Genomic DNA, 71,136 nt, shown 5'->3' on the forward strand with positions numbered 1-71,136 from the left:
GGGACTTCCCACTCTAGAGGATTCCTGGGCAAGAGGTTTGGGGACTTGAGAACCCTTTTCCCAAAAGATGAACTTTTTTTCTTTCAGAACAGTTCTGGCCTTGTCTGTAGTCCATCATTTGTATTTTAAAATAATAACATTGTTGATTTAATGAAGAGAACACTAATGATTACTGATATTCTTTTGGAATTTTCTCTTTCTTACCTTTACTTTCTATTGTTGCCTGTGACCTACCTAGATTTAGGTCAACCAACTTGAAAAATTTTGGTATTTCTATCAAATTCTGTTTTTAATATGAGTGAAATCATTGCTGTAGTTCATAGAACTTAACTACGGAGTTTTACACTTAGTAGGTTTTAATATAATATTTATCACGTGAATTGGTTTCAGTAGCATTAAGCTATATTCATTTTGTTTTTAGAAGTTCCAAGAGGTTTCAAACACTTGGAGTTTAACCATTGATTTGATTGTTGAATTTCACCTTATTTATAAACATGCTTTGTAGGTGGAATGGGAGGGAGAGTTTAAATAACAGGTTAAAAGCACCTAGTAATTATAGTATATATTTTTTTTTAATTTAGGAATCTTATCGACAGGTCATGAAAATGAGACCAAAAGATCTTTGGAAGCGATTGATGATAAAATTTCGTGGAGAAGAAGGTCTTGATTATGGAGGGGTTGCCAGGTAAAGACTTGCTCATCAGGAAATGCCATATGAATCCTTATATATACAAATTTAAGATACTCCCTGTGGTGATATTTATTTTCTAGTATAATATTCCCTAATGTTTACAATAGGAGGATATCCTAAGCAATACATTCATAACGAGGTTAGGGTAGTACTTTCACCAGAAGAGAACACTAATGATTACTTACATTCTTTTGGACTTTCCGTTTGGGACTCCTTCATGGATCATAGAGCCCAATGGAACACCCTCTGAAAACTAGCTGCAGCCATACATGGACTGTTGGTGACCATAGGCCCTGTATTTTCATCTCCCCTTTAGTGTGTGTTATTCCCTCTGCTTTATATTGTCAGGGACAGTCTTCAGGCTTTAATGACATAATCTAAACGGAATACTGCTCCCTTCGCTTTCATTGCCATGCTTCTTAACCTTGTTAAAGGAGTGAGTGTGTGTGTGTGTGTGTGTGTGTCCTCAGTGGTCCTAATGTTATATTCATACATAAAGTATTTTTTTATGTGTGAAAATTCACTTTATATAAATGTAGCAGAAACATTATAGCTCTGTATTGAAACATTCTAAAGGACCATCATGATAATTCCACTTACCCGAATCTAAATCCAGGCTTAATTAAATTGTATTTTCACCAAGTCCCATAATTATTACTTAGCATTACTTGTTTTTACCTGTAGACTTATTTTCATTCTGCAACCTTTTTACCTGCAAATGGAAGTTCCTTTAATTTGGATTTTTAGAATTGATACCTTGTACATCATACTTAGGACTTGATCGTTTCTGTGGAATTCTTATGATTTATTTATAACTTGGTTTTTAATGCTTATTGTGAAAACTTATTAATTACCTGCTGATGGGATCTAAGTGCTATAATTATATGTATAAGCTAAATAAATCGTTTTTTATTTATTTCTTAACCTCACTACTCTCAGGGTTTGGGCAGACTAAAAGGGATGTGGCAGTGAACTGCTTTTTCTGATCTAATTCCATGCTAGAAGCCAAAAGTAGGGTTCTGCTTTCATGTGTGCTCTAAATACTTGGTGAAACAAAACAAAAATTAGGATTTTCTTTAAAAAATACACACACAAGACACGTATAAGGCACGTCTGTGGGTGTTACATGTTGTGAACGTTCTTATATGGAGACCTCCCTTTCATTTTAATCTCGAGTTTTTCAAATATTACCTCAATGGTGGTGATGTGAGCTAGACTTCATCACATTATAGAACTGAAAACATGTTTCTCTAACTTTTTATTAAAAGTATTTCACTGTATTTCCTTAAAGTATATTATTCAATGTGTTTATTCCATAATAACAGAACATATCATTTAAATACCTTTCCTAGCTGAGGAAGGACAGGAATCGGGATGAGAACTACATCTGTGATAGCCTAGTGATTGTATTTCAGTTTCCTCAAAATGAGTGTTATCTTTTATCTTTTGAAAAATATGAAGGATTTAATAAATTTAAGGTGATAGTGCTATTTTAAAAATATTGATTTACACTTGAAACCAAGAAGTGGTAAGGAACACACCAAAAAATACAGGTTAGGACAAGCATGTATTTTTTGGTATGTTCTATACCACGTCTTGGTTTTAGGTGAACACTTACACTTTTATCACGCCACATTTCAAGGTTTACACAAAAAAGATGATGGAATGGATAATGGAATTTCCTTTTAAAACAATACCAACAGCAAGCACACCCTAGTCCAGTGGTTGGCAAACTCATTAGTCAACAGAGCCAAATATCAACAGTACAAGGATTGAAATTTCTTTTGAGAGCCAAATTTTTTAAACTTAAACTATATAGGTAGGTACATTGTTATTAACTTAATTAGGGTACTCCTATGCTGGCCTTTGCTAAAAACGTCCTCAATCTGATTGAGGTATGTTCGCTGAGGTCGACCCCTTCCAACTCTCCCATCCACACTCGTCTTGTATACTTGTTTCTTCTATCTCCTTTCGTTCATCCTCTCTATATGTCCAAACCATCTCAACATACCTTTCTCAATCCTCGACACTACATCTTCTTTCACTCCACAACGTTCCCTGTACGTGTGCGCCCGCACGTGGTATTTTGTGGAAGAGCCACACTCAAGGGGCCAAAGAGCCACATATGGCTCGCGAGCGCGGTTTGCCGACCACTGCCCTAACCGAAAGCGAGAGTGGATTACTGCTGTGTCTATGCTACCGAGTACAAGTCTGCCGTGACAGCAGCGGACAGGAAATGTAGGTCACATGGATATTTTGAACCATACCCTTCCCTTTATTTTATATTTATGATGGATTAAAAATTTATTTAGCAATTAAAAGGAGCAGACTGCTGGAGGCATTATGTAATTAGTAGTTGGTACTTCTGGGTAATACTTTTATACTCTCTGCCGCTATGTCATAAAGTTGCCTGCGTGAGTGAGAAGTGACTGCATAATAATAAAACAAGCGTTTCCATTTGCTTTTTGGGCATGGTATATTTTTCCAGTGTGATCTATAACTAGTTAGTGCTTTATTTTCTTTTATTTAAAAAATTATTTGCTAAAATGATCAATAGCATATTTTAATAAAAATAAATTCTTTAACAAAAAATTCCTTTGTCATGTCTTGTTTTCTAGGGAGTGGTTATATCTCTTGTCGCATGAAATGTTGAATCCATACTATGGCCTCTTCCAGTATTCAAGAGATGATATCTATACATTGCAGATCAATCCTGATTCTGCAGTTAACCCGGTATGGTTGCTGTTCTGGTGACGTGAATTAACAAGTGACCTACAATACTTGTCATCTTTAAATGTCAATTAGTTTGGATTACTTTTCTTGTCCTAGTCACAGCCTTGGACTTAGCAGTTCCTCTTTAGAAAATTTTCTCAAGTAAATGCTTATGGATATGTTCAGCAATTTGGGCCTAGGGATATTGACTGCATCTTTGTTTGTAGTAGCCCCAGTTCGAAAGAGGATCACTGTCCATAAGCAGAGGGTTGATTACATTGTGACATGAAGCAGAATGACATTAGCAGTGACAAAACAGATTCTGGAGTTAGACATGAGATCATAACCAGGTCCCATTACTTAAGCTTTGTGACCTTGGGCAAATTCATTGACTTAAGCTTCAATTTTATTATTGCTAAAAATAATAAATAGAGTTTGTACCTCAGAGAAGGCTTGTGAGAATTTAATGAGATCTTGCACATTAACTATTTAGCATAGTGCTCTACATTATTAACCATATAAATATTATTCAGCACTCAATAAAAGTTAGTAGCTGTTACTAATTTGTTTCTACATTATTTCCATTAGCTATCCATACAAGGGCATATTATATAGCCTCTAAAATGACATTGTGGGATAAAAGTTAATGACATGTTAAGATGGTATTTGTGATGTATTAAGTGAAAAAAGGGTTGGAAAATATAGTATGATACAATTTTGGTAAATAGGTATATGTTTCAACATCGAAAGGCTCTACCCTATAATATGCCATTAGTTACTTCTGGGTATTAGACTATGGGTAGTGAACATATATTACTTTTTACAAGGAAACAAATGCTGTTTTTAAGATAAGAGGGGGGTTTAAAGATCGCTTACTAAATAGAGAAGTAAAAGAAGTTTAAAATACTAATTAACAAAACAATTTATCAGGAAAGACCAGATATACCCAAACATGGTAGGAATGTTAGATTCATTGCAGGCAGTCCTTCACAAAGGGAAGATTTTCAGGCGAAGGTTCTGCTTGGGGTCCCATTACTGCCATTGTAGTTGTAGTAATAACAGTTCATGTTTGTTGAGCTTTTACCCTCTGCCAGCTCTAGTGCCATGGGCTCCATCATCTCATTTTACTCCTCACAGAGATCCTTTTTAGATACTATTATTACCCTTATTTTTCCAGATGTGGAAAATTAATCCTATAGGAATTAAGTAATTTGCCCAAGTATGCATAGCTAGTAACTGGCAGAATCCGGACTCAAGTCCAAGTTAGACATGAAATCTGTGCCCTAAATCTGTGAGGTTTTGAATTTCAGTTCTGGTTAGGTCAGGGAAATAGGGAGGTTTAGGGTTGAAAGCTTTTTTTTTTTTCTCTCTCTGTGACAACCAAGATTGTAAAGGGCTTAGCGGGATGTGAGAGGAAGAGAACAGGATCTATGGGTGGTTTAATGAAGCTGCAGTGGGACTCTTGTCTGGACTTAATTTCTAAAGATGAATTTTACAAAGTGATTGTATCCTTTGAGAGAGGCATTGACTCTGGTGTAACATTTTATAACAATGTAGGGAATCTTGAGCATGCCCAGTAGAAACTCACCCTAATGATTACTGAGTTTTGGTATGATAGCCTATTCCATTGAAATAGTTATAAATTAAAGTATAAGTTGATATAAAAAGATTAATGTTGCTTAAATTTTAATTTTTTATTAAAAATTCCCTGAACGGTGTCTAACTTCAGTATTTATATAAACTCTTTTCAATTTCAGGAACACTTATCATATTTCCACTTTGTTGGACGAATAATGGGAATGGCTGTGTTTCATGGACATTATATTGATGGTGGCTTCACATTGCCGTTTTATAAACAGCTGCTTGGGAAGTCAATTACTTTGGATGACATGGAGTTAGTTGATCCAGATCTTCATAACAGTTTAGTGTGGATACTGTATGTATTGAGTCTTGTTCATTATAGTTAGAATCTGAGCTTTTAAAAAAGATCCTGTCTCAATGGATGTACTTCTTTAAAATTTAAAAAACACAGAAAATACGAAGAGTGACTATTTGAATGATAGACCCACATTAGATTTTTCCTTTTTCTACTGCTTCCCTATATATTTCAAATTCCTAAAAGTTAGTGAACGTTATTACTTTAAAAAGGAAAAAAAATATCTAGTATGTCCTATTTTTAGAAGTACTACTATATGTAAGTGATTTTCCCAAAGCGATGCAAGTTTGTTTCCCGTCCTGCATGTGTTAGAATAGCAAGATTCCTGCAGAAGTGATGATTGTTGAAGCTGTACTTTAAGAAGGGGCGTCTGTAAGAACCAGTTCTGTGTTGTGGGAAGGCATTAGCTTATGAAGGTATATTGGCTATACTTATTTGCCAAACCAGTGAGACTCAAGTAGGGCCTCTTACCTGCAGGCCAAACACAACTGAAGTTTCCCCGTAAAGCCCGGCCATGGCCAGCGCCCTTTCTTGTGGCTCAGGAAGTGAAATGCTCCCGGTGTTGATGAGGGTTAAAGCTCTGACTTTTCTGCCCCAGAACCAGGTTTAGAGTATAGGAATATTCAGAGGAATCTGATCTTATATTTGTCATGCCATAAACTGTTCTAGTTTTATCTGTCTCACAGTTAATACATCTGTGTTTTAGATTTCCCAGTTAAGTATCTTTCCTTCTCTTTCCTTTCTAGTGAGAATGATATTACAGGTGTTTTGGACCATACCTTCTGTGTCGAACATAATGCATATGGGGAAATTATTCAGCATGAACTTAAGCCAAATGGCAAGAGTATCCCCGTTACCGAAGAAAATAAAAAGGAATATGTCAGGTAACACTTCTGTGTTCCCAAGACTGAGAATTGTTTGAATGTTCTAGAATAGCAGAACAGAAAAACATTTTAGTATTTAGGTCATGTTACTTATTGCTACAAAACAGGTTTCTGCAGAAATTTGTGGCTTAAAAACAACTATTTTATTCTTGCTCAGTCCTGAGGGTTAGGAGTTAGGATAAACAACAGGATAGCACACAGCTCCTTCGCGTGGTATTGGTGGGGACATGTCTGATGACTCAGCGGGGGGCTCTGAGGGCTGGGGCTGGCTGGACCAGCCACTGGGGCCTCATTCTCACTGTTGGCTGGGTTCCATGGTTACACCCACGTGGAATCAGAAGTCTCTCATTTCCCCGTGGCCTCTCTCTCCCCAGCAAGGTAGAGGGGTGGTTGGCTGGTTTCCCAGAGCACAAGAGAAGTTGTCGGAGCTTTTTAAGGCCTAAGCCTAGAACTGGCCAGCGTCACCTCTGTTCTGTATATTTTTGGTTAGAGCCAGTCACATGCCAACCCAGGTTCAGTGTGGAGGAGACTGTAGAGGCACAGATACCAGGAAACACGGTGCACAGGCGTGTGCGGCGAGCTACCAGGGCTGGCTATGCAGAAGCACTTCTGTGCTGTATTCTAGCACCTTCCCTGTTGCAAATAAGCATGTTGTGAGGTTAAGGGTAGATACAAGAAAATGTTCTCCAAGTTTTACAAAATCACCTGTTGATGGAGGAATTTAAAAGTAGTGGGTTAGATCATTTGACTATGGCAACTAAAGTTCTCCTGAACATAAAACTCTGGTAATCAAATGAGGAGTGTAAACAAAAACATGCATTATACTACTTTATATAGATTATGTCCCCAAGTCTTAACTGGTTAAAATGTTCCCACTTTATACACAAGGCCCATCAGTCTCACAGACGGTTGATGGGCGTGAGCATTGAGTTAGCTTTTTTTGGAAAGCAGTTTGATAATAGCTTCCAAAATAAAAATGTGTATGCTTTTTAACTAGAAGCTCCAGCTTTAGGAATCTATGCTGTGGAAACACATGTAATTACGAGAAAGGATGTTCAACTAAATATTACTTGTAAAAAATTTAAAAGTTTTTAGAGGAGAATGATTAAATACATATATTTGGCAGAAATAGTATGTGGATTTTTAAAAGGAAGAGAGACTCTGTATAAGCTGTCAGATTTAAAAAGCAAGTCTTAGAAAAATTATGTAGGGACATTCTGTGTTTTATAATTATATGGAAGATGTTCAGAAAGGCTTTTCACCAAATAAAGTGTTTGGGATGAGGGAGCGGAGGTGCCGGGCCTGGGAGTAGAGAGGGAAAAGAGGATAAAATAATGGACTTTCAGCTTTTACTCTGTCTCCACAGTTAGGTTTTTTTTTCTTTATCTAACAAGCATTTATTATATTTCTAATTAAAAAATGAAAGAATGGATGGGCATTTCCTGAATTTGTTGTGCGTCACTTCCAGGACCTGGTGTGGACTGCTCAGCCCCTGGCTCCCACTCTCCAGGAGTCAGTCCTGTTTATAGTGCTTAGTAATATCCCTCATCCAGTAGAGTTTTGAGACAAAGAAAACCTTTTTGCAGATGAGCAGTTTTGGTGTCCCCTTAACCAAACACACAAAAATAAGGTCCCCCAAAGGATATAATGTTAAGTAACTTATTTCTTAAAGTAGAGAACTATTTCTCCAAATTTGGGAAAGGATATGTTGACAAACTTGGAAGATGAATAGTTCTGAGATGTATGAGATGGAGAGGTTTTCCTGGGTAGATTTTTTAAAAAGCAATTCACTTATAAAATTACAAGTCAAAAGCATAAGAAAAGCTACACATTGGATGTAGTGTTCTTTTTGTTGGTAAATTACATCTTCTGGGGGTTTTAAAGCCTCCAGGGAACAATGAATATTTAACTAAAAAGTGCTTACTATTGGCTTTTACTATTTCTCCTCATTCTCTTTACCTCTTCCCTCATCTACTGCTCCCAAAATATAAACAAAACACCTAACATATTCAGACCATATTTTCAAGTGAAACCTGAAAAATAGTGATTTTTGTTGAATGGGCTCTTGTCTGTGGCTTTTGGCTAGAAGTTCTGAAGGAAGTTTCATCCAGATTGTGACTTCAGACCCATCCAAGCTCCAGCCAACTTCCAGTTTACTCGGAATTTCTCTGATGGGAAGAGTTGCTTTGTTGATGGAGCTTTTGTTAGTGGAAGGTTGCCACCTTGTAATGTTGCTAAAGTAGAGATTCATCATAATGACCAAATCTGAACATATTGGATCATAGGAAACCCCCGCCCCATGTTTCTAGGCTCTATGTGAACTGGAGGTTTTTACGAGGCATCGAGGCTCAGTTCCTGGCTCTGCAGAAAGGATTTAATGAAGTCATTCCACAGCATCTGCTGAAGACATTTGATGAGAAGGAGTTAGAGGTCAGTATATTAATGTCATGACATCATCTAGTGTAGCAAGGAAAGGTTAGGAATTTTCTCATAGTTTTAGAGGAAAGTTGTATTTCTGGCACTTTTGAAGTTTCATGGTGCAGTACTGTGAGCATTCTTATTCATAGGAAGTCCATCTTGCTGTGGAATTTCTACAAATGAGCAATCTCCCTTATATTGTGAACATTTTATTGTTTCATATTATTCGTTCTTGTTTTCAACAGATTTCATGTCTTATGTGTAACTTCTTCCAATGTTGTTTTCTATTGAAATTTATTTGGAATGAAATCCTAAGCTCAGTCGATTTACACGAAGCTTTGCAAGAAGGCATTTGGTAAACAAGATCATAGAGGAAATAATTAAAACACTTAGGATAAACTGTGTCTAAACATCCTCAGTCTCTTTGGAAACATTATTAACAGTAGCAGTAATAAAGTTAACTTTTTTTTTGTTTGTTTTGTTTTCTTTTAAAGCTGGTCCTTAAAGCACCTTAGGTCTGGTTTTTTAATTAAGACCTTTAACAAATACATCTGAATTTTCATTGAACTACTTTGTAAAAAAAATCGAGGTTTTATTCTACCAGAGGTTCCAAATTTAACTATGGAGAGCATAAATATTCAAAGTCTACATGATTTATTAATTAACCTCAGTGTCTTTTTAAACTAAATCTGTTAACAAACCTGTTAGCAAACAAATCTAAAAATGGATTTGACTCAGTACCATCCCCTCTCCTCTTTGTGATTGAACTGCTCAACAGGGAATGGTCAGGAGGAGGAAGAAAACAGGATCGACAATAAAGCTGAAATACGATGCGTTTTCATTAGTTCATACAATGAATGAGGAATTTGGCCTTATAATTACCACTTCTGAAGAAAAGAATTTAGGAGTTACCTTTTTGGTATAAATACTTCTGTGATCCTATTTGGATAGCCACTTCCCTCTTCAGTGTGGCTGTGGCTCCGTAATCCTCGGAACCCTATAGAAGCTTTGTTGGAGATTTTATTTAACAGAGATAGGGTTTATTATATAGCTTCTGCTGCTAATGAAATTAAAATTTTTATATATTTTACAAAAATATATAATTTATTTTAGTGTTATACTGGGTTAATAGAATGATAGGATTTGCAAGTTATGTTTTACACTACACACTATCCTAATTCACTGTTAGAAACACGTTACTGAGATGAGCTAGCATTGGACCCGAAGGACCCTAAGTTTGAATAGCGTCTAGGTGATGTTGATGGCGTTCACCTCCACTGACCCTGCATCAGGACGCCACACAGAGCGCTAGATCAGTGCTTTTATGTATTTTGTACTTTGATACAATTGTAAGATTATCAAACATATTGCATCACTTTTTCAACACATTTCTTGAATTCCTGTACGCCACGGGTTGCTGTCAAGGATGCAGTGAAATAGATGTTACTGCCATAGGGAACTAATTACTGGCCAAGGGATGTAATGAATTGTTCAGAATCACCAAGCTAGTAAGTGTTGAAACTAGAATATGATGCAGGTCTTAAGGAAGGCACATATAAATTGTATTTACTTATGGAGTCTAGTTTCTGTCCATTAAAATAAAAAAAGTGAAATTATAGAACTTCCATCTTGCCAAGTCACTCACAGGGGTGGTTCTCAGACTCTGGGTGGGGAATCTGAAAGTGAGTATAGGTGCCTGTAGAGCTTTTTAAAACACAGCTTCTGAGTATCACCCCAATCCACAGAATTAAAATCTCTGCACATAGGACCTAGTGTGTGTATTTTGAAAAACTTTCAAGATGATTCTGGTGTGTACCCTCGAATTTAAGAATCACCCTATGAGAGCCAACACTACAAATCTGAAGTTCTATTTTGAGGAATTTTTGGCTTAATTTGGGTTTCCATTGGCTCATGCTTTGTGCAATATTTTAACAGCTCATTATTTGTGGACTTGGAAAGATAGATGTTAACGACTGGAAGGTCAACACCCGGTTGAAACACTGCACACCGGACAGCAATGTGGTCAAGTGGTTCTGGAAAGCCGTGGAGTTCTTTGATGAAGAGCAGCGAGCACGGTTGCTTCAGTTTGTGACGGGATCTTCTCGAGTGCCTCTGCAGGGCTTCAAAGCTTTACAAGGTAGTCGGCCAGAGGGCCCAGCCTGGCCCCACACGATTGGGGGAGGGGTCTGTATTTGGGTTATCTAGCTGGTTTACAACCAGGTGCTTATCAACAGATTCTCTTTTCACCCTGTTTCTGATCTGTAACTCTCACATCTTGATTCCTTCTTCTCCTTCTTTCTCTTTGTTCCCCTCCCAAGAGCTTTTTCTGCTGGGGTTCTCTGTGATTGTAGTGAGTGCCGCACGCTCGACTGTGTGTGGTGATGCTCTGCCTTTCCATGCCCCTTGCTTTCAATTCTGCTGCACATTCCTGTGGGGGAAGTCTGTCCACTGCCATCTCCACATCTCAGCCTGGCAGAACGTTCACCCCCACCCCTCCCCCGGGTGCCTCTCCCCTCTCCTTTTTCATCCTTTAACAGAAAGAGGCAGCATGAGTTGTGGAAGCCATTTGTTGGGTCAGCGCATGTGCATTGCATGGCATCAGCCTGTTTATTTACAACCATATTCAGTGTTAAAGCATAGTTTTCTGTGGAATAGCTGCTTGCTTTTTGGATGAGTTGGTAATATTGCTAAAGACTGGACGATAGCGCTTCACTGGATGGCAGTGCTTTATCTTTGAAGCTCTTCATTTTCCAAGTTGCTGCTGCTGGTGATGACTGAGGATATACAAAGCCAGACAGTACATGCTCCTACAGTGTTGCCCACAGCGCAGTGTCAGAAGTCCCTGGGGAAAGCATACTTGGAGTTGTGTGACAGTCCCTACTTGGAGAACTCATCCTTATCAGACTGCCCATAAAGTGAAGTTGTATTTCTACATATATTTGTATGGGCTGTCTTATGTTAACAAATTTATTCTGTAGACTGCTGATCTTTTACTCTCAGCCAAGTTTGAGCCATTAAAACCTAAATTTGCATTTAGGCCATCATCTTTCTGAATGGTGTATATTTAATCTTGGATTTGCCCATTTACTTTTCTTCTCATGCTTTTGGGACATTGATAATCCTATATAAGAAAGAAGTTGGCAGAGGATTTCAATCCTGAACTTTTTCTCAAATTTGAAATGCTAGGATATTAAGGAATCCAGCCTTATCCAAGGTCAATTCCAGCTTTCAAACCCAGATTCTTTTCCTGGGAAAAGAATTTTTTTGGCAGCTTGTGTGGAGTCACCAGTTTTCCTCTATCCCTAGACCCTGTCTGTGGTTTATGTATCAGTTTCATCCTGATGTTTTAGAGATGAATACAGGCACTTGCAGTGATCTGACCCATGTTTACTCCTTTGGCAGGTGCTGCAGGCCCACGACTCTTTACCATTCACCAAATTGATGCCTGCACTAACAACCTGCCCAAAGCCCACACGTGGTGAGTTATTTTTGTAGCTTTCCCCTCTTATTCCATGTGTGTTGTAGGTATTAGTTTTAAACAGGTAGCTTTTCATTTATTGTTCTTACTATTAAATGGACCTTTAAAAGGAATGATAAGCAACTCTGAGTGATTGAAGATTATTCTGACATTGGTAGGAACACCCACAAGTGGTAATCTCTGCTGTAGAGAAATATAACCTTATTCCTTTACTTCTCTGTGTGACACAGAGAGCGATGTGGCTACTGGAGGCTGGTTTGCTTATCTTGAAGGAACTGTGTTAAATCTGTTGTGCTTATTTACAGCTTCAATCGAATCGACATTCCGCCCTATGAGAGCTATGAAAAGTTATATGAGAAGCTGCTAACAGCCATCGAAGAAACGTGTGGATTTGCTGTGGAATGACAGACTTCAAGGTTCTACCCAGGACTATTTATGCTCGACAGTCTCCTCTCAGCAGTGTCAAGGAATGCTGAAATACAGGAACATGCCCCCCTCCCTTTTTTAAATTTTAGGACACTGTGAGGGGAAAGGACAATTTTGAAATTCCTTTTCAAGGAAAAAAACAGGTCTTTATGCATTGCCATGAGGCCGCATTCAGCTGCTATTTAAAATTAATATCTTGAACCTAAAGAATGCTGACTTTTCCTACATTTCCAGAGTTAGGCAGTATTCTACACTTAAAGACTACTACTATTTTTATAAAAGGTAACCTATTCACATCGCTTCACAGATTTCAAGTCTCAGACATCAAGACAACTTCAGCAGGCGGTACAAGTCACATTTCATTTTGATTGAATACATGATTTTGAACAGCTCCTGTACTTGCTCTTTGTAAAAAAATGAAATAAAATTATTTTGAATTATTCTACCTTTGTAAACAATTGGCTAAAAGAATCATTGTCTTTAAAAAAGTAAGCCATTTACACATTTAATTACATTTTTCTATAGCAAAGCATTATATTTTAAAAGCATTATATGTTTCAACCTAGCCTAGGTGAGTCTTTTTTATATTTTTTCAAGTACAAATTACCTGGAATACAGCTATATAATTTTGGTTGTCAAATTCCTAATGCAACCATTTAGTCTAAACTTAGTAGCTTATTTGCTACATAAGATGCTTTCAGGGGCTCCCTATTTTTAAGAGACTTTAAAAACAAATCCTTATTTTTTATCTTGAATCAATATGACCAGGTATTTTGGATTTTACTTTTCACCTTAAATGGAAATCCTGCATTTTTATAGCTTCTCAGATCATGTGGATGGGATAGGATTTTAACTCTTTTGCTGGGTCAACTTAACTTTAATAGATATACTATTTCTTGTAAACCAAAGTCTCCTCTGACCAGTACACCTAGTTTATATTATATTTTAATTACGGTGTAAGTTTTTATCAAGCAAATCATCCTAATCTTTATTCAGCTGCTCATGATATTTTAATCAGCTAAAGTTATGAAAAGAAAAAAATTTGCTCTAAAGATTATTTAGCAAACTTAAAACACCCTGCTTTTATTTAACAAAATGAAGTTGGGCTGGTGCGGCTGGTGGGGCAGGGGATGTGATTACTAAAGAAATAGTGATTCTAACTCTATAGTATAAATTACTTTAAACCGGAGAGTGAATTTTGGAAGTAAGGGAATCCCAGTTCCCTTGGTGTTGAAGATCAGCATCTGATTTTGAAATATCCAGATTTAGCTTTCAGGGTGAGGCATGTCGCATGATCCAGAAGGCAACCAAAATTCTGGAGTGAGGGACTGGAAAAATCTGAAATCATGGGCAGATTTTTTTAAACTCAGCCATTAGAAATCTGAACTATTCTTTTTTAAATATATTGATGTGAAACCAACAATAGCAAATTTTGATGATATAGCTTTGTTTAAATTTGGTGGCTTACCAAATGAATAATAGGCCCGTGTGTTCTTTCATGGGATGGATTGGTTTTCAGTCTGTTCGTAGAGCGAAGGGGCTCCTCAGAGGTGCCTCAGAATAGTGGTTTGCGAGAGGAGGGACAGAGTGAGGGAGAGGAAAGGACTAGTTGGTATTCAGCAGGGGCTTCTAACTCCCCACCCCCTTTACTCAGAGCAGCTCCAGATTTTCTCTCTTATATATTGGAATTCCAAGTAAGCTTTCACAGGGGTAGGGGGAGGATAAAAGAAATAGAAACCTGCTTTTTAAAAAAAGTTGAAAACTACTTGTGTAGTTTCTAAAAATTTAAATTCATTGTATTCAGCCAAATTTGCTACATGCAAACCTAGTCATAATCTTAACTGTGCTTTTGCTGACCTTTTTCTTCCCACTTTGTGCTTTCCCTCTGCATTCTTAGTACGGAAGAACATCTTGAAAGGTACAGAAAAGGTTTGTGTATTATTTGATAATTAGTCGCAGGTCCATCTCTCTCATATTACAGCACTAGTGCAGTGTCATTGTGCCTACTCTTAGAATCTTTTGGTAAAAATTAAGTACATGAACACTTTAGAGAAATCATAGCTGATGGAGGCAGTGCTAATGAAATGCTACTGTCATAATGTACAATATCAAGCAGGCAAATACCATCGCTTTCTGAGTGCCTTTTAAAATTTTATAAAAATGACTTAATAGAGCTTTAAATAAATAAATTACCCTAATAGTCTGTGGTATCACCAATGTAATTTATAAAAACATGATTTAGATTTCATTTTCAAAAGTATGTTACCTAATTATTTCCAAATAGGTGCTAAGCAAACAAAACCCTCCAATGTGTCCTTGAACTTTAGACTTGCACCTCATGTTTAATGTGAATATTTATTTCCACATGTCCCTCTTAACTGGGTTTTTTCCTAATCCTCTAGTGTTATTTCAGATATGTGCTGTTGTGTATCCGTGCATTGCCTTTCCATCATGAATTCTTAATTATGAACAGTGGTTACTTTGTAGAGCTCATATGCAGTACAGAGGTGAGTTTTATTTCAGAGGGTCTTATTTCTTGGTGTAAAGAGTTTTTAAATAGTGCTGTGTATAATGTACATCTTGTTTTGCACATAGTTTGTTGCCCTGAATGAGTTTTATTTTTATCGTCATTTTTTTCTTGTATTTACAGTCCAGAGCACAAGTTTCCTTTCTTTTAAATACAATGTAATTTGCTTTATTTTACAACACTAAGTCCGCTTTGAACTTCTGGTGCATTGAGCTGATTGCATTGATGGGAGTTAGAGGTTGTCCAGCCATCTTTTCGTTGACAGAGCAGCCTCCGCTTCTGTTTGTAAGCTGCAGCACCACACGTGGGTGCCGTTTGTGGTGTTTAACCTTCTTCTGTTAGGGTGATGATTGTACCAAATGCTGAGTTGTTTTGTTTCTTGATGTAATTAGTTCACTTAATGTAATATTCTTCCTTCTCTCAGACTGACTTTAAAAACAAAGTTTTATCATTTTCATTGTATTTATTACAGAGTGTTTTAGCTTTGATATTCTTTGTATTTTCACTCAGTTGTTACATGAGCTTTATCAATAACATCTGTATAAATGGTTTTTAAAAATTAACTATGTATGTGCCCATGCCGAAGTTGAGCAATAAAATGAATGCTGTTTGCACTGTCACAGCATCAAAGTTTTTAAAGAAGATTGAGTTTATAATGAGTTGTTTTGAAAAAACTTGATTGGCTCTATGAAAGGTGACAGCATGTGAACCATAAAGTGAGAAGTTTAGGAAGTTTCACACACCTTCCTTAGTTGATGCCTTTGTCACTTTGGAGAGCTGGAGCTTCAGAGCGCTCAGGACCTCCTTTCCAGGTAAAGCAGGGAAGGTGCCAATGGCATTTCTGCTGCCGTGGCAAACTGATTAGTCAGTAGTGGCTGTTGGGGGCAGGATCATGTAGATGGATTTCTGAGGCCAATACAGGCTCATTGGGGAAGTGTTCCAGCCCAGCAAACAATGTGCCAGGGCTCTGGAGGGCAGAGCTACAGTAGGGGCTTCACTTCCTACCCTGGTGTTGATGAGTAGAATCATCAGAATGAAAAGAAGCCATGACTTTAAGGGTAATTATTCACAACTCTACATGGTAGTGGATGAAAGTCCAGCTTAAATATATGGGTGAGAAAAAGAATGGAGATGATGCTTTTTCATCCACAATGTAGTCTGTGTTGTCTCTCCACAATAAAGGTCTGGGAAATACAGTGAAGTAGCAGCAGTATATTAAAGTTCCAAGAGTGGGCGTGCTGTCCATTTTTATCCTTTTGAAGTTTATTTTTTGCTTTGTCTCATATTACCACGTTTACTGTTTATTATCTAAAATTTGTAAAATTCGCCCTAATTGGATTGGCTCAGTGGATAGAGCACTGGCCTGAGGAATGAAGGGTCCCAGGTTCGATTCTGGTCAAAAGCATATGCTCGGGTTGTGGGCTTGATCTCCTTTCCTCTCTGAAAGCAGTAAAATACACACACACACACACACACACACACACACACATTTGTATATATATATATAAAATAAAATTTTAGTACATTAAGGAATTTAGTAGTATTATCTATACGAGACCCGGTGCATGAATTCATGCATGGGTGGGGTCCCTTTGCCTGGCTGGCGTTCAGAGCTGATAGAGGCCGTCTTGCCCAGTCCCCATGGGGGCTGGCCGGCCAGGGGGAGGGACCGTGAAAGGTTGGCTGGCTGCGGCAGGTTGGCTGTGGGAGCGCACTGACCACCAGAGGGCAGCTCCTGCGTTGTGTGTCTGCCCCCTGGTGGTCTGTGTGTGTCATAGAGATCCTTCAACTGGTTGACAGGTCGCTATGATGTGCACTGACCACCAGGGCCCCCTGGTGGTCAGTGCACTCCCACAGCGGGAGTGCCGCTCAGCTGACTGACGGGCACCAGATGCAGGGCTCACGGCTGGCTGCTGCAGCCCGGAGACAGCGGAGCGGCAGCGAGCCTACCAAACAGCAGCGGCAGCAGGTGCAGCGGGGCCAGGATGAGCAGGAGTGGCAGGCCGCGTTGGACTGCTGGTTTCGGCCTGATCCCCGCAGGTCACGCAGAGGGACCACACCAGTGCACAAATCCGTGCATTAGGCTTCTAGTCAGCTATAAATTACCCAAAAGTTTGATTTGACTAATATGTGATGTTTTTCTGTGTGGTGACCTGAAAGGTTTGTCCTTTCATTATAATGAAGGTTAACCTTGGCACCCACTGCATTTATTTGTCCTAAATACTTATAGTAGGAAATACACAACAGAACAAGAGCCTACTGACAGGATAGTTAATTATACAGAAAAAGGGTTACATTCCTACATTAATATTCTTAGCTAAATAGACAAAGCAGATTTTAAAGTTACATTGTATTAAAAGGTATTTGCCCTAAATGTGACTTGTTCTTCGTTCATTCAGCAGATAACTACTATGCTACTACTATGTGTCAAGCTCTGTACTAGCTTAGGATGGTTGTTAGAAGCTGAAGTTCAAACTTAGGTACTCGCAACTCAGTTTGTGTACAGCAAAGAAGTCCGACATGATGGGAGCACAGGATTAAATATCTTTCTTCAGCAAGGCCTCGAGTCCCAGGCTTGGTATTAAAACAATTGGTTTTGTTCTCCTACCTCCTGCCCTCATGATACTTCAGATCCTAGAGACACTAGTCTCCAGGATAGGTAGCTCCTTCCTTGTGTTCATGTTCATCATACAGTTGGCTGCATTTCCAAGGTAATGTGCTCAACTCTTGAATAGCGTACCTCTTATGAATGTTTGGGTTGGGGTTTATCTAGGTTATCAATTAGTCTCTAATATGAGCTGTAAACCCTACTTCTGTCTCCCTTACGGTGAGTGTTTTATAAGTAAAAGAAGTGGAGAGAGGCAAATGGAGCAGCCTGTGGGGTAGGCAAAGGACCCTTCCAAGATGTTTTTTCTGCCTAAAGTGTTCATGAAGTTGTCTCACTTTCAGCCCCGGAATTGGGAGTGAAGATGGAGAGCACATCAGATTCAACCTTTCAGACCACTCACTCCCTCAAAGACAATGCTGGCATGGCCAAGTGGTGGAGAACCATCGAGACCAAAAAGGTATCTCTTTTAAGTGTAATTGACATATAACATTATATTAGTGTCAGGTGTACCACATAATGTTTCATATATATTCTGAAATGATCATCACAATAAGTCTAGTTACACCCATCACCATACATAGTTGCAAATTTTTTCTGGGTGTGAAGGGAACTTTTATGCCATACAGTATTGTTAACAATGGTCTCCATTCTGTACATCACATCTCATAACTGGAAGTTTGGACCTTTTGATCTCTTTCACTAACCTCCCCAGCCCCTTATGGCAACCATCAATCTGTTATTTGTATCTATGAGCTCAGTTTTTTTGTTTTCCACATATATGTGAGATCATACGGTATTTGTCTTTCTCTGACCTACTTCATTTAGCATAATGCCCTCAAGGTCCACCTTGTTATCATAAATGGCAAAATTTCCTTTTTTCAAGGCTGCATAATATTCCATTGTATACATATACACCAGTTCTTCATTCATCTGCTGATGGACACTTGTTCCCATCTTGACTATTGTAAATAATGCTGCAGGGAACATGGGTTGGGTGTGTAGATATCTTTTCCAGTTAGTGTTTGTTTTCTTTAGATAAATACCCAGAGTGGAATTGCTAGGTAGGTCTATTTTGAATATTTTGAGGAACTTAATGTTTCCCATCCATTTACATTCCCACTAGTAGTGCACAGGGCTCCTTTTTCTCAATGCCCTCAACATTTATTTCTTATCTTTTTGGTAGCAGCCATTCTAATAATTGTGAGGTGCTATCTCCTTGTGGCTTTGATTTGCATTTCCCAGATGAGTAGTGATGTTGAGCATCTTTTCATATACCTTTGGTCATCTTTATGTCTTCTTTGGAAAAATGTTAAGTTTCTCTGCCCATTTTTTAATAGGATTGATTTTTTGCTATTGAGTTGTATGAGTTCTCTATTATTTTGGATAGTAACCCCTTATCAGTTATCTGATTTGCAAAAAAAATTCTCTATTTCATAGGTGCCTTTTCATTTTGTTGGGTTTCCTTTGTTATGCAGAAGCTATTTAGTTTGATATAGTTCCACTTTTCATTGTATTTTTGCGTCAAATCCAAAAAATCGTTGTCAAGGAGTTTACGACCTATGTTTTCTTTTAGTTTTATGTTCAAGTCTTTAACCCACTTTGAGTTAATTTTTGTGTATAGTGTAAGCTCTGCTGGTCCAGTGTCCTCCTTTCGCATGTTGCTATCCAGTTTGCCCAACATTTAAAGACACTGTCCTTTCCCCATATTCTTGGCTCACTTGTTATAAATTAATCGACCATATATGTGCGGGCTGTTCTGTTCCACTGACCATTGTTCATATGCTCATCACCTATTTTTATTGATTTCAGAGGGGGAGAGATAGAAACATCAATGAGAAGAGAGAATCATTGATCGGCTGCCTCCTGCATGCCCCCTACTGGGGAATCGAGCTCACAACACCAGCATGTTCCTTTGACTGGAATCAAACCCACCAGGACCCTATAGTCCGCAGGCCAACACTCTATCTACTGAGCCAAACCAGCTAGGGCGCCATGCTACTTTCTACATGCCCTAATGGGAATCTCTCTTCTCCCTTCCACTCCTTTCCTTGTGTCCTCTGCCATTCCATGGCTTTGATCAGCAAAAGTCCCCGCATCCTCAACTGCTCTGAAGCCTTCCTCCAGTTCTTGGCCTTCTTCGAAGCCCTCTTCTCCATGGAAGATATCACCCCAACTGGGTTCTTTTTTCTCATGTTCCCCCACACTAGGGTTGGTGTCCTCTTGCTTGCTTCAAGTCCATTATGCCTCTTTCCTACCTGCCATCACTAATTTGCTTTGAGACACACACCAGTTGGCCTTCCACCTTGGCCTCTCCTCATGCTATCCTCTACCAACTGCTAGAAGCCATATGCATAAATTCTCATCTTTTAGCCACCATGTGAAAAAGAATTGAACCTGTCTTTAAGGTTTACTCCTATGTCCCATCTCTGATGACAAGCTCACACTTCTCTTTTTTGAATTGGAGAGTTTTTTGGTCCTCAGGCACTTTTTTTTTTCCTTTCTATTTTTATTGACCCACAATAGGCTTCAGGAGCTGGCTGCTTAATCAAGGCTTGTTGATTGTTTTAGTACAAATGACTAATGAAGAATGTGTGCTTTTAAGGTTTTAGGTCATAAATTCAAGAGCAATATATTTTAAGAAAACAATTTTTATTTAAAATGTTACTTCATTAAAAGTATTGGAATGAATATGTAGACAAGACATTTAGAAATGATTCTTTTGGTTTGGTTTACTTACTCAATTCTAAGTCTGCCCTGGTCAAGTCTTCCAGACTTGGCCACTTATGGAAGTAGCCTCAGGGGAAGGGACTTTTACTGTACTGAAAGGAAGCCAGGTGAAGCCGAGATTTGAAGCGCTCAGCTTCTAATTCCCGAAAGAAAGCATCTTCGTCGTTCTGCGTGATCATGTACTGCAGTTGTTGAATTTCCTTCTCCATCTTAGATCTCAGCTCCCTCTTCACCTTATATAATGTCTAAAAGAGAATTTATGTCATCCTGCTATTCAGAATATATAGCCAGGCCACCCTCGTCTATCTATTTTTATTCCCTTTCCAACTTCCAGCTGATCAAGCTCCTGCAATAATTTTAATAATTTAATATATAGAGGCCTTAGTAGGTAAAGTTAAAATCACAGGATAAATGTTTTGGACCATAGATGAACCTTCTTACTAGTATTCTCTCTGTTCCCCTTAAGGTGTAATATATATATTTTTTTTATTTCTTAAAAGTGTAAATAAATGATTTCTACCCTGTTAATCATTACCTGGGTCTGGGATTTTTCTCTGGCTTTGAGTTCTTGATGTTCCTGTGATATGGCTTCTGCCAGCAATGAAAACTGTTTACAGGGAAGAAAAAAAAATCAAATACTTTATTTGTAGTCTAAATATAACAGTTCTACATTTTTATTTTAATAGAAATAGGGCAATATAGAACCTGTACTTTAGTTAAGCACTAGCTTATTTAATCTTAAATTTCAATCTTGAAAATGGGTTAGTCTAACCTGTACAGTCACAAGTTCTGAATTAATATGCAGAGTTACTGTTTAGCAGACTGAGTTGACTCTTGACAGGGTGGTCAGTACTAAGCACATGAGAATGTAAACAGGCAGCAGTAAGCCCACCTGGTCTTTATAGTAGTTCTCCATCGAGCACAGTTCATTCTGGTGCTGTCTCTTTTGTTCATCTCGCTTTTCTTTGGCATAGTTTCTTAGGTCTCGTAATCTTTGCTTTTGAATTTGTAAGCCTTCTTCAAACAGTTTCTTAAATATCTGTCAGTTATTTAATCAGAAAAATTAAGTTATGCTGAACTTTTCATGGAGGAATATAATCATTTTACCCAAATAGAGGTATATACTCATTGTATTTCACACAGATTTTTTAAAAAATATATTTTTATTGATTTCAGAGAGGAAGAGGAGGTAGAGATAGATAGAAACATAAACGATGAGAGAGAATCATGGATTGGCTGCCTCTTGCACACCTCCCACTGGGGATCAAGCCCTCAACCGAGATGTGCCCCTGCCCGGAATCAAACCCGGGACCCTACAGTCCACAGGCTGACGCTCTATCCACTGAGCCAAACCAGCTAGGGCACAAATATTTTTTTAAGTAACAGATTTATTGAGACAATTCACATACCATAAAGTTCAACTTCTGAAGATGTATAATTCAGTAAGGTTTTATTATATTCATAGTTGTGCAACCATTAATTTCAGAACATTTTCATCATTACAAAAAGAAACCCTACTCCCCATTCTGCCCTCCCCAGGCAATCACTAATCTACTTTCTATGTCTATAGATTTGCCTATTTTGGGCATTTCATATAAATGGAATCATATACTATGTGACCTTTTGTATCTGGCTTCTTTCACTTAGCATGTCTTCAGGGTTCATCTAGATCATAGCATGTATTAATGTGTCACTCCTTTTTATTGCCAAAGTTTATTCTACTGTATGAATATCATATTCTGTTTATCTACTCATCAGCTGATAGCATTTGGGTTATTTCCTTTTTTTGGCTACTATAAATAGTGCTTCTGCAAACACTTGTATATAAGTTATCTTTGTGGATAGATACCTAGGAGTGAAATTGCTGAGTGATATTGCTGAGTGATACAACCTTTTGAGGAATCCCCAGGCTGTTCCAAAGTCGTTGTACCATTTTATAGCCCCACCAGCACTGCATGAGGGTTCCAAGTTCACATCCTTGCCAACACTTGTCTTTTTTATTTCAGCCATCTTAGTGGGTGTGCTGGTATCTCAGTGTGGTTTTGATTTATATTTCTGTTTTGACTAATGATGTTTGAGCATCTTTTCCTGGAGCCCAAAGATTCTTTATTGCTTTCAGAAAAGATATCTAAAGCAGCCATGTATATAGGGCAAGAACTCCAAAGCAGAAACAAATGTTGTATCTACACTTGTGAATAACTGAGGGTGATGTTGATTAGCACATAACAGGCCACAGGAAAACAAACTGTTCAACAGATTAGAATATGCCCACTTTTCCTCCATTGATTAATAAGAATTCTTGATCAAGAACTGGTTCTTAGAGCCATGTATGCACTAGCCAGCCATATTACCTTACTCAAGTCACTTAACCTGTCAAAGCCTTAGTAGTATCTTCTAGAGCATTTCAGCTTGATTTGGATGAGACAGCAAATACTTTGTGGAAACATCTCAAAGCATATCTGCCCTATGTCTTTTCCTGATTTTATGTACAAACCTAGGTCATCTAATCACATCTTAAGTTCCTGTCTTTGATAACATGCCCCCAAACCCCTAAGGCCGTTTTATGGGAGAAGTACCTGTGTGCACAAGGTCAAAGGGAATTTGGATGAGGGCAGTGGAGACTGAGAAGAGACTGGGATGTACTATGGGGGTAATAATATGAGGTATGGTCAAGTCTGAACTCTCACAGCCAGCATTTTAAGACTCGTATTTGAACTTTGGATTCAAACTGGGACAAGAGTTACAAACAAAGACGGTGGTCCTGAAAGGTAACAGACAAAATTCACCTTAACAGGGGTTAGCTAGAAAAGCCATACTTACCATTTCTTCTCGGGTCCTCATTCTCATCATTTTTGCACGCAACTGAACTCGATAATCATCATAATATTTTCGGGCTCGAACAATCTGCTGTCGACTTTCTTTTATTTTTGATTGGGTCAACTTCTGCCTATGAATGCAGTCCTTGAAGTCTTGCTGGGAAAGGGAGGGAAAGGGAAAGAGAAGTAAGGATAAGAGGAATACAGACTACAGCATTCTCATCTGTCCCACTCCGCACCACGGTGTCTTCCAGCAGGCAGCCGGGTATGGAGGACCAGTGGCCTACTGCCTGGGCACAGAGTGTGAAAGACGTCTTCTAGCCTTTGGTGGTTCATCACCTCAGTCCTGAGAACCCCTCAATGAGCCCCCTCCGCTGCAGAGAGGAGCAGAGACCTGGTGGAGCTGAGGATCCCATCTTCCCATTCCACACCCACATGCCAGCTTAGGAGCAGAAAAATGGCTCTCTTTCAAGCAAAATTTGAGTCACCAAGAGTATTTACATCAATACTAAGGAAATTAGGCAGTATCTTCTTATGAAGTAGTGAGGATGAAATGAGGTCATGTACATAAATCCTTTAACTAGGTGTTCAGGTATCTGCTTCTTTTCCCTCATATCAAAGTACCACATGCAGTTCCTCAGATGGCTTCCCCTTCTTTGGAAATGTCTGGGATTATGGTTCTCATTGCTTATCTCTACATACAGCCAGTGGTTTTTAAGTCTTTCTCTGGCATATTGTCTTGACCTCTGTCCTTTCCCTTCATTATACTCAACAGAGGATGATGTGCTGTGTACAATTCTCTATCCAAATTATAATGGAGGCTGGTAAACTACCTCATCTCTACCTGGGACCTGAGAAGATGGGAGTAGACTAAAGAACTAGTTACAACCATGTGGTACCTCTAAGGGGACATGAAGGTAGGGACAGACCTGGATTAAAATCTCCACCTTGCTCCTTACTGATTATGGTGGGATCCAGGGCAAGTTAACATCTCAAAGCCTTGGGTTTTTCATTTCATAGAAAATGTGTCCATCTTGTTACAATAAAGACTAAATGAAACTATATTAGAAAGCACCTAGCAACTTCCCCACTCATCAGTTTTGGTTCAAGCCCCAGATGCTTCCACAGGCAAGTGTTCAAGGTAACAATCTGTGGGGCTACTGCCCAGCTGGTACAAATAAAAGTAATTAATATAAGTTATAAATTCAAAGTTATACCCAACTTGCTCTTGACATACCAATCTCTTGTCATGTTGATATTCTTTCTTGACAAGTGCAGTAAGCAGGTCATGCCTTCTTAAGGCTTCTTCTATCTTTAAATGAAACCAAAGGGAAGGAGGTTAATAATTCTGTTCACTAAATTTTCAGGGATAAGCTCTTTCCCTTTTTGGTTATATTCCTACACTTAAAATTGACAGCTTACTTCATCCTGGAGTTTCTTCTTTGAACGATCTTCTCTATATGCATCTTTTTTGAGCTGTTCAATCTGTGCAATTTGCTGTTTCCACATTTTGCTTAGTGTTTGGCCAGAAACATGGAGAAATGGAAACTGCTCAAGCATCAGGGGCAGGAGACTGTGTTCATTTACTTTCACTGCAAGGTAAAAAGAAAAAAGGCTCAATCTGAGAGACTTGCTGACAGCTTTTAATAAGAACTCTCATCCCACCTTCCTGATAGATCAGTGGTTCTCAACCTTCTGGCCCTTTAAATACAGTTCCTCAGGTTGTGACCCAACCATAAAATTATTTTCGTTGCTACTTCATAACTGTAATGTTGCTACTGTTATGAATCGTAATGTTATCTGATATGCAGGATGGTCTTAGGCGACCCCTGTGAAAGGGTCTTTTGACTGCCAAAGGGGTCGCGACCCACAGGTTGCGAACCACTGTGATAGATCAAAGCTTACCTAAGTGATGTGGTTCAGATCCTGAAAAGAACAATTCTAAAAGTATGTTATTACTTTTGCATCCCTTCTTTGACCAGAGTAAGCCAAATACTAGTACGAATGAAAATAAGCTCAACAGATCTGATTGATGACAAGCTGGTCTTGTGAAGTCCATCCTAACTGCTCAGCTGACTCGGCTGCCTTGGGTGGATGCTCTGTGTGTGGTCACACAGACTCCTCAGCCCTACTGGGAGGCAAAGAGTGTGTCTGATGGGATGTAGTTAGGCCAGCCGTCTTTGAAACCGCACCTTGGCATTTCATGACCTCATTTTCCTTGTAACAGAACTCTAGCACTCACTGGCACCAACTGTCAATATAACAGGAGCTGGACAGGCCATCTGCTTGCTTTGGCGCATCCCTCTGATTCTACCAACTTCCCAGAAACAAAGAAAAGGCAGCCAGGATGAATGAGCAGAATAACGCTAAAGCCGGAGCAGCAGGTAGTGAGTGGCCCTAGTATTCCTTAGGGTGGCTTATATCCTGGCACCAAAGATATTATTGAAGAGTTTTAAATAAATGCCTTATTGAAGAGTTTTATCTCTTTACAGAAATCTAGCATGGCAGTGATAAAAGAGGAAACTTTCTCCAACTAACTTGTGGATGTCAGTTTTCGGTGAGTGTCCTTGAGATGGAGCACACACTTTTAAAGGATGCCAGTGTTCCACAAAGTACAATTTTGTGGTTCTTACTTGGAACTACTTTATTTGCTTTTGGCAAGCCACCTCTTGGACTTGGAGTTATGGTGTTTCTAGAGTAAATCTTCCAGGGTTGACTGTGTTTTGGAGTTCTTTTATGACCAGCTTCTCTGTATATTTTTTCCTTAAAAGCAGATACAAAACAGAGTAGAAATAAGACAGAAGTCTAATAACTTGTTAATACATCATCTTAAATATTACATATTGACAAAAATAGCTAACTAATCTTGAGCCAAACCATTTTACTTTAGATTTCTAAAATCTGCTTAGTATTTATCTACTCTAAGTATAAAGAATCTTTTGACTTCCAGCATCCTATGGAATTTGAAAAAGGACTGAATTTTTTAAAAATTTCATAGTCGCCATATTCCCACACACTAAATACAACTAATAATGTTTTGATGTACTTGTCTCTTTTTAAATCTACATGGAAAAAGTTGTCAAAGTTCCCAATGTTTAGTTGTAACCATATTGTATTTTATATCCTGTTTTATTTATTGAACATTTTAGCATAAGCATTTTTTCCATGCTTTCAGTTTCTATAACCATCCTTTTGAAAGGCAATGGAAACTGATGCTTTGGGTTTCTTCCCACCAGGTTTTAACAACTGAGATTTCCTGTCTTTTCTTACATCCCTTTAACTTGTCAGCCTGGACCCGTGGTCGGCAAACTGCGGCTCGTGAGCCATAAGCGGCTCTTTGGCCCCTTGAGTGTGGCTCTTCCTAAGCCTTAGGAGTACCCTAATTAAGTTAATAACAATGTACCTACCTATATAGTTTAAGTTTAAAAAATTTGGCTCTCAAAAGAAATTTCAATCGTTGTACTGTTGATATTTGGCTCTGTTGACTAATGAGTTTGCCGACCACTGGACTAGACTATCTATTAGAACTTTGGTGAACTGCTAAGCAATAAGAACCCCTTAAAAACTGAGGGAAGTTTTAGGCAGGAAGGAAAAATGCTCGTGTTCTCTGGTATCATGTCTTGCTACATTCAGCAACTTGGATACCCTATAAATAAGAGAAAAATCCCACATCATGAAATGAAATCCTGTCTTTTTCTAAGGAGCGAATGCCCTGCTGATTCTTTTTTCATATTAAAAAGTTCATTTCTCTGTACTTTCCACTGATTTGATCAAATGGCATTTATTACAGTAGAGACTTTTACCCACTGTTTCCTCCTTATTTGTTTCTGGAGGTTCAATATTCTCTTGAACTTTATTTCTTCTTAGTTCCCTTTCAAATGCCTCAGTTAGTGCCTACAACAGGAAAAGGCCATATGACATTTAGTTATAAAAAAACATACAAATGAAAATGAAGGAAGAAAATTCATCTAAGATCCTGCCATTGTATTCACTTCTTTAAAAAGTTCTTTTCATGATCTATATCACAAATATACATTATTTAATAGACATGTACTTGAGACATAAAATGAAATTCTACATAATGTATTTTTTTGTTCTAATAGTTCTTGAAATTATTTTGATACTCCCTTGAGTGGAATTTACATGTTGAATTGAAGTTACATGCTATTGTAACTCATCTATATATCTATATATATAAAAGCCTAAGCCAGCGGTCGCCATCAGTGGTCTGTGAGGTCTGAAAGGTTGGCGACCACTGGCCTAAATGACCATTATGACTGGACGGTAGCTATGATGTGCACTGACCACCAGGGGGTAGATGCTCAATGCAGGAGCTGCCCCCTGGTGGTCAGTGCCAACCTCCCCTGGCTGGCCAGCCCCCATTGAGACTGAGCAAGACAGCCCCGATCGTCGGCCAGGCTGAGGGACCCCCCCATGCACGAATTTGTGCACCGGGCCTCTAGTGTGAATTATAAAATACTAGAGGCCCGGTGCACGAAATTCATGCATGGATTCGGTCCCTAGGCCTGGCCAGCGATCAAAGCGTGAGCTTCTGGCGTGGAAGGGCAGGTCCCACCTGACCTCTGGGTCCTGGGCAAAACCTGGGCCCCGGGCCTCCATGTGCCCTTCTCTGCCTTAGTCACAGCATCCAAGTCCCCACGGGGTGGGCAGCACACTCTCTCCCAGCTGGCCTTGCAGACTGGCTCCTGCGCAAACCCATGAGGAGCCCGACGGGCCCCTGCGGTCCTGGTGGCTATGGCCCAGCTCACCCGAAAGAGGCCGTGCGGGTGTGGGGCGTGAGAGTGAGAGTAAGCTCGGTGAACATCCCGCATTCTTACTGCACCTCTGTCCCCGTCACCCCTGCCCCCAGGTAGCCTGCGAGAGGTCGCAGTGGGTCGCCAACTCCCACCATTTTCCACGCTGTCCCCTGCACATCATAGCGAATGGTCAAACTCCCGGTAGAATGACTGCCCAAGGGGACAATTTGCATATTAGGCTTTCATTATATAGGAAACTATAGAAAACAACTTAAGTGTTCTAAATTTATATTACATTTCAAAATCCCTACTCCATAGCAGAAAGTCTTCCTTGGTAATCATACATTCTCCTTGTTGAATCCTAACCACCTCCTCTCATTCCTGTCTTGGTTACTTTCATCCTATCTGTACCTCAAATGGCCTGTCACATTTAATCTACCTCAAATTCCGTTAATCTCTAAAGGTCTCTCTGAAACTATCAATCCTTACTGACCTACTCTTTCTTAATTTCCTTCAGTACTGGTCTATATCTGACAAGGTTAGTCTTCTTAAAATTTTGTGAGTACAAGTTTTATGCTCCCTAATATGGGACATAAAAGCCATATCACATAATTTCCTATCATCTACTTAGCTCAAGAATATTAAATGCATTTTAGCCTTTAATCACTGTAGCATTTGGCTGAGGGTAAATGGTACTACCTGCTGTCCAATGGTAGTCAAGAGATGGAATGTACCTTAGCTTGGAATCGGCGGATATCTGTTTCTTTTGGCTTTCTCTGCTTTTTTCTTTCCATATGGAACTGTTTGTTTTTGTTAACTGGAGATGGAGAGAGCGAATGAGATCTGTAGGGTGGCTTTCTAGGCGTGGCAACTCCTACAACACAGAAGAGACATATACCATTAGTTCCTGACAACCAGAAATGTTAAATAAGAGACCAAATAGTTGATTTTCACCAAATCCAAAGGGAGTGGCCGTGACTGCTAAGTGTACTCTAAATGGACTCTTCCTATGACTAATTTGTATTTGTATCTTTAATCCTACCAAATAAACAGACAACTGCACATAAATGTGCACTGTCTCAAAGTACTTAGGTTCTATACTCAACTTGGAGTTGAACATGGAGCAAAATGTGGGATGCCAGCTGTACACAAAAGCCGATAAAGTGCTCTTAGTGGTAGAGGAAGAAAGAAAATGTTTGGCCATCTGAGTTATGTCTGCTATCCTTTTACTTACCCAAATCTTATCCTTATAAAGCAGTGCGCTTATCAGCAAAAGTTAACATATTTTAGCTTTTTCTAAGCAGTCCTGGCATTTCCTACTTAGCCATCTAGCCATCCTAATTCCACACTACCTATAATCTAACAAATCACTTTTCACAAACTGTTTTATGTTCCATTGTTTATAGCTGTGCTTGGACATCTAACAGTTGTGAAGAGGGGGACTCTGTGCCTTTCTGGAAAAGTGGAATAATTCAATATAGTTCTAAGGTCAAGGAAATTAGTTTAATATCTTTCTAAATAAAATTTCCCAGAGAAATCAAACTTCCCTGAGCTTTTATTTTTCCTTTCACTCTTATTTCAAATCTTAATTCATTTCGAATTCTGAGATATTAAGAAAAACTGAATTGCACAATCTATTTAAAATGATACTTTTAGGACATTTTACTACAGCCATAATGTAGTATTCTTTAGAAACTGAACATCTAGCTAAAATAACATTTTAACTTATAATGTTTGAAAACTGACTATACCATATGGATGTATACAGTAAGAGAACATGTAGGTTAGTGGGTTAGGGTTCTAGAGATTACCTGAGCCAAATGTAAAGGAAGAGATACAATAATCACGAGAAGGAAAAAATATTCTTGGAGTAAAAAAAACCACACACACACCAAAAAACAACAACTGAAAATGTTCAGGAAGTTTTAGATGAGAAGTACTGTTTCTAGAGAAAAAAGGATGGCCAAAGTAGATGGAAAACATGCAGAATTCTAGTTGGTGGAAGACAAGATAATTACTTGAATTTGAACAAACAATAGGAAGTATCTGCAAAAATGTGGCAAACTGGAAACTGTCATGCATTGCTGAGATGAATATAATCCGGTGCAATCACTTTGGAGGGGAATCTGGTAATGGTGCAAAAGTGTGAACCCCATGATCCAGTAATTCTAATAGATGTAGATCCTAGAGAAACTTGTTAAGGTTGTTCATAGCAGAACTGTTTGTAGTTATGGAAACAATCCACATGTCCTACAATAGGGGAAATGGTGAGAAATATATACACAAACCCAAATGGGATAAATTGTATGACCTTAGTTATGTAATAGTTAAAATGAATTAACTGAATGTATAAGTATCAACATTGAGTTCCAAAACAATGTTAACCAAAAAGGCAAGTTTCCAAATAATATATACAGTATCTATGTAAACTGTTTTAAAAAAATAAAACAATAACATATTTAGACAGGTAACACAGGCTATTAAAGTATAAACACAGGGTTAAAAGGGTTACTGTTCAAGATGGCAGTACAGGAGTGACTTCAGCATCATTGTGGAGTAGGAAGACCCCTATGTATCTACCCTTAAATTTACAACTAACCAGACATCTATAACCCAACAAAGATTCTGTTCAACACTGCCATGCCTGAGAGATCCACACATTGGTACATCTGAAGGTGGGTGTATAGATAGAATGTATAGGGGAGGAGGGGTGGGGGTAAGGACAAGGATGGTACCTGCAGATGCAGTTCCCCTGCTGCTGTGGCTAGACCCATGGCTCCAGCTAACACAACAGTGGTGGCAGTGGTGTAGTAGGGGTGCAGCCCACACATTACAGCCTGGCAGAGGGTAAGAGGGGCAGAAGCAGTGTCTGTACCTGAGAATCCGCTCCCTCCCCCGACTGCAGTGGGCCGTGTAACAGTAGTGGAGACATGTCTACAGCCTCTTGGCTACAGCACAGTGGTGCCAAGCAGCCACAGGGAACCAGGTAGCGGTGTAGCAGGCTAGAAAACCCAGCCTATCCCCTCATGTCACATCTCCCCACCATGATGGTGATGTCTGGAGATCCAGGTGACTAAGACACAGCAGGGACACACACACAGTCACCCAGGTGGAGACTCCTACAACCACACACCCCCACAAACCACAACCCCAGAGGGGTGCAAAGTAGCGCACCTAAGAAAAAACAAAAACTTGTGCTATAGCACCACCTACTGGGGGGAAAAAGATCTAATTATCAACCTGCTGAATTGTTAAAATCAAGACTGTACCTAAATAAAGGTGTTCACTACTTCAAATATGCCAGCAGAGGAATAACCCATCAAATACCATGAATAACCAAGGTCACAGGTAGCAGAAAGAAAATGGCAATTCTCCAGAAACCACAATCAAAGTGATGGAACATTGTCATTTAAATGAGAGAGTTCAAGACAGTGTGGGTGCTGAGGACTTGGGGCCACAGTGCTGGGGGCTGGTTTGTTTGCTACTTTCACACATGTAGTAATGTAAAAGATATCTATACCTCCACGTGAAAAGTAGTAGTATTACAACAGTCAAGACATGCAAACAACCTATCTTAAGTGTCCACTGACAGATAAATGGATGAGGAATGCATATAAATGCAATGCAATATTATTCAACCATAAAAAAGAAGGAAATCCTGCCATTGTGGCAACATAGATGGGCATTGAGGGCATTATGCTGAATGAAATATGTCAGACAAAAAAGATAAATGGCTGTATTTTCTCACTCGTATGTATAACCTAAAAAAACCCCACTCAGATACGGAGAACAGATTTGCAGGTGACAAAGGTGGGGGTTAGGAGTGGGCGAAATGTGTGGAGGTGAACAAAAGGTACAAACTTCCTGTTATAAGTTCTGCGGATGTAATGTTCTTCATGGAGACTTTAGTTAAAAATACTGTATTGCATATTTGAAAGTTGCTAAGAGATTAGATCTTAAAGGTTATATGTTAACTAAACTTGTGGAAATTATTTTGCAGTATATACACATCAAATCATCAAAATATACACCTTAAATTAATACAATGACATATGTCAATTATACCTCAATAAAACTGGAAAGAAAAAATAAAAACAGGAATAAGAAAAAAATATGCCAATTTTGAGAGTGGTTACTTTGAGGGAAGGAAAAAGAATTGACTGTGGGAAGGACAGATAAGGTATTTAGATTCTTACTTCAATGCAGAGATGTAAAGTATAACTATTATTAACATCTGCTACTTCTAGATGGTGAAGATACAGGTACTTGATATTATTTTTTATCCTTTTTATATTTATGAACTATTTAAAATGAGAAAGCCAGTCATTATAAACCCATAGAAGCGCCTATGTGGTTCCGTAGCCTGTCCTCATCCTGCCCCTCTGGGATAGGTACCTGGCTTTCGCTTCTTTGGCCCACACTCCATGACGCCGTCACTGTGCTGGGACAGTGTCTCAGAATTTCCACTCTTCACTTCTTCATTTCCATTATCTTCTTCGTGGTGAGTCTTTTCTTTAATTCGATCACCCAGGGCACTTTTTAACATCTACCAATGAAATTCAACATCTTTTCATTGATTTTAGCAGAAAGTAAGTTGGAAGGACAGGACAAATGCAACCTTTAGAAAGCTTCCCCTGATAATCAGGCACTAATAAATAACAAGTTTTCAGATGTTTATGCATGTTTAACTTCTAAAGAGTGTATACCAGTGCTTTGGACTATTCAGTTTCAATAAACTTTGGAGTAATTCAATAAGGATTTAATACATTTATTCAATGATACCCCCAAACTATTATATTGTATTTTGTGAGAATCAGAGATCCATAAATTTTATTGACAAAAGGAAACTATATTACAGATGTATCAAAAGATAAATGATTTAGCTCAGCCAGTGTGGCTCAGTGGTTGAGTGTGGAGCTATGAACCAGGTCATGCATGGTTCAATTCCTGATCAGGGCGCATGCCCAGGTTGTGGGCTGGATCCCCATTGTGGGGGCATGCAGGAGGCAGCCAATCAATGGTTCTCTCTCATCACTGATGTTTCTCTCTCTTTCCCTCTCCCTTCCTCTCTGACATCAATACAAATGTATTTAAAAACAAAAAAGATAAATGATTTCATGTAATTACTTATGTTAAGTGATTCGTTTTCATCAGAATTCAATAAAAATTTGGGTAAATATGTACCAAATTTGGTTATATCATGAAAGGCTAGATTGTTTTTCATCCTATGTTCTGTCTTATTTAAGAACATTTTCACAGCAACTAAAACACAAGTAACTTTCCAGCTTTTTAGCTTAGCTTTCACTTTCAATTATAAAATGACTTAAATGCTCACCAACTATGGCAATATCAATATAGATAAAAACAAGACTTGCCCAATCTAGTTCAGAGAGCCGTTGAGAGAGTTTCTCTGATACTGCATGTAATTCTTGTCCTGTTAACCTATCTTCTGGCTTCTGAGAGAAAGGTGAATCCCAGGATGAGACAGCAGCTTTGTTTCCATATCTGTAATAAAAATGACCATGGATATTTAGGTAGCCAAGTGTACATTACTTAGTTTAAAATAATTGTAATATGTGCTTTAACAAATATTTCATACCGGTCTTCACAGCTAAATTTGGAGAGTATAGCCCTAACTTCAAATCCCTTTACCAGATTGTAAACAATGAAGCCTGCAGTAATGTTACCTTTTTCCTTTAGGAAGCTTCCTTGTCCTAGGGCTTTGGACTTGAGTTGGATATGTTTCCTGTTTGTTATCTTCAGGCAACTTGGAAGTTAAGAAAACTCTATTATCTGGTTCCTATTAAAAACAAAAGAGAGTTGATTTGAAAAACTATAAAGAAGACACACAAAAATAACATTTTGAGTGTGAGGGAAGGAGAGGATCTATTTCACAAAGCTAGGTCCCTTTATTCTCCATGTTTTGCTTTTTTTAAAAAATAGAGAATTTGCCAAATACACTATAGATCCTCAATACTAAAAGAATGGAGCAATGTCTGTAAACTTGTACTCAGAGAAAAAGTGTGGCTCAGGGTGCCATTCAACTATAAAGGCAGGTGAGGTATTCGCAAATACGAAAATTCAGGGATTATGGCTAAACCTGAACAATGAAAAATGATCAAATCACAAGTGGAAAGTATTAAAGTCATTATCTTTCATATCAAGAAGTCAATATAAATTGTCCAAAATTGAAACAGTTAAAAACAAAACCTCTTAAAATATGAATATAAATTCCTAATATTTTAACAAGTTATTTCTTAACCTCAGAGGGAATCTTCTGGAAAATATTTCTTGTGGTAAAGGAATATTTGATATTTAACAATGTTTTTAGTTTCACTTCAGTATCTTTTTCTTCTATTGAAGTTAAATTTAATATTTTTTTAGTAAATAACTATAATATTTTTAAAATATTATACTTTAAAAAATATTTTAAAAACTTTTCTTTTTTTAATGTATTTTATTGATTTTTTACAGAGAGGAAGGGAGAGGGATAGAGAGTTAGAAACATCGATGAGAGAGAAACATCGATCAGCTGCCTCCTGCACACTCCCTACTAGGGATGTGCCTGCAACCAAGGTACATGCCCTTGACTGGAATCGAACCTGGGACCCTTGAGTCCGCAGGCCGACGCTCTATCCACTGAGCCAAACCAGTTAGGGCTAAAAAACTTTTTAATTGAAGTTTAAGTGTCCCGCTCAACTGCCACTCAGGTCAAGAAATGGAGTATTACCAGCAACTCATAAGTCCTTTCACCACCACCCCCAAGCCTCTTCCAAATGCAATCATTGTCCTATGATTCCTTTTTGCTCTTTTCTTTCATCCACCCTCCTCTCTGAATAGATACATAGAATGTTTAAAATGATGGTCACCTAATGCTAATGATGGTCATTTTGTCTCTGTACTTTTTCTGTATTGTTTGACTTTTTCAAAATGAGAATATATCATTATTTATAAATTTACTCTTTGCATATACTTACCTGTTCTTATTTCTAGGAAGATAAAGGACAGGATAACTCTTATGAAGAATTTTTTTTTTTTTTAAAGAATAAGAGTGGAAGCAAATAGGCCAAGATATTAATAGTAGTTCATGCTGGATAAAAGGACTATGGATAAAAGGTTTTTTTCACGCCTTTTATACTTTTAAACATTTTAATTTACTTAATCAGGGACATACAATGTGGGTTCTGAAGCCAGAATACCTGAGTTCAAATCCTGGCTCTACAATTGCTGTGTGACCTGGGACAAGATACTAAACCTCTATCAGCTTCCCCATGGGAAATGAAAAATAGTATCTACTCCCAGAGCTGTGTTGAGAAGAGTAAATTATTCACTATTTGTAAAGTACCTAGAACAGTGCCTGGTACAAAGTAAACGTGTTGGCTCTTATTATTTCCCTTTTTATACATTCATCCTGCCCCTATATTCCTAAAGTAAGACCATTAGGAATATGCAGAGGTAAAGTTTAAGAAGTACAGTGCTCTGACTAGTGTAATATCCTTGACTACTATTCTAGCAGAGACTTCTTTAAATCTACAGACATCTAACCAATTGAAAGCAAGCTTTTCTACTTACCACAAAAAATTCTGTGCCCTCTCCAGTAGAATTCATGGCAGGGGAGCAATGACTTGAATGCAAGTATTCTTTTCCTATGGGATAGGGTGCTCGAGGCTCTGAAGGCTGATAAGGTGGATGTAAAGGAATAGCTGATCGGATAGGCTCCCCTAGCTTCCTAGCACTTGGAGTCATTTCCACAGAAGGAATTTCTGCTAGTTGGATGAATTTAAGTGGACGTTAAAATGAAACTCTAAGAAATAAATCATCTTATATACACATATACCTATGTAAACATATTCATAATACTACTTAGAAATACATTTTAACTTGATTTTTTTTTAAAAAGCACACAAAAAAACAAATCAGGGACTCATCCTCAGTAAACAAGTAGGGATCTAATTAAATTAGGAAGAATACAAATTATCATAAAAGTTTCCTGAAAAGTTATTTAAAAGCAATGAAAAACTTACTAAAAACCCTAAATAGCTTGAAGAATAATTATATAAATTATGGTTGTCCACATGTTATAAAGACAGTCATTAACAATGGCTTTATGCAATGGTTCTCAACCTTCCTAATGCCGCAACCCTTTAATACAGTTCCTCATGTTGTGGTGACCCCCAACCATAAAATTATTTTTTTTTAATTTTTAATTTTATTTTATTTAAATTTAATTTTGTTTTATTTCTTAAAGTATTACAAAGAGTATTACACATGTCTCCTTCCCCCCCCCCCCCGCCCCTTGACATTCCCCCAGCCTCCCCTACCCCCCAGTGTCTTGTGTCCATTGGTTATTCTTATTTGCATGCATACAAGTCCTTCGGTTGATCTCTTACCCCGCCAACCCTCCCCAGGCTTCCCACTGTAGTTTGACAGTCTGTTCAATGCTGCTCTGCCTTTGTATATCAGTTTATAATGGTCTTTATTATCCATAAATGAGTGAGATCATGTGGTATTTTTCTTGGCTTCCCAGGGGCCGTTGCAGCCTCACAGGGGCCGTCCCAGCCTCACAGGGGCCGTCTCAACCTCACCGGGGCTGTCTCAACCTCACCGGGCCATCTCACCAGGCCTCTAATTTACAAATAAGATCATGTAAAACCCAAAAGAACTGCATAAAGTATAGAGCAACAAAAGTAAAAGGGCTAATAGCAACAGCATTGTCCCAGGAACTAATTATTATCTCCAACTCATAGAAATTGTCCAAGAACTAATAACCTTACTACTGTCTTTAGGAAAGGATGTCTTACTTCTGGACAAAAAACTGGGTGAGAGAGGGTTCAACACTTCTTCACGTGACTTAGAACATGGTACAGTTGAGGACTGTTCAGAATGCATTTTGTTAGGATCTTGGGTACCTAGAAAATATTAAAGGTAAATTTTTAAAATTGTGAATGTCATACTGAAACAAGCATTTTGTACCCAGAAGATAAAAAAATTACAGGAATGACATAATCATAGAACCATGTTGGTGTGATTGCTCAAAATAACGATTACTTTTTTTAAAAATTAAATCTTTATTGTTCAGATTATTACACTGGTTCCTCTTTTTTCCCACCATAACTCCCCTCCAACCAGTTCCCAGCCCACCCTCCGCCCTCACTCCCTACCCACTGTCCTCATCCATAGGTGCACGATATTGTCCAATCTCTTTCCGCACCCCCCACACCCCTTTCCCCCCCAAGAATAGTCAGTCCATTCCCTTTCTATGTCCCTGATTCTATTATAATCACCAGTTCATACTGTTAATCAGATTATTTATTCACTTGATTTTTAGATTCACTTGTTGATAGATGTGTATTTGTTGTTCATAATTTGTATTTTTACCTTTTCTTCTTCTTCCTCTTCTTAAAGGATACCTTTCAGCATTTCATATAATACTGGTTTGGTTGTGATGAACTCCTTTAGCTTGTTCTTATCTGTGAAGCTCTTTATCTGACCTTCACTTCTGAATGATAGCTTTGCTGGATAAAGTAATCTTGGTTGTAGGTTCTTGGTATTCATCACTTTGAATATTTCTTGCCACTCCCTTCTGGCCTGCAAAGTTTCTGTTGAGAAATCAGCTTACAGTCATATGGGTACTCCCTTGTAGGTAACTGACTTTCTTTCTCTTGCTGCTTTTAGGATACTCTCTTTGTCTTTTGCTCTTGGTATTTTAATTATGATGTGTCTTGGTGTGGTCCTCTTTGGATTCCTTTTGTTTGGGGTTCTCTGTGCTTCCTGGACTTGTAAGTCTATTTCTTTCACCAGGTAGGGGAAGTTTTCTGTCATTATTTCTTCAAATAGGTTTTCAATATCTTGCTCTCTCTCTTCTTCTGGTACCCCTATAATTCGGATGTTGGTACGCTTGAAGCTGTCCCAGAGGCTCCTTACACTATCTTCGTATTTTTGGATTCTTTTTTCGTTTTGCTTTTCTGGTTGGGTGTTTTTTGCTTCTTCGTATTTCAAATCTTTGACTTGATTCTTGCGATCCTCTGGTCGGCTGTTGGGAGTCTGTATAATATTCTTTATTTCAGTCAGTGTATGCTTAATTTCTAGTTGGTCCTTTATCACAACATCGAGGGTCTCACTAGATTTCTTGAGGGTCTCATTAAGTTTATTGGCGGTTTCTAGAAAATTCTTGAAAAACCTTAAAAGTGTGGTTTTGAACTCTATATCCAGTAGTTTGCTTTCCTCCATTTCTGTCATTTGTGTGCTGTTTCTTTGTCTTGGCATTTTTTATGCTTCGCTGTGTCGACAGAGTGGCTTTCTGTGCTAAATGTCCCAATTACCTGAGGTAGACACTCTTGGTGCACCTCCTTGTGGGCTTGGTGCACAGTCTTGTTGTAGTTAAGCCTTGATTGTTGTAGATAAAACTGGGAGGATTTGACCTCCAGGCCAATTGGCTGTGAGAATCAGCTGTGTCTATGGTGGGAGAACTTCTGTGCTGCAAACACCCTTATGGGGCAAGACTTGCTTCAGTGGGGCTTTGGTGCTCACTGAGTCTGCCCCCTGAGTGTGTCCCTTATAGATCTGAGGAGTTGTAATTGGATGGTCCCACTCTGACCACTGGGTACACTGGCTCTTGGATCTAAGGAGGTGCTAATCTAGCCTTTGCCTGAGGCTACCCAGCAGAAGCCAGCTCTGCAAGTTGCCCTGGGGCCTTGGGGCAGCTGCAGTTTGTTAAGTTATTTTCAGATCACAAAGGACTGGGCCTTTCATATGCAAAAGCCTCCGTGCATGGCTTGGGCGGGGCGGGGCGGGGCCCCAGGGGATCAACAGGGCGGGCCGAGCGAGCCAGCAGTATGTCTGCTCTCAGTCCTGCCTTCAGAGGTCCTGGCAATCGCCGCAAGTGCCTCCGAGAGAAAGCTGCCCTCGAGTTCCGACCGATGCCAGACAGTCCTGTTTCTCCCGTATGAGTCTGGGTCCCCAGAGATTCGCCCGGAACTGGATCTCAGAGCCTGAGACTCCCTCCCGATTGAAAAAGACAATTGTGTCCTCAGCCGCCAGCCCTCTCCGCATGCACCTCCGCACCTTTGTATTTACTTCAGCACTGCACCTCTTCTGAGTCTCGGTATCCTTTTCTCTTTCCTTCTAGTTGTAGAAATTCCACTCAGCTAGCCTTCCTGTGGTTCTGGATGATGTCCATTATGTCTTTTAGTTGTATTTTTGAAGTGGTTGTGTGAGGCAGCAATCTCCAGTGTTTACCTATGCCGCCATCTTGGTTTCTCCCCCAAAATAACGATTACTTTTCATGACTATCAGATAGCAAGATGTAGTTCTGTAGCCCAGAATTATGTATACAACTTGAAAGGTAAGTTTTACACAGTGTTTCATTAGTTTGCTTTAGAAAAATATATGCTAGAGTTATAGAAACACTGACTGTTGTGTAGGTATAGCTCTAAGCTAGGAGTCTTGGCTGATACCATAATCAAAGATTTATAGATCAAGCAAATTATCCACTTTGCTCCTTTATAAATCTACCATACACAAACTTTGCATAAATGAAGTGGATTCATGACTTCTCCTCTCTTGACTTTTTAATCCCTTTTTCAATTTTTATTTTTAAAATTATTTAAATTTTTAATGTTGACACTATTATAGTTATCTCCTTTCCCCCCTTATTTGTTCTACTTATTTATGCATTCATTGGCTGATCCATGTATGTGCCCTGACTGGGATTGAAGCCAAAACCTTGGTTCCAAGTTACTGAGCTACCCAGCCAGGGTCTCTGTGCATTTAAAAAATATATATATTTTTTATTGATTTCAGAGAGGGAGAAACATCAATGATGAGAATCATTGATTGGCTGCCTCTTGCACGCCCCTCACTAGGGATCGAGCCCCGCCACCTGGGTGGGCATGTGCCCTTGACCAGAAATGAACCCAGGACCCTTCAGTCTGTAGGGTGATGCTCTACTCACTGAGCCAAACTGGCTAGAGCTGTGCATTTTTAAAAAATATACTTTTTAAATTAATTTCAGAGAGAAAGAGAGAGAGAGAAACACCAATGATGAGAATCATTGATGGGCTACCTCCTGCATGCCCACACTTGGGATCGAGCCCGCACCTGGGCATGTGCCCTTGACCAGAATCAAACCTGGGACCCTTTAGTTCACAGGCTGATGCTCTATCCACACTGAACCAAACCAACTAGGGCAGCTGTGCATTTTTTAATTGGAACTTTTTTGTTGTTAAGTTGTAGTAGTTCTTTGTATATTTTGAATTTTTTTGTTAATCCTCACCTGAGGATATATTTCCATTGATTTTTAGGGAGAGTGGAAGAGATAGGGAAAGACAAAGAGAAACATCCGATGTGAGAGACACACATTGATTGGTTGCCTTCTGCATGTTAACGTGATGTTAAAGTTTCTAATACTATAACTGTATTACTGTCTACGTCTCCTTTTATGTCTGTCAATATTTGCTTTATATATTTAGATGCTCCTATGTTGGGTATGTAAATGTTTACAAGGATTATATCCCCTTGTTGGATTGATCCCTTTACCATTAAGAAATGTCCTTCTTAAATTTGTTTTTTTTTTAAATATATTTTATTGATTTTTTACAGAGAGGAAAGGAGAGGGATAGAGAGTTAGAAACATCGATGACAGAGAAACATCGATCAGCTGCCTCCTGCACACTCCCCACTGGGGATGTGCCCGCAACCAAGGTACATGCCCTTGACCTGAATCGAACCTGGGACCCTTGAGTCCGCAGGCCGACGCTCTATCCACTGAGCCAAACTGGTTAGGGCAGAAATGTCCTTCTTTACTGAATGAATGTGATATGGCTACTGTTCTTGGAACTTACAGTTAACATAATAGAAAAACTCAAAGTTAATATGCAAAGTGAAAATGGCGTTACCTCCAAGCCTGGCCAGTGTTGTGTAGTGGTTGAGCATCGACCTATGAACCTGGAGGTCATGGTTTGATTCCTGATCAGGGCACTTGCCCGGGTTGTGGGCTTGATCCCCAGTAGGGAGCATGCAAGAGGCAGACAATTAATGATTCTCTCTTATAATTTGTGTTTCTATCTCTCTCTCTCCCTATCCCTTCCTCTCTCTCTAAAATGAATAAAAACACATTAAAAAAAATTATAAAATGGTGTTACCAAAATAAGGTGGGGCTATACTGAGGGTAAAAGAGCCTCAGAGCCTGAGGCAGGTCAGGGAGAGACTCAATTTTGTATGGTGAGTTTTCCAGGAATAGAAAGGAAGAGCATCTATGCAGAAGAAACAATATAATGTCAAAGAGCAGGGCAATCAAGTGGACAGCACAGGGAATTGGGATGGTTGGAGGAGGGTAAGGAGAAAGGCTCAAAATGGGCCTGAAAGATATTCAGGTTTATTGTATATAAGCAGTAGATTGTAGCATATGTGTGGCCTGAAGCCTGAGAGAAAAACTGCCACTGGATGTACAGTCCTGTTGGTTGAAACCATGAAAAAAAAGAGTCACCCAGTTCAGGAAACTATACTTAAGGGGTACCCTGAGTGTGACTAGATTGTTAAGCTGCATCTAGAATTCCATTCCCATGGCATCAAGTCCCACATATTACAGGACAAACTTGCATTCGCCTATTTGCCCATGTGCCTGATTCCCACTTCATTAATTTCAGAAAACTGTTCATATTTAGTGGGTAATGGTGGTATTCAGGGATTTCAATTCTTAAGTCCAGTTAGGGCTCTCTCTATTCTCAACTTTAAACACTTCTAAATATAATTATTTACATTTTAACAGTTGTATGCTGAATAACAATAACTTATATTTAAAGTTTAACTACTCACCATTACTTCTCAGAGAAAAGGTGTGTGCTGTGTCTCCAAGTCTAATTATTTCACCAGTAGATTCTACTTCATCTCCAACCCAAGAGGGGTCCAAAGCCTCAGATGACCAGGAACACCTGAAAGAGTTCCCTTACTTACTCAGGGCCCAGCCTGACCATAGAGGGCCCCTCCCATGAGAACCCCAAAAGCTGCTTCAAGCAGCCTTGCCTGTGAGTATTCATTGCTTTACACAGAAAGAGAAAGACACTCCCTTCTATCACTTATCACTTCTTGATGTTTATCTGAGAATCAGATATTTAAAAGAAAGTATTATTATAATGTTCAACATCTAGTTAGCAGAAGTACAATCAAGCCTGTAATAATTATTTTTTCTATGAAAATAGCACAAATTTTAAACTCTAATATTGGTCAGTGATATTGGTACACGAGGGTTCAGTAACCCAGCACTTTCATCCTGCTAGTGGGTGTATAATCAGCCATGACCTTTTGGGAAAGCAATTTAACAACTTTTGACAGCCTTGTAGCATTTATATTCTTTGACTCTGAATGCAACTTAAAGATATTGGGAGGGAAGGGGAAGAAAAAATAAACAAAGGTACAGATCACATTTAAAAAATATAAACACATGCCTGGGTTGCGGGCTCCATCCCTGGTTGGTGCATGGGAGGCAGTCAATCAATGTTGCACTCTCACATCAATGTTTTTTTCCTCTCTCCTCCCCCCCCACCCCGCCCAATCAATCAACTATTCTTTAAAATATATATATAAAATTAAAAAGAACACACACACAGGAACAACCACCTCCACTTTAGAGAAGTGGTTTAGTAAATTATGATACACCCGTAAGAATGGTATGTTATCACAGTGATTAAAAATGATTATAAAGAGTTTAATAACTTGGAAAAAGACTTGATATGCTAATTTTAAAATGCAGGAAACAAAATTATATAAACAATATAACTAAATAAAAAAACATAATAAGGAAGACTGAAGTATAACAAAATGTTAAAGTAGCTATTCTAAATGGTAGATATCTTTCTTTTTTTATTTCTCTTCTTTTTGCAAGGGATGTAAGCTACTTTGAAGGTGGTGGAAAAATTAAAAAAATAAGTAGGTAGTTAATGCTGAGAATTAAGCACTGTATATAGCTCAAGGTTCTTAAAATTCCCTCAGAGAGGTTTAAAAGTTAGTAAAATTTTCACATTAGCTTTGTGTGTGTGTTTTGTTGTTGTTCTTTTGCTGCCATTCTGGTATACTGTGTACAATTTTAATTCTTAGGAGAAGGAAAAAGTGTAACTTGTAATGATTAAATTCAAACATTGAGTGGTACCTCCCAGAAGAAACTCTTTTCCATGATGATTTGGATTCTTTAATACTTTCTGACTCTTCCAAAGGTTCTTCTCCATGGGATTCTTTAAAACCCTCTCCAGTTTCACCTGTTTAGAATAGATAAAAACAATACCAAAAACCCCACACACAAAACCCCAAGTTAATATACTACTGTTTCTATATAGGAGTGGGTAAAGGTAAGAACAGTAAGGAACCCTCAACTCTTCCTGGTAAACTGGGCTCTTGCAAAAGTGAAATTTGAAAGCACCAAATCATCCCCTATAATGAGAATGTATTATCTGGGTAACAAAGAAACAATACAAGTATTGTTGGTGTTTTTTTTTAAAATTTTCATTGATTTCAGAGAGGAAGGGAAAGGAGAGAGAGAAAGAAACACCAGTGATGAGAGAGAATCAATGATAGGCTGCATCCTGCACACCCTCTACTGAGTATCAAGCCTACAACCCGGGCATGTGCCTTTGACCGGAATTTAACTTGGGACCCCTCAGTCCAAAGGCCGACACTCCATCCACTGAACCAAATCAGCTAGGGCACAAGTATTGATTTAAAAGCAGGGTCTAGCGGCTAGACCAGCCGTGGGCAAACTACAGCCCGCAGGGCGGATCCGGCCCGTTTGAAATGAACTAAAAAAAAAAAAAAGACCGTACCCTTTTATGTAATGATGTTTACTTTGAATTTATATTAGTTCACACAAACACTCCATCCATGCTTTTGTTCCGGCCCTCCAGTCCAGTTTAAGAACCCATTGTGGCCCTCGAGTCAAAAAGTTTGCCCACCCCTGGGCTAGACTCTAGCCCTAGCTGGTCTGACTTAGTGGATAGAGCGTCGGCCCTTGGAGTGAAGGGTCCTGGGTTCGATTTCGGTTCAGGGCATGTACCTTAGTTGCAGGTTCCCTGGCCCTGGATGGGGTGTGTGCAGGAGGCAACTAATCGATGTGTCTCACACAGATGTTTTTCTCTCCCTCTCCCTTCCACTTTTTCTAAAAATCAATGGAAAAATATCCTTGGGTGAGGATTAACAACAACAACAACAAAAAAAAGGTGGGTCTACAGTTGTATTAGCAATGTTCTATTATTTAAGTTAGGTAGATTTATTAATTATTATTATTATTATTATACTTCTCTATCTGTAAGGGATGTCTGAGGCAAGATGACTAGGGTGTGGCTTCAGAAAAAAATGACTGTGTCAGCCTACCTTAAGCTCTAAGAGTGAGACCACATCAAGTCTTGGATAATATTTTCCTTAGGAGTATCAACCTTTTTTCTACCCCAAATACATGAGGAATACACTTTCACTAGAGGCATTAACTCACCAGGGGAGGGATTTCAGGAGGTATGTGGGTGAAATGTCCTATGATTCAGATCTACCCCTCTGTATTTACCAAGCAACATTTTAATAACATTAGGTAACAATTATTGTGCATTTATTCTGAGCTAGGCTTGGTGCTAAACCATTTATGCATATCTACTTACTTAACCTTCTTTACAACTATAAGTGAATTTCAGATGAGAAAACAGGCTTAGAGAGCTTCAGTCATACAGTGAATGGCACTTAGCCCATGGTCTGCCTTCAAATACCTTTTTAATCATTGGTAAGTGAAATGCTAGCTCAGGTACCGAAGAAGCTGCTCTGCACACCAGATGTGACTAATGTTAATAAAGACTTACTTCCCATCATTAACTGGTGTTTTGAGGAATCTGATCAGCTATAGATAATACTGCCATATAAACTTACACCTGCAAAGGTAACAATCACTTTAGAAAACACTGTCCAACTAAGGCACTACTACATAGGGAGGCCCAAATATAAGAGGCAAAAAGGGACATAACAAATAAACTAAACCAAATTTCTGTTCTTAAACTTACTTTTCTCGTGAGATGCTTCGCTGATGTGTTCTGTAAGATACTCCAGCAATCCATCAAATATTTCTAGGAGATTCTTAATAGATTCTTTATCTCCTTTCATTATATTTTCTCCTGGACACAGAATACAGAGCTATTAAAAAATTTAACCAAGAAATCAAAAGCCTCATAATTTTGAAATGGATATACCACTATGAAAATATTGCTCAAGATACAAGGGTTATAAACCAACTCTGGAGAAACAATGTAATACTATTGACCCTGAACAACACAGATTTTATTTTCCCCAATAAATATACAGTCAGCCCTCTCTATCCTCGGGTTTTGCATCTGCGAATTTAACCAAACCCAGTTTGAAAACAGTATTTTCTATCTGTGGTTGGGAATCTGCATATGTGGAGTGCTAACTTAAGTTATACCTGAATTTTTGACTGCGCAGGGATTGGCACTCCTAACCCCTGTGTTGCTCAAGGATCACTGTATTAAAAACATCAATTTCCTGATACCTGATTATATCTGAACAAACAAAGAGGGTAGGTTTGAATATGGTGTTTGATAATTCATTGGCATATTCCCTCCTTTATCAAGAAGCAAAAAATGGACTTAAGAAAACATATTCAGATAAAATTTATACCAAAGTAAAAAACAGCTAAGCAGAAATTTATTTGGCTGGTGAAAAAAAAATGAAAGGAGAGAACACTGTTTCAGATTGTGGAATCCTCCCAGATGGTGGTTTTTTTTGAAGATAATAGCAATAAAGAAATATAAAAAGAAAACAATAAGAAATGTGTTGGGATGCCCTAACCGGTTTGGCTCAGTGGATAGAGCGTCGGCCTGCGGACTCAAGGGTCCCGGGTTCGATTCCGGTCAAGGGCATGTGCCTTGGTTGCGGGCACATCCCCAGTGGGGAGTGTGCAGGAGGCAGCTGATCGATGTTTCTCTCTCATTGATGTTTCTGGCTCTCTGTCCCTCTCCCTTCCTCTCTGTAAAAAATCAATAAAATATATTAAAAAAAAAAAAAAAAGAAATGTGTTGGGATACTTTAATCAGATTTCCTAATTTTTTCAAATATGTTAATTCCTATTTATTGTGTATAGATCATACCATTTTTTTTAAAATTAAAAACTGTAAATGGGCCCTGGCTGGTGTGGCTCAGTGGTAGAGTGTTGGCGTGCACACCACTGAAGGGCGGAGGGTTCAATTCAGGGTCAAGTGTACATACCTGGGTTGCAGGTTTATCCCAGGCCCCAGTCAGGATGCTTGCTGGAGGCGATTGATTGATGTGTCTGTCTCACATCAATGCTTCTCTCTCTCTTTCTCTACCCCACCCCTTCCACTCTCTAAAAATCAATGGAAAAAATATCCTCAGGTGGGAATTACCAAAAAAAACAAAACAAAAACAAACTATCAATGGACCCTGGTAGTATGGTTCAGTTGGTTTGAGCCTCATCTCCGTACACCAAAAACCAAAGGTGGTGGGTTTGATTACTGGTTAGGGTTGATGTTTCTCTGAAATTAATAAAAACAAACAACAAACCGCCAATGGCTCCCAACATAAAAAACACTTAAGAAAAAAAAAAAAAAAAAAAAAAATATATATATATATATATATATATATATATATTGCTTTCAGAGAGGAGAGGGAGAAACATCAATGATGTTTATCATTGATTGGCTGCCTCTGCACGCCCCCTACTGGGGATCAAGCCTGCAACCCAGGCATGTGCACTTTACCGGAATCAAACCCTTCAGTCTTCAGGCCGACGCTCTATCCACTGAGCCAAACCAGTTAGGACTGTAAAACCCTTTTTAATCTCACCTCATCCCCAACCTCTCACCACACCACTTTATGCCCAGAAGTTAATCTTGAAATAGTACCTAACACACCACCTGGCCCATAATAGATTTTTAATAAAAGTTAAATTGGAAATGTTGACAAGAAATGGGTTTCTTAAAGCATGGAAACTTGCCGTGTTAAATGCCCCTTAAGATAGACTCCAGTCAACATCAGGTATGGACAGACTTAATTCTCGAGGCACTCAAGAGGGAGATCAAGCCTGGCCTCATGTGCTCACAGCAGCATGAAGAAGCAGAGTGGAAATTTGATATTTGAGAGAATCTAGCCGTTTGTTATGATGCAAAACAAACCAGAAACTTAATGTTTTGCAATACTGCTAGTCAAACAATGTTTGACAGATTTTTGTGTGTTTAAAACAACTAAACAGAAATCTTACAGCTTTATGTTTTTCTGGCTTAACAAGATACACAGGTATACCCAAGGGCATACTTAGGACTTCACAGTTTCCAGGAAGGGGAGTATACTCTGCCAACCCAGCAACTACGACTGCCTGCCAGAATCCAGTAATTCATGGAAACTGATTTAAACAAAACACAAGGAGTAAAAAGCTGCTTTGCAGTCTACTGGAGGAGGTAAGCAGTTCTGCAACTTGTCATGGGGTGGGTATGAGTTATCAGGGGAAGTTCTACAATAAATAAGTTCTGTAAGGGACACAGCTTTGCTATACAGTATGTTTAAAAAGCACAAATACTAGAAATTGCCCTGCTCTAGTGATAAAGCAATTCTAAGTTGCAAAAGAACAGGGAAACAAACCCCAGGATTATCCCTCAAAATAAATTATTTCCAAACTAATGTACCACATTTACTTACCTGTATTCAAAAACTTTAGTATTTTTACAAAAATTTGTTCTTGTCAATATCAAATTAAGAGATGTAAATGACATAACCTGATTAACATTTATCTCCTTTAACTACTGTCAAAGAATAGATCAACAATATAAACCTTCTCTTAGTAATTTAAATATAGTTTCAAGTCTCCAAGATACTCTGTTTGTTAGCTGGAAATAATTTACTCTATTTAAGAGAAAGGTTCAAGAACAATTTACAGTTTCATTTATTTTGAATAGGTAATATATTCACGCTTCAAAATTTAAAAAATATAAAAAACATACAATGAAAAGTTTCATTCCTCCCTTGTCCTGGAGCCCGTTAGTTCCCCTTATTGGAGGCAAACAGTATCATGGGTTTCTTGTATATGCTTCTAGAGAGTCCTCCTGCATGAAATCAACTGCATATACGTATGTTGTCCCTACCTTTGTATTTACAAATAACAGCATACTCTACATACTGTCATTGTAACTACACCACATTTTTCTCACACTCTACTGGAGATTATTTCACTAACATGGACACTGTACATAGAGAACATAATCATTACCTGCAGAGTAGTTCCCTCTATGGAGCTACCATAATTTACTTAACCTGTTGCCATTAATGGACATCTAAGTGTTTCTTAGCTACTACAAACAAGCAGCATTGGTAGCTTTAAAATAAAAAAATTAAAAAATAACACTTCAAACTACCAGCCAGGACTATGGACTCAGATAAATTATAAACTCAATGTCTGACTGTCCTGGAAAAGCTCTCAAGGGTGGCTGCCTTAACTATACCCAGTCAGCTGTCTTGGCTCATTCTTGCTGTTTGGTCTATATCATAAGCTTACTCATTTTGCTAAACGATGTCTAGGGTTCTAAACAAGTTATGTTAGTAGAATGCAAAATTATCTGATGGTTAAGTATATACCAACCTGTTATATGAGACAAGCTGACCTGCAGGTAATCCAAGGCCAAAGAATCAATTACTGCTTGTACATTGTGAGCTTCATCCTCTTGACTCCTGGGACAAGTTATGAGGTCTGGGGGGAGGAGAGGGGGGAGGGAGAAAGCTACATGATTTTGCATCTATGAGGGTCCACATTTTCATCTGTCTCTGATTAGGCTTCTAAATAAGCTCACCTACCACAAAAGTAAACTCTGCCCCAAATAAAACAGGTTTTTAAAAGTATAGATAAAGTTAATAGAGCATACGTGAATTCCACACAGAATCTTTATTGGTTGACTATTGATTGACTGAATATAGTTTAGTAAATATATGAACTCAAGAGGCCCAGTGCATGAAATTCGTGCATGGGTAGGGTCCCTAGGCCTGGCCGGCAATCAGGGCCGATTGGGGCCTTCCTTCTCCTGGCTGCTGGCTGGGGCCTTCCTTCATTCCGTGCCACCCACTGGTGGTCAGCGCACATCATAGTGAGCAGTTGAACTCCCAGTGGGTCGAACTCCGGAGGGAACAATTTGCATATTAGCCTTATATTATATAGGATGCTCTACATTAAGCACCATGCTAAAAAAAAGATAAAGAGGTCCCTAAATTCAAGGAGATGATATAATCTATAATAATAAAAGTGTAATATGCTAATTAGACCGGACATCCTTCCAGTTGCAGCTATGAGGGTCAAGGCAAACCACCGCAGCTGCGAGGGCCCAGCCCTTTGCATGAATTTCATGCATCGGGCCTCTAGTCTATAATAATAAAAGGGTAATATGCTAATTAGACTGGGCGTCCTTCCTGACGAAGCTGGGCCGGAGAGAAGCGGGACCGGGTCCCAGGTGCCTGCTGGCGGCCGGAGGAGAGAGCCTGGGTCCTGGACGGAAGCCAGTGCTGGCAGCTGGGGGAAGGAAGGCCTACTCTTGCACGAATTTTCATGCATCGGGCCTCTAGTATGATAATAAGCGAGGCAATACATGAGGGTGAGACTTGAACCAATAATTATAGGCTCCTTTCAATGAGAGAAAAAAACCCCACAACAGGTGTGAAAGGAGGCTTACTGAATGTCCAAGGATACAGTACAAATACCAATTCTTATCCATAATATTGGTTAAGAGAGAACCTGACAAATTAAGTTCCACTCAATTTTAGAACCTCTTAAGGTACATTTACAGAAAAGGTGTGACTTTCACAGAGCATTTAGCATGATTAGATTAAACAGATCTGACCAAGGCTGTTATTATGGCTTGGTCTCATAAGGTATCATTACAGAAATAAATGCAATAATTTAGAAGAAATAACATGTAGACAAAGAGAAAACTCAAGGTTTTATAAATACTATAGGCTCTAACCAAAGGCACTAGAAACTTCTGGCTCAAAATACAAACATTATTACCTCTACTTTAAAAAAAAAAGTATTTTATTGATTTTTTTACAGAGAGGAATAGAGAGTTAGAAACATCGATCAGCTGCCTCCTGCACACCCCCTATTGGGGATGTGCCCACAACCAAGGTACACACCCTTGACTGGAATCGAACCTGGGACCCTTCAGTCAGCAGGCCGATGCTCTATCCACTGAGCCAAACTGGTCAGGGCTATTACTCCCACTTTTTAGTATCCTTACCTGGTACCTTTTCTCCCAAAATGGATTGATAAAGAGCAATAAAGACATTAGCATCACAATCTTCTAGTTCATGTATCCTCAGGTGTATGTGACATTTCTGGAGAAGGTTATTGGCAACTGTTACCCACTCTGTTGGGAAAGACAGGGAAAAGTTCAGCTTTAAATACCACTAGAAAAAGTTATACATTTTTAAAACACCAATCCACACAAAACTGTCAAAGAATAGGAATTGAACTCTGTATAAGAAATTTGATTATGACAGAATTTCAAAGACCCTCCAAGGCATGATTTTTTAATGTCTTGGAATGTCTTCCAGACTGCTATAATTTCAGTGCAGTCAAAAATATGATGCAAATCCAATATTCAATGTTTGGAACCTAAAATCTTGTTATTTACAGTAGTTCCTATTTTACAAGCCATACTTCAGTGTTTTTTTTATTTAGACCATGTTTACAAGTAAATGGGAATATTATGTCCCAAACAAGACGGGTTGTTAATGATATTGAGGCTACTAGAAACTAATTAATGGATGTTGTTTCAAATTCCCAATAGCATTAGTCATAGTTTTATCCAATTATCTTGTGCAAGACAGAATTTCTCTGGTGCCCAAAAAAGTAGTGATTAACTTAGGCTGTTAAGTACTGGAGTAACGACACCAACATTAGTGCATTTGTTAGTTTTTTAATATCTGGTTTTATTAAAGAAAATATGGAAAATACACACCAAAAGTCCGTAAATTCAGAATTAGCATATTGCCAATACTGTTTAAATTTCCTGTGCACCCCTCCCCCTCCCATATTGTTGGAATTTGCAAAGTTATTTCAAAGGTTTCTCGACCAAGGTAGTTTAAAAACCTTGAAATGTGTTCCCTGAAGTGATTGGTGATTAAAGGGCAATTTATTTTATTCTGTATTCGATTACCTTCCGTATGTTCCAGACATGTGTGTGATTGTGTGTTAAAGACACATTATCTCCCTCCCTCCCGTGCCCGTTTCTCACATAGGACCAAACCATGGCAACTGGTTTGAACGCTGTCCAGGAGAAAAGGATGAAAGCGTCCTAGACAACCGAACCAGGTCGCTTTCCAGAGCGGTGCCAGACAGAGACGGCAACCCCATAGGGCGCGAAAGAGAAAACCCACAACCATCTACTTTGGCAGGGGCACCTACAGATCTGTCTTGTACGTGCCATTCCTTGTAAGTTCAGACGGAGGCACGACCTCTGTCCGCACAAGAGCAGAGGTGCTTGACAGCGGCCAGATTCCGCAGAGAAATACGAGTCCGGGGCAGAAACTTTCCGCCTGCTTTTTGCAGCCGGGATGCGGGTGTACCACGGGCCTCCTCTCCCCCGATCCCCAAATCGCACTCCCCGGCCTCCCCTCGGACAGAGAGCTGGGCTGAGAGACCCTATGCAGAGAACACGCCCACAACGACGGGAGATCGTCCCGAGCCAGACCTAGTAGAGCTGGCCGGAGGTCTCCATAGAAAGCGGGCAGGGGCGTCCGGGTCCACACAAACCCGGACTCCAGACCGAGACTCACCAGCCTCTGAGCCCGCCATGTCGCGGAGGCCGGTCGCCGCCGGACTCCGAGCTGGGCGCGCGAGGGACGGTGTCCGGGAAGGGTCGCACGGCGCCCACACCGAACCGAGAGGAGGGGAAGGAGAGGAGGGGTGAGAGGGGGAGGAACGGTAAAACGACTTCTCGCTGCTGATTGGTCTTCCGGGCACTTCCTCTCGCCGCGCGCGCCGAGGCGGCGGTTTGGAGGCCTTAGATACTATTCTCCTCGGACGAGATCGAGCTGAGGGATTCTCAGGTGGGTGGGTTTGACGGGGCGGGTCACCAACAGCCCCTGGTGGTCTCCCCGCGGCATTAGCGCGGCTTTAGCGCGGCAGGAGAGGGCACTTCCGGTGAGCTTTTCGTTTTGTGTTCCTCCGCCGACGCCAACTGAGGAAATAGTGCGGCCCTCTCACCCGGTGGGCGGGGCATCCACGTGACAATACGGGCTCCGCCTTCTCGTCGCATTTGGTTCTGGGCGTGAAGGCTCTTTGGAGACGTAAACAACTCCGAGGAGGCGGAGTGGGTTGTCTTGCGTTGGCCATTTTATCGCTTGGGTTGGACCTGAAAAAGGGTGGTGTGGCTTCCTCGAGGTGTCGAAAGACGAGGAAAAGGTGAAGTCAAGAGAGTGCCGGCTGAGGCATCGCGGTGGTGGGTGGGCCCAGGCAAGAAAGGGGCAAAAAAACGGGCGAATCTGAGGGAGGGGCTGTGGGGGGAGGGGCGAGAACATGGCGGATTCCGGAACGCCGGCGGGCGTTGCGGCCTCTGCGCAGGGGCGGGGTGATTAGGTCATAGAGCGGCTCCCAGCATCCTCTGCGGCCGAGGAGGCGGTCCAGCCTATAAAACCGGCTGCCGGGACGCGGCCGGCACCTCATTCATTTCCACCGGCCTGTAGGCGAGCAGCTCCGGCTCCTATCATCGCCGTCCTTCCGCCGCTGCCGCCCCCGCAAGGCTTCGCTGTCGCCGAAGCCTCCACCAGCGACTCGTCGCACCCGATTCTCTCCACTTCGTTCCCCGCCAACCGCAATCATTGACGCCATGTCGGGCTATTCGAGTGACCGAGACCGCGGCCGGGATCGAGGGTGAGTGTGGGAACAGACCTGTCAGGCCCGGCGGGTGGGGGATGGGAGGCCGATGAGGTAATGAGGGGTGGGCAGCGACGGGAACCTATTTTTACAACCTCATATTTGGGCCTCATCCGTCGAAGGATTGCGCCATTTCGATATTTGCCCAAAGCTGACTGAAAAATTTTTCTGTTAACGGCCGTCGACTTCGCCTTTAGTTTGGGAGGGGGCTTTGGGGCCTCGGCGATGAGGCCGCTGTGGGGAGAATTCGGAGGAACGTATTGCAAAGGGAGGGAGACGCGACGCTTCGAGGCGGGCGAAGTCGCCGCTGCTAGGTGCTACTTTCGAGAGGCGTTTTAGGGGCCCCGGGAATTCTGTGGGAGCGGAGAGGGCCGCCCCCGAAGCCATGGGTGCGGCGGGGGCAGGACCGGGGCCGGCGCCACGGGATTCGGCCATGTGGCGGGGCCGCGGGTACAAAATGCCGCTGCCGGACATGGCGGCGCCTTTGTTACCCCGCCCGGCGGAGGAGCTCAAAATGGCAGCGGCGAGAAAATGTGGCGCAGAGAGAAATGCGAGACAAAGGGGGAAGCGCCGCCCCAGCGGGAACGCCGCCCGGCCGACTCCGCCCGGGCCGCGACTCCTCCCCCGGTAGTCGCCGGCTCCTCCTTCTCTCTCTCTCTCTTTTTTTTTTTTGTTATATAATTTTGCTACCGGGATCGGGAGCCCTTCCGCGGGATTCCCCTAGTCGATTGGCTTTCCTAAGTGTCCCAGAGACCCCCGCCGTCCACGTTCTGCTCTCCTTGCCTGTTCTGGCCCGTTATTCATGAAAACCAAGGCTTCTTGGCTTGAAAACAGCTGGTAAATTATATCACCGCTAAGCTCCTCCGGTCTTGTATTGTCTCCCAGATACTTAATTCCCGAGCTCGTGGGAAAGACGTAGCCACAAGCTGTAGTCTATCCGTGTAATCTAAGCTTTTGGCCTTTGGGCAGCCAGTTTCCGACCTGATAAATCCTGGGCTATTGACTTGGCTTCTGTAGCATGTACTTAGGGCAAGGGGAAATGAAACCTGGGGTGCTAATTGTTTCAGAATCGTCGTCACTAAGGACAGCGCTCTCTCTCACAACTAAAAGTCTTTTGTTGATCTTTAGGGTGTGCCAAGCGGATGGTAGGTTGGTGTGTATACACATTGCTATGTAGACATTTGAAAGCATTAGGTTTTCTTGGTTTATTTGTTTTCTTTTTAATTTCAGGTTTGGTGCACCTCGATTTGGAGGAAGTAGGGCAGGGCCTCTATCAGGAAAGAAGTTTGGAAACCCTGGGGAGAAACTAGTTAAAAAGAAGTGGAATCTTGATGAGCTGCCCAAATTTGAGAAGAATTTTTACCAAGAACACCCTGATTTGGCCAGGCGCACAGCGGTGAGTAATTTCATGTAGCTTCATCAAGCTTACCTAAAAAATAACATAGTAAATCAAAATCAGAAAAGAAATGTCTTCCAAATGACCAAATTGTTGGAAATTCATGCTAATTTGTTGGGGAAGAAGTGTTACTCACTTTTGGGAACAGATGGCTTTGAATTTTTTCTACTTAGGATGATTGAGTATAACATAATAGGTGCTTGGTGTGTCAAATGAGGTTTTCATATGTGGATCCAGATTTAAAATGGCCATGTTGAAGTATCTAATAATTTATATACTAAGGGGTTACTAGTTGCATATTTAAGTTAGGGGAACTGTCATAAGATTTAACTAAATTGTTTGTTTTGTAGCAAGAGGTAGAGACATACAGAAGAAGCAAGGAAATTACAGTTAGAGGACACAACTGCCCAAAGCCAGTTCTGAATTTTTATGAAGCAAACTTCCCTGGTAAGTGCTAGTTTTGAGTTTTCTTTCTTTTTTAAAACCTTTCTCTTGGCAATACTAATTTTTCTAAATTGCTACTAATTGCAGCAAACATCATGGATGTGATTGCAAGACAGAACTTTACTGAACCCACTGCTATTCAAGCTCAGGGATGGCCAGTTGCCCTAAGTGGATTGGATATGGTTGGAGTAGCACAGACTGGATCTGGGAAAACATTGTCTGTAAGTTTGGAGAACTTTTGAGATGTTTGGAGGGAATGGATTGGGAATCAAAAGAAACCAGAAGTATTTTAACATACCTTCTGTTCTCTGTTACCCCTTAAATAGTATTTGCTGCCTGCCATTGTCCACATCAATCATCAGCCGTTCCTAGAGAGAGGTGATGGGCCTATTGTAAGTATATTTTTTTCTTTCAATTTTTGGCCAGAAGTTTAGTGTGGAGATCTTGTAGAATATATAACAAAGGACACAATTTGTGGTTTTATGTACAGATACTAATTATCTTACTCGATTTAGTTGGGTATTGTCATCTGTTGGTATAATAATTAGTTTAAAAGTAGGCTCCAGGATTCTGCTAAAAGCTGTTTTTACTTTTTGTTCCTCTTTAGTGCTTGGTGCTGGCACCAACTCGGGAACTGGCCCAGCAGGTGCAGCAAGTGGCTGCTGAATACTGTAGAGCATGCCGATTGAAGTCTACTTGCATCTATGGTGGTGCTCCCAAGGGACCACAAATACGAGATTTGGAGAGAGGCACGTAACAAAAAAGATTCTTTTTGTCACTTGATGCTATGAAAAGTTCTAGATGTCTTAGTCTCTGTGTTTCATTGAAGGTGTGGAAATCTGTATTGCAACACCTGGAAGACTGATTGACTTTTTAGAGTGTGGAAAAACAAATCTGAGAAGAACCACCTACCTTGTCCTTGATGAAGCAGATAGAATGCTTGATATGGGTTTCGAACCCCAAATAAGAAAGATTGTGGATCAGATAAGAGTAAGTGCCCAAACATATTTCTTCAAACTTAGCTCTAAGTTTATTCTTAGAATACAAGATTGGTTTTTGTTTGTTCTAATTCAAAATTCTTTAGCCTGACAGGCAAACCCTAATGTGGAGTGCAACTTGGCCAAAAGAAGTAAGACAGCTTGCTGAAGATTTCTTGAAAGACTATATTCATATAAACATTGGTGCACTGGAACTGAGTGCAAACCACAACATTCTTCAGATTGTGGATGTGTGTCATGATGTAGAAAAGGATGAAAAGTAAGTTATGTCTTACATAAAAACAAATGCTGTGTAAATTCAGTTCCTGTTTTATAGGTTATCTTAAAGTGACTTTCAGGTGGGTGTAACCTGGATATGTTAATTTAAAACTAGCCTGTCAGTCTTTCTAAAAATTATTGCTTTCTTCATTCAGATAATTGGCTATCACTACAGAATCCCTGTAGGAAATGGAACTCAAGTGTCCTGTGGTTTATTTAAGGGCAAAGGGTATAATTGCTTGATAAGTGATTACTAATCAGGTGTCTCCCTTTTTATTTGTAGCTATTTACATGGTGTAGCTAAAGTCACACCATGGACTTTAAAAATTGACCACCTTTTTTTTTTCTTTCAAGACTTATTCGTCTGATGGAAGAGATCATGAGTGAGAAGGAGAATAAAACCATTGTCTTTGTTGAAACCAAAAGAAGATGTGATGAACTTACTAGAAAAATGAGGAGAGACGGGTATGTGGGCTTCCTCCATTGGAGCAGATGTATTAGAGCTGAGTTTAGGGGAAGGGCAAACAGATCTTGAGTGATGGATTTGAGTTTTGTGGATGGGAATCTTGTAAGTAAAACTGTATAATGTTATTTCAGGTGAAATTGGAGGGATCTGTGACCCCCAAAATGGCTAGGTGTTAAACTAAAATCTATCAGGTTTTACTGTATATGTGAGTCTACTAATATAATTTCTCTTTAATTTAGGTGGCCTGCCATGGGTATTCATGGTGACAAGAGTCAACAGGAACGTGATTGGGTTCTAAATGGTAAGGATTTCAAATGAGGATCCCCTCCCCCACACCTAGGATTTTTCTCAGATTAATGATCATATATATACCTTGTTTTGCAGAATTCAAACATGGAAAAGCTCCTATTCTGATTGCTACAGATGTGGCTTCCAGAGGGCTAGGTTAGTACAAACTCGAATTCATGGCTTAGTTTTCTGGAAGATCTCCATACAATTTTTAAAGAAAGTTTATTGCTTTCTTTAACCTCTGCATTTTTCTAAGTTTTTTTTCATATAAAGGTGCAGTCTTTGTGGCAAGGCCTAGGCATGACAATCGGAGGACTCGAGGGGGATGGAGGACTAGTGATCGGCTGGCTGCTTCCAGTCGATTAGAGAGGTGAAAAACTGAAAGTGTGCCAGTAATCTTCAAAAGGCAGAACATACCACCTCTGCCGCATAAACTGTTCTCTCCGGGGGAAAAAAAATGGAAGTTATCCTCACAGTTCACTGCCGTGGTATTTCTTCTGTCCCATGCTTTGCATGACTGCCATGGTACTGCATTGTTTCAGACTGTTTACTGTGATCTGTGAGTCTTTGAGTTTCAGTGAGTTTGCTGAAATGTCGAAGAAATATTTCCAAACTTCAATGTTCAATGACATTTTTGTTCAAGTTTGAAATGGAGAGAGCAGCTTTAAAAGGTACTAAAAGCCTTTTACAAATTGGTGAGTACTGGCACATGAGCCTCTAGAGCAGGAACAACTTCCCACACTTAGTCAGTGGGAAAATAAAACAATGCTTTGAAAGTTCCTCCCTCACCTACACAGTAGTCGTCATGTCGAGACCTGCCAGAGAGAGAGACATTCTCAAGTGAATCCTGGCTTCTTGGAAGTGCTTGCCTAGACGAGACACAGTGCATAAAAACAACTTTTTGGGGACAGGTATGTTTTTCTTGCAGCTGCAGTTGTAAGGTCTTGGCAAGACAAGCAGTGTGGCCAGAATTTTGAACTTCTGATGAGTGTGTAATGCAAAGGACCATGTACATTTTTGTTTAAAGGTCCTCAGAATGAGCACATGAAGAGGTTGCTGTGAACCTTTAAGTGGCCCTACTGCACAGAAGCATTCAGATGTCACTTGATGACCTATACGGGGACTTACTGATTTGGGGATGTGTTAGGGAATACACATCCTTTTTACAAGTGCTATCATTGGGTGGGCAATAACACAGATGAAGTGTGCTTTTTTTTTTTTCTCCCTCTTTTTTCCCCCCCAACCTCAATGGTATTCCTTCAGGGAACGGATAACCATTTTAACTATTTTTTGCAGCCCGTACCTTCTTGGGAATACAAATGTCTAACTTTTTATTTTTGGTCTGGCTGTTGTGGTGTGCAAAACTCCATACATTGCTATTTTGCCACACTGCAACACCTTACAGATGTGGAAGATGTGAAATTTGTCATCAATTATGACTACCCTAACTCCTCAGAGGATTATATTCATCGAATTGGAAGAACTGCTCGCAGTACCAAAACAGGCACAGCATACACTTTCTTTACACCTAATAATATAAAGCAAGTGAGCGACCTTATCTCTGTGCTTCGTGAAGCTAATCAAGCAATTAATCCCAAGTTGCTTCAGTTGGTTGAAGACAGAGGTTCAGGTAAGACTATAATCTTCAATAAGAAATGTTGGTGGTTTTGTGTTTCATAATTGTCTACAGACCCATTTTTAAAAGGGATTGGCAGGTGAGTGAAACGGGTATGACACAAGTAGAAAGTGATCCTCATCTATAGTGAGAGGTACCTAATTCCTTCTGTGTTAGAAATTATTTGTGCCACAGAAATAATCAGCTTGCAATTATTTTTTCTTAACAGGTCGTTCCAGGGGTAGAGGAGGCATGAAGGATGACCGTCGGGACAGATACTCTGCAGGCAAAAGGGGTGGATTTAATACCTTTAGAGACAGGGAAAATTATGACAGGGGTTACTCTAGTCTGCTTAAGAGAGATTTTGGGGCAAAGACCCAGAATGGTGTTTACAGTGCTGCAAATTACACCAATGGGAGCTTTGGAAGTAATTTTGTGTCTGCTGGTATACAGACCAGTTTTAGGACTGGTAATCCAACAGGGACTTACCAGAATGGTTATGATAGCACTCAGCAATATGGAAGTAATGTTCCAAATATGCACAATGGTATGAACCAACAGGCATATGCATATCCTGCTACTGCAGCTGCACCTATGATTGGTTATCCAATGCCAACAGGATATTCTCAATAAGACTTTAGAAGTATATGTAAATGTCTGTTTTTCATAATTGCTCTTTATATTGTGTGTTATCAGACAAGATAGTTATTTAAGAAACATGGGAAATGCAGAAATGACTGCAGTGCAGCAGTAATTATGGTGCACTTTTTCGCTATTTAAGTTGGATATTTCTCTACATTCCTGAAACAATTTTTAGGTTTTTTTTGTACTAGAAAATGCAGGCAGTGTTTTCACAAAGTAAATGTACAGTGATTTGAAATACAATGAATGAAGGCAATGCATGGCCTTCCAATAAAAAATATTTGAAGACTGAATTAAGTGGAAATTGTACTTTATTTTACATATATAATGTCATGTAAAACTGCTTAGGTGGTCTGTTGGTTTTGTGTTGTGGTTTTTTTTTTTTAAATAAACTAAACTTTCCATAATTTAGTTTGGGGAAGTGGGGAGATCAGAAGGCCTTTGAAGTCATCTATTTATATTGCAAGAATTAAAATGAGATTTAGGTTAATTTATAATTCTAGGCTAAATTGTGTAATGGCATTCTGTCAGTACCTCCCAACATAATAAGGTGAGTCATTTAGTAGCCTATTTGTTAGAATGGTGAAATGAGATATTAAAGTAGATAGGAAATAATCAACTAACTGTATTGCCCCACCTTCAAACTGGTTAGTGTGGGAACATGGATGACTGTTCCGTTTTGCAAAATTTATTTAATAGCTCCAAAAACTTCCTTTTTTGAAGATTATATTCATGCTCTTGTCTTGTGAATTACTGAAGATAAGGTTGGCAGGAGCTGTTTTAATTTGTTTTCTTAGTGCAGATTCTAGTCTTCACAGGCTCCCAGGGACTCTTAATTACAGTCACACTGGGAGTCATTGAATGTCTTTCCAATAATCCAGGGAACTCTACAGCACTTCAAACTAAGGTCTATTCATCTTTGTACACAAAAAAAATCCTTATCAAAGTTAATGGTTAACCAAGAGGAAGTAACATAACCAAAAGCACAGTGGCTATAGTACAAGTCTTGTTAGTGTCAACATGGGTTTATTGCTAGAAAGATCCAGGAACTAGCTCTAGGTTTAACTTCAACTCACCAATATTTCTTATTACTTTGTTTCACTAATGACTAGAAGTAGGTCTGATTGTCTACCCAGAAAGTGGTATATATGTTCTTTTTGCCAGGAGAGAAGTCTTAAGACATTTAAATTCTGATTATTAAACTGAGGCTTTAATTGGTGTTAATGCCTTATCTCTGAAATAGAGTTTGTGGGGGGGAGGGAAGTATTTTTTGGACTAATACATTGAAAACTGATAAACCTTTAACAGTTTTCAATAGCATGGTAGGTCAAATTTGTAATGACAATTCATAATAAGCTTTCAGGGTAGGTTGGAATTAACATATTTTACTGTTTAATGTCTACTGTGGGCCTTTAAATTTGTAAACACTTAATTGAAATGATTGTGGGGCTGTGGGAAACATTTATCTATTTACCTTTGAAGTAAATTTTAAAAGACAGTCCACTTTTTAGCATGTGTGTTGTGTCCAGCCTGTGGTTGTCTTTAATAAATGTTTTTTTTTTCTCCCCATTCTCTCTCTGATTTATTTGCGTATAGGCCTCTTTGGTGCGTTTCTTGAGTGTGGGAAACGTACATTAATAGTGCCCAGCTTTGCAGTTAATATAATTGCTTCCTACCAATCGTTTCCATTTTCTAGTTTCTCTTTTTATAAACTTGCACACTTAACTGTATGGAATGGTAGTCTGAGGTCCTACAACACTATTGCGATGAAAAATTTTACTGTTAATTGCTAAGCTATTACACTTACAAACTGCCCCTTCCTGGTAGCTTAGTGGAACCTAGTAGTTAATTTTACATGAATTCATTTTTCAAGGTTTTCCTAACCAAACTTGAAGGGAACCTGGAGGACGGGAATCATGGGTTTGGGGATGAGCCATTTTCACCTTTTACACTTTTGGGGCAATTTTCTTAAGGGCTTTTACTGTTAAAATGGAGATTGTAAAGTTAACAGGCCTGCTAGGCAATCCTGAATCTCTGTTTTAAACTGGTGGTCGAGTTTTATTGCATGTTTTGATGAAACCTAAAAGGAACTTCTGGTAGAGCAACTTATAGGTTCTCAGTTGTAGGAACACATTCACATGCAAATTTAAAACATTGCGGAGTCCCTCAGCAGGTTAAGGTTCCCAAGTGGTGCAGATGGTACTTGGTGGGCACTGCCCTTTGAGACAGTAAAGTGACCCCACCTCTTCCCAGTTACAACCCCATTCACATCCAGGAGAGAACTGCTCTGACGGGTAGGCACGCTGGTGGTGCATTTAGAAGACCTGGGTTTCTAAGTCACCATAAAGGACTAAGACTTAAAAAATGGGAACCAACGTATATTTTCGTTAGCACTTAGATGTTCTCCACATCACCTTCTCAATCTTAAGTATTTTCACGTCTGATGCGCAAGAGAATGGAGAAGGAAAGTGAAGCTGATGGTAGCAGTGGCTACCGCACGATAGTGAAAAGCAGATGGGAATGCCCTTTATCTGTGATGAGGACATGAAAACGCTGGCTGGGAGACCTGGCTTGACGAGGGGAGAAGGGCCTGTCTGCCCGGGCGAGCGAGGTAGGCCCTGGGCGGCTGCGGCTGCCGCTGCCGCCGGAACCCTGACGTGCTTCCGTGGGCGGGGCCAGCTGCACGCAAGCTCACTTCCGACGCGGCTGCGAAGTTCCGGGTTCTTACGGTTGCGGCTGTTTGTAGGGGTTGCTAGCTAATAGACTGTGTACTTTCACTCCCGAGGGCGATGCGCTCTGGGGCAGCCGTCAGGGCCTGCCAGAAAGCCTGCAGATGCCTGTTGTCTGGTTTTGGGGGTCGAGTAGATGGGGGCCAGCCAGAGCGGTTGACGGAACGGAGTAGCCTCCTTGGAGAGCCCCCGAGGTCGCCCGCGGAGCTGCCTGGGGGGAGCGAACCAAGAGAAGCCCCAGAGTCTGGAGAGGGGAGCGAAGCGCTGGTAGAGATCTGTCAGAGAAGGCATTTCCTCAGTGGCACCCAGCGGCGGGTTAGCCGCGATTCTCTCCTGAGCGGGTGCCACGCCGGCTTTGGCCCCTTGGGCTTAGAGTTGCGGAAGAACTTGGTGGCAGAATGGTGGTCCTCCGTGGTGGTGTTCAGGGAACAGGTCTTTCCGGTAGACGCCCTCCACCATGAATCGGGCCCTTCGCTGCCCGGGGACAATGCCTTCAGGTTAGTTTCCGCAGAAACTCTACGCGAAATCCTGCAAGACAAAGAACTGAGTAAGGAACAGCTAGTAGCATTTCTTGAGAACTTATTAAAAACTTCTGGGAAACTACGGGAGAACCTTCTTCACGGTATGCTTCATGATTTCATGCTTCAAAATAGGTGTCGGGGTGGAAAGGCAATCTCGCGCGATTCTGTGAATTGCAACTGGCCCTTTACTCACGTGGAGAGGAGGTTATGTGGTTCTCACTTTTTGAGGTAGTTGGGTGTATTGACAGTGCTTCTGCGTTGGAGAAAACTGGCCATGTAATCCTTACTGTTACTTAAAGAATCTGACCGAAGGACCAACCTGGTAATGCTCTTCATTTCACAGAGCAACCCCTATAATTTTAGAGTTAATTGAGCAGCCCTAGAATTAGGACCTAAATTAAAGCCTGTATTTGAATCATTTGTTCATCGTTACTAAAATGCTTGTAAATACTTCCACGGTCACCCTTCAGTTTTACACAAAATCAAAACTCATTTTTCTAGAGCAAAAAGAAAATGCCCTTCCCTGGTTTTTCTGATCTACAATCTGTTGTTTCGAGAGTCATGTAGGCAAAATAGGACTAATCAAGCTTTACAAGTGACTTTTGAGTGGATACACAAACTTATAGGGGACCATTTGCCTTTAAAGTCAAATAGAACATGATTGCAGAGATGCTGAAAACAAAACAACTCGGGTTCTTTATAGGACCAACTTGCAGCCACAGCATCTCATCTTTGCAAAATGCTATCCTTGCCATTTTTCATTAAGTTGTACTATAAAGTAATTTAAAATAACCAATGTCCATGGTTCTCTGAAAATCAGTACCTACATTATAAATTGTTAAAGATTTCCTTAAGGGAATAAATCAAATGGAAACAAGTGTGATAATTTTTATTTACACTACTTTATTCCATGGTTTTATTTTGGGGGAGTTAAACCACTACTCATTACCATGCCCCCCCCCCCCAATCAATCTTTTCTTCCTTATTAGAAAATGAAACTTAGCTCTCTTAGATGCCCACCCATCAAAGCATCTATGTTGTGTCAGACTTTTTGTTGCCTGTAGGAAACTTAATCCATCTATTTGCCAAATCCTTTGGTTATCTAGTGTTAGAGTTACCCAGTTTGCCCTTGCTTTCTATTTCCAATAACCTTTTTTGTTTTGTTTTGTTTTAATATATTGATTTCAGAGAGGGAGAGAGAGAGAGACAGAAACATCAATGATGAGAGAGAATCATTGATTAGCTGCCTCCTACATGTCCCCCACTGGGGATCCAGCCCGCAACCCTGGAATTGCCCTGTGCATGTGCCCTGACCAGGAATTGAACCTTGACCTTCTGGTTCAGAGGTCGATGCTCAACCACTGAGTCACACTGGCTGGGCACCCTTTCTTACTTTATGATTGGTTTTTTAAAATTCTTGGCCATTATGTCTTCAAATATTTTTACTCATTCTTTTCTGCCTTTCTGTGATAATTACCATATTTTATTTTCTTTTTTATTTTATTTTTAATATATTTTATTGATTTTTTTACAGAGAGGAAGGGAGAGAGACAGAGAGTCAGAAACATCGATGAGAGAGAAACATCGATCAGCTGCCTCCTGCACACCTCCCACTGGGGATGCGCCCGCAACCAAGGCACACGCCCTCGACCGGAACCGAACCCGGGACCCTTCAGTCCGCAGGCCGGCTCTCTATCCACTGAGCCAAACCGGTTTCGGCGATAATTACCATATTTTAGTTAAACACAATCCCATTTTAAAGTCCATGTCCAGTAACTCACAATTTTCTGTTTCTACTATCTGTTTTTCTCTGGGCTTTTGGTCATTTGGACTTTCCTGATATTCTAAGTTAAGTTGTGAAAAATGGTAAAGATAAATTGAAGCTTTGAGTGGTGTTTCCTTCCTTCTGGAAGGTTTTACTTTTGCTTTTGGCAGGCAGCTAGAGTGGGAGCATATCCTCTTAATAACAATCCAGGATTAAGTTTATTTGGAGGCTGGGCTGTCTTTTCAGTCATCTCTACCTCCAGAGCAGTGGTTCTCAACCTTCCTAATGCCACGACCCTTTAATACAGTTCCTCATGTTGTGGTGACCTCCAACCATAAAATTATTTTTGTTGCTACTTCATAACTGTAATTTTGCTACTGTTATGAATCGTAATGTAAATATCTGATATGCAGGATGTATTTTCATTGTTACAAATTGAACATAATTAAAGCATAGTGATTAATCACAAAAACAATATTTAATTATATATGTGTTTTCTGATGGTCTTAGACAACCCCTATGAAAGGGTTGTTCGACCCCCAAAGGGGTCGCGACCCACAGGTTGGTGACCCACAGGTTGAGAACCGCTGCTCTAGAGTGTAGTGTCCCTAGTGAAAGGTGGGGGTATTTACCAGGGCCCCTCCTTGATGAACCAGGAACTATAATTTTATATATATATATTAGAGGCCTGGTGCATGACATTCATGCACTGGGGGTGGGGGTGGGGATTTCCCAGCCTGGCCTGCGCCCTCTCACAGTCCGGGACCCCTCTGGGGATGTCCACCTACCGGCTTAGGTCAGCTCCTTGGCTTAGAGGTCCTTAGCGCTGCTGCAGAGGTGGGAGAGGCTCCCACCACCGCTGCTGCGTTTGCCAGCTGTGAGCCTGGTTCTGGCTGAGCAGAGCTACCCCTGTGGGAATGCACTGACCACTAGGGGGCAGCTCCTGCATTGAGCGTCTGCTCCCTGGTGGTCAGTGTGCATCATAGCGACTGGTCATTCTGCTGTTTGGTTGATTTGCATGTTACCCTTTTATTATATAGGATATATATATATATTTCAGAGAGGAAGGGAGAGGGAGAGAGAGAAACATCAATGATGAGGGAGAATCATTGATCGGCTGCCTCCTGCACATCCCCTATTGGGATTGAGCCCACAACCTGGGCATGTGCCCTTGACCAGAATTGAACCCAGGACCCTTCAGTTCACAGGCCAATACTCTATCTGCTGAACCAAACCGGCTAGGGCAGGAACTATAATTTTTGTACTTTCCAATCACATAAAATGTCAGGAAGCTTTGCTCAGCTCTGCTACTTGAGAATTGGAAAAGTAGCACTGAAAGGGAAAATATGCTCTTCCCTTTTCTCCAAAATTTGGACCCTCACGTCCTTACTGCCTTGATAGTTCTCCTGTGTCTTTTTAAAAATAGATATATTTTTATTGATTTCAAAGAGGAAGGGAGAGGGAGAGAGATAGAAACGTCAATAATGAGAGAAAATCATTGATCGATTGCCTCTTGCATGCCCCTCACTGGGGATTGAGCCTGCAACCTGGGCATGTGCCCTTGACTGGAATCGAACCCGGGACCCTTCAATCCACAGGTCAATTCTCTAGCCACTGAGCCAAACCAGCTAGGGTGTTCTCCCGTGTCTTTAAACAGATTTATTTTTTTTTTAAGTTTCTGGACCAGCTATCAACAAGCTAGTGGGAATCTCAAGTAACTTTTGAACACATTCCTGTCATTTAGTGGGATATAACCTTTTATATAACTAGCATAGACAACTACAAAGAAATTTTGAACTTAGGTTTACTCTAAATAGGAATGTTGGAATTGTAACTCTGAGGCTATTTCATATATATTATGGGATAAAGCAAAGAGATTAATGTTCTTAGAAACCAGGATTTTCTCAGTAATAGAAAAGAGATGCAAATATAAAAGAAAAAAAGGAAAAAAATATAAGACGGATACATTTTGTAATGTTAAATTTGAATTGGCAATATCAGTATGAACTCAGGATTTAAAAAAAAAATTTCCTAACTTTCTTCATTGAAAGGGCCTAGAAGCAGTGACAATAGCAATGAGTACACCTAGTACCCAACGTTTGGTTTCTAAAGTAAACCAGTGCTTGGAGAAATGGCTGATTCCAGGTCCAGGGCAGGGAAAATACAAGGTGAGTTTGGGACATTTTATGGTGCTAGAAGCAAGGAATTACTTGAAGACTTGTAGGGTCATGTCAAAAGGACACATGTTGGCTTGAAGGAGACTCTCTCCCACTGGCTAAATTTGAGACAAATTGAACATTAAAGTAAATATTGATGGTAATGGATCATAACACATTAAATAAAATTTAAAATAATTAAACCATAGTGTTAATGAAAGAAATGATTGAGGCTGCTGTTGGAGGGAAAAGTAGAGAAAATTAATGTTTTTACTAGTACACAAACTGTGCAATAAATGTAGAAGGAAAGATTGATTAGAAAAATCACCATGCGCCCTAACTGGTTTGGCTCAGTGGATAGAGCGTCAGCCTACGGACTGAAAGGTCCCAGGTTCGATTCTGGTCAAGGGCATGTACCTTGGTTGCGGGCACATCCCCAGTAGGAGTTGTGCAAGAGGCAGCTGATCGATGTTTCTCTCTCATCTATGTTTCTAACTCTCTATCCCCTCTCCCTTCTTCTCTGTAAAAAAAATCAAAATATATAAAAATAAAATAACAAATAAATAAAATGACTTATTTAAAAAAAAGAAAAGAAAAATCACCTTGGTATGATTTTATAATCCCCAAAGGTATAATTGATTCAAGCAAGGATCATTAGTGGATTCTAAAATATAGGTGGAAGATTGTGGGGGAGCAGGGTTTTGTTAGGAAATGGATTACCTTAATCAAGTAATCAAATTTGTTTCATTAATAGGATAATTTGATATTTTGTTCCTCCTGTTAAGATGCACTAAGACATTCACATCGACTACGTAGTATTATTTCTGCTAAAAATAATTAACCCAAATTAAATCATAAGGAAGCAATCAGACAAATCTCTAATGTGAGATAATCTATGACTGGCTTGGACTCAAAAGTCAATGTCATTAAAAGCAAAGTTAGAGAGGGAGGAGTCAGGGGAAATGTTCTAGATTCAAAGAGGTTAAAGAGATGTGGTCAAAATGGTGTTTGAACCTTAACGGAGAAAGAGAACAGCAATAAATGACATGGGTGATAATTGGACAAAATAAGGATATTGACCATATGTTAGATGAAATTATGGTATGACTAATTTTATGGTGTAATAATGGTAACAGAAAATTAGGAGATGAATGCTGAAATATTTTGGGGGTGAACAAAAAAAGTGGCAAAATGTTGGTAATGGGTGAATGTCAGTAAAAGGTTTACAGATATTTGTTTATTGTACTATTTCAACTTCCTTGTAGATTTGAAAATCTTCAAACTGAAAAGTTGGGGGAAAGCTACCTAAAATTAAGTGGTAATTAAGATCTGCCTTAATAAATAGCTCCATGCTACTTGTACTGTTGTGTTAGCATTAATATATTATTAATTTGCCTGTGAATTGACCAGAATTATTTGGTTTTATAGAATAGATTTATATGATGATTGATTTACCTTTTGACAGGGGCCTTGGAGCACTATGTTAATTGCCTGGATCTGGTAAACAAGAGGCTGCCTTATGGCCTCGCTCAGATTGGAGTGTGTTTTCGTCCTGCTTCTGATACTAAGCAGACATCTAATGGTGTTAAAAGGTACAGAAAAAATGGCTTGTGTTTAAATAGTCAAGAATCAGTCATTTTCACTTTGAGATAGATTATATAATTTTCAAATAAGTAACTATTTGATATTTCTGATATTCAAAGAATCGGTGAGACGACGGAAGCTTCACTGGTATGGTTTACTTCAGCAAGAACTGCCAGCCAGTGGCTTGATTTCTGGTTACGTCATCGACTCCTGTGGTGGAGAAAGGTACTACAGTAATCACCCTTAATTCAATAGTTAATAAGTATGTTGTCTTAATGTGTCAGGTAATATTTCTCTTTAATAGATGAAAAGTTTTGATGGAGCTATATCATATTTATAAGATACAGCTATACTAAATCAACAAATACAAATAAAAAACTAATGATTTTCATTGTTCCATATAGCAAAGTTACTTTGGTAAAGACATCTGTTAATATTTCTCTCTTGCTCAGAAGCCTTTGTTGATAAGCTTTTACATTCAAGGTAAAGTTCACATTCCTCACCTGGCATTCCTGGCTGGTATGAATTTGACCCTTGTCCACTCGTACGGCTTTAACTTTTGTTCCCTATCTCCACGAACTCTCCATATTAGTCAAAATGGTTCTATAAATTTGTAATCAAGTTTTAGTATACGCTGAAGACGAAAGAGTTGAAGTGAGCATTTTTGTCTCCCCATTTCTCCAACTCTTAAAACCCCCAAACACCTACCTAAATTAAGTGGAATAATCACAAACAATCAAGCTCTTTACAAAAGGATAAGTATGGTACGTGATACTTCTTCATCTCACTTAGTTCTTGGTTGCCTTCCCCTCTTATTAATTAGGATAATATATATGATCATCAACAGTTTTTCTCTGTAGTTTTGATTTGGGCTCGACCATTTTTATTCAGCTGCTGCATAATAGCCTTAGGCAACTTACTTTTCAACACTTACTTTAATAAGTTAATAAGACAAATGAACTTTCTTTTTCAGTTTGCTGTGAGTCCATCTAACTTCAGCAGCAGTGACTGTCAGGATGAAGAGGGACGAAAGGGAAACAAACTTTACTACAATTTTCCCTGGGGAAAGGAGCCAATAGAAACGTTGTGGAACCTAGGAGATCAGGAACTTTTACACATGTATCCTGGAAATGTGTCTCAATTACATGTATGTATTACCTTGAACTCGTAATGTATCCTTTACCCAGATTCTCTGTGATCATTTTTGGACCATTTGAATGAAAATAAGCTGCAGACATGTGCACATGATCTCTTAATACTTCAGTATGTATTTCTCGAGTGGAAGGACACTAACCTATGTAACCACCATGCAACCATCAAAATGAGGAAAGTACTGGTAAGAGTAATTCAGGATTACCATCCCATCAGAGAACCCTTCAAATGTAACCGATTATTCCAGTATGGCCTTTATAGGTTCTGAACCTTATCAAGTCACATACTTCATACAGTTGTATATCCTTATAGTCTCCTTCAAATGAATAATTCCTTGTGTCTTTCCTTATCTCTCATGATCTTCATGTTCTTGAAGAGTACAGGCCAGTTCCTTTGTAGGATGTTCCTTAGTTTGAGTTTCTTTCATGTTTCTTCAGCCACAGAAATGGTGCTGCCCATTCATTATATCATAGAAGGCTTGTGATATAAATTGGTTATTGGCGATATTAACTTTTATCACTTGGTTAACATGTTGCTAGATGTTGCTATGCATGCTGGGTTTCTCCAATGTAAAGTTGTATTTATTAATTGATGAGTAATTAATAAGTCTTTTGTGGGCAGGTACTTCTATTTGCTTTTCACAAAATTTTGACCTACCAGTTGCAGCTTCTATTGATGATTCTTGCCCAAATCAATTATTACCACAAAGGGTTGCCAAATGGTGATTTTTAAATAATTGATTTTATCATTTCTTCTAGATTTATTGGTCAGTTTATGTTCTGATTTTATAAGTCTAAAATATGTAATTTTAAAAGATAGCTCTGCTAAATGATACTTTGTTTTTGTTCTACTTTTCTGTGAAGGGCCGAGATGGACGAAAAAATGTGGTTCCTTCTGTTTTATCTATAAATGGAGATCTAGACCGAGGCATGCTGGCTTACCTCTACGATTCTTTCCAGCTAACAGAGAACTCCTTTACAAGAAAGAAAAATCTTCATAGAAAGGTGCTTTTGATATTTCAGAGATAGACTTGGGAAACAAAAAAATATATGTTTCCCTCCTTTTTTTTAACGTTAATGTGCTTGGTTTCTAACATAAAGTCTGAAAAATGAAATTTTTTTTAGTGCAAGTAATTTGAGTATTTTTCAGTGTTTTTTTTTTGTTTTTTGTTTTTTTTAAATCTGGCTGCAGGAATAATAAGCAGGTGCTCACAGAATAGAACAAGACATTCCTATTGGGTAATTCCAAAGGCATTTCTGTTTCATCTTAGGGAACTAGACAGCTATCTCTGATTTTTAGCCTCTAAGCCTTTCCATTGATAGCTCCCATTTGCCTCAGAAGCGTTAAGTAAGAATAAATAAGACAGACAAGGTCAAAACTGTGGTATTGACCTCTGCTTCTGGTCTGATCCTGAGTGGCTGATCACTGGATCATAGGGATTAGATATGGGCCTGGGTTAAGGGAAAGGCTTATTTTAGGACAAACAATTTTTTGGGGGCGGGATCAAATCAAGAGGCAGGAGGGGGGGGGGAATCAAATCAAGAGGCAGGAGGGGTTAATGCTATAGGAAAGAAATTACTAAAGAGTAAGATTTGGGGAGTCAGTGGGGGAAAAAAGAACATCTGCAATACTTTCAATAATAAAGATATGAATTTTTTTTAAGAAGTAAAATTTTGGAAGAAACAGGAAGAATCAAGACAGAATCAAGAGTATAGGTGGAGGGATTTGAAAAGGAGTTATTTGAAACAGGGAGGAAAGAAATGATGGTATAGATATAAATAGGCTACCAGGACTGGTTAGCCTTTGCAGGAAGTTTTATTCATACACTGTATTTTCTTAGGGAATTAGGAGGCAAGTATTTGCTTAAAATGTGGAGGAGTAGGGATTTAAGTGGCAAGAGTTTAGAATAGTTATATTCCCCTTGAATGTGAAAGGCAGCTGTCCCAAATCAAAAGTTTTAACATGTTGAGTGTTCAACTGGATTTGGAAACTGAGTTTGTAGCACCACTCTGTAGTTAAGTGATTGATTATGCAGTGCTCAGTTAACCTATGGCCATAAGTCAGATTATGAAACTGCTATGGGGGATGGGATTTATAGGGTGTCTGTAGCATACAAACAAGGTGAATCCTTTCTCTTATACCCATCAAACCATCAGCAAAACCTATTTGACTTTGCCTTCAAAATATATCCTGAATCTGACCATTTCTTCCCACCTCCACTCTTTCTAA

The 71,136-nt window shown here is 39.7% G+C and overlaps 4 protein-coding genes across 14 annotated transcripts in view; 3 read left to right on the forward strand and 1 right to left on the reverse strand.

The window, feature by feature from the left end:
- Positions 1-15,692, forward strand: part of SMURF2 (SMAD specific E3 ubiquitin protein ligase 2) — a 73,447-nt gene extending 57,755 nt beyond the window's left edge. The window contains exons 14-21 of the mRNA XM_023756982.1: positions 582-685; positions 3,310-3,424; positions 5,161-5,339; positions 6,086-6,223; positions 8,509-8,653; positions 10,577-10,778; positions 12,044-12,119; positions 12,425-15,692. Coding sequence (XP_023612750.1) covers positions 582-685; positions 3,310-3,424; positions 5,161-5,339; positions 6,086-6,223; positions 8,509-8,653; positions 10,577-10,778; positions 12,044-12,119; positions 12,425-12,524 — 1,059 coding nt within the window. The 3' untranslated portion in view covers positions 12,525-15,692. The remainder of the gene's footprint in view (positions 1-581; positions 686-3,309; positions 3,425-5,160; positions 5,340-6,085; positions 6,224-8,508; positions 8,654-10,576; positions 10,779-12,043; positions 12,120-12,424) is intronic.
- Positions 15,693-20,308: 4,616 nt separating this feature from the next.
- CEP95 (centrosomal protein 95) lies at positions 20,309-52,055 on the reverse strand. 8 transcript variants are annotated; one of them, XM_014458906.2, is made up of 20 exons: positions 51,795-52,055; positions 50,255-50,383; positions 48,613-48,720; positions 45,011-45,121; positions 43,126-43,231; positions 41,796-41,911; positions 36,782-36,889; positions 35,553-35,743; positions 33,668-33,780; positions 33,356-33,485; positions 32,376-32,526; positions 28,715-28,854; positions 27,031-27,117; positions 25,857-25,986; positions 24,646-24,815; positions 24,461-24,535; positions 23,228-23,380; positions 21,300-21,446; positions 20,943-21,014; positions 20,309-20,652 (listed from the first exon to the last, which is right to left on the reverse strand). In XM_014458906.2, exons 1-20 carry the CDS (start codon positions 51,811-51,813, stop codon positions 20,476-20,478), a joined length of 2,433 nt encoding a protein of 810 aa, XP_014314392.1. In that variant the 5' UTR covers positions 51,814-52,055; the 3' UTR covers positions 20,309-20,475. The 8 variants fall into 8 exon arrangements, with proteins under 8 accessions (XP_014314392.1, XP_014314391.1, XP_023612759.1 ...); XM_014458905.2 differs by having other exon boundaries at positions 35,553-35,746; XM_023756991.1 differs by having other exon boundaries at positions 35,553-35,746; positions 51,710-51,827.
- Positions 52,056-52,397: 342 nt separating this feature from the next.
- DDX5 (DEAD-box helicase 5) lies at positions 52,398-59,293 on the forward strand. The gene is made up of 14 exons (XM_006092442.3): positions 52,398-52,422; positions 52,704-52,890; positions 54,124-54,289; positions 54,640-54,736; positions 54,821-54,954; positions 55,060-55,125; positions 55,341-55,482; positions 55,563-55,723; positions 55,818-55,990; positions 56,344-56,454; positions 56,695-56,756; positions 56,840-56,899; positions 58,149-58,373; positions 58,588-59,293. Exons 2-14 carry the CDS (start codon positions 52,847-52,849, stop codon positions 58,989-58,991), a joined length of 1,845 nt encoding a protein of 614 aa, XP_006092504.1. The 5' UTR covers positions 52,398-52,422; positions 52,704-52,846; the 3' UTR covers positions 58,992-59,293.
- Positions 59,294-61,686: 2,393 nt separating this feature from the next.
- The window catches only part of POLG2 (DNA polymerase gamma 2, accessory subunit), a 12,927-nt gene continuing 3,477 nt past the window's right edge, over positions 61,687-71,136 (forward strand). The window contains exons 1-5 of one of the 4 annotated variants that reach the window (XM_023756998.1): positions 61,687-62,351; positions 67,637-67,763; positions 67,875-67,980; positions 68,729-68,902; positions 69,771-69,911. In XM_023756998.1, the coding sequence (XP_023612766.1) occupies positions 61,790-62,351; positions 67,637-67,763; positions 67,875-67,980; positions 68,729-68,902; positions 69,771-69,911 (1,110 nt within the window). In that variant the 5' untranslated portion in view covers positions 61,687-61,789. The remainder of the gene's footprint in view (positions 62,352-67,636; positions 67,764-67,874; positions 67,981-68,728; positions 68,903-69,770; positions 69,912-71,136) is intronic. The other 3 variants (XM_014458917.2, XM_023756996.1, XM_006092445.3) reach the window with 3 other exon arrangements.

This window comes from Myotis lucifugus, unplaced genomic scaffold (genome assembly GCF_000147115.1).
Source record: "Myotis lucifugus unplaced genomic scaffold, Myoluc2.0 scaffold_100, whole genome shotgun sequence".
NCBI lineage: Eukaryota > Metazoa > Chordata > Mammalia > Chiroptera > Vespertilionidae > Myotis > Myotis lucifugus.

Bases quoted from the DNA above. Each gene is read 5' to 3' on its own strand.
- DDX5 (XM_006092442.3), top strand. From the start codon at position 52,847: ATGTCGGGCTATTCGAGTGACCGAGACCGCGGCCGGGATCGAGG. The intron at 54,737-54,820 runs GTAAGTGCTAGT...TACTAATTGCAG, and splicing joins TTATGAAGCAAACTTCCCTG to CAAACATCATGGATGTGATT. The intron at 55,724-55,817 runs GTAAGTGCCCAA...AAAATTCTTTAG, and splicing joins AGATTGTGGATCAGATAAGA to CCTGACAGGCAAACCCTAAT.
- CEP95 (XM_014458905.2), bottom strand. The intron at 36,890-41,795 runs GTGAGTAGTTAA...AATATTTTCTAG, and splicing joins CTTTTCTCTGAGAAGTAATG to GTACCCAAGATCCTAACAAA. The intron at 25,987-27,030 runs GTGGGTAAAAGT...TCTGCTTTTAAG, and splicing joins AAACAAATAAGGAGGAAACA to GAAAAAATATACAGAGAAGC.